The 59,382-nt window shown below is 54.2% G+C and overlaps 4 protein-coding genes across 8 annotated transcripts in view; 2 read left to right on the top strand and 2 right to left on the bottom strand.

The window, feature by feature from the left end:
- LOC108522322 (uncharacterized) overlaps positions 1 to 3,833 on the bottom strand; it is a 5,075-nt gene extending 1,242 nt beyond the window's left edge. Inside the window, 4 exon segments of the mRNA XM_017862428.1 lie at positions 1,432 to 1,481; positions 1,653 to 1,784; positions 2,604 to 2,728; positions 3,761 to 3,833. Of these exon segments, the coding sequence (XP_017717917.1) occupies positions 1,432 to 1,481; positions 1,653 to 1,784; positions 2,604 to 2,728; positions 3,761 to 3,833 (380 nt within the window).
- A 1,498-nt stretch (positions 3,834 to 5,331) lies between these two features.
- On the bottom strand, positions 5,332 to 32,831 carry LOC108522335 (nischarin-like). 2 transcript variants are annotated; one of them, XM_017862444.1, is made up of 14 exons: positions 32,607 to 32,831; positions 30,443 to 30,526; positions 29,542 to 29,724; positions 15,963 to 16,011; positions 14,893 to 15,056; positions 14,471 to 14,566; positions 12,989 to 13,084; positions 10,540 to 10,692; positions 9,507 to 9,575; positions 8,860 to 9,045; positions 8,565 to 8,693; positions 7,389 to 7,502; positions 6,947 to 7,058; positions 5,332 to 6,363 (listed from the first exon to the last, which is right to left on the bottom strand). In XM_017862444.1, exons 1-14 carry the CDS (start codon positions 32,814 to 32,816, stop codon positions 6,344 to 6,346), a joined length of 1,665 nt encoding a protein of 554 aa, XP_017717933.1. In that variant the 5' UTR covers positions 32,817 to 32,831; the 3' UTR covers positions 5,332 to 6,343. The 2 variants fall into 2 exon arrangements, with proteins under 2 accessions (XP_017717933.1, XP_017717932.1); XM_017862443.1 differs by having other exon boundaries at positions 5,332 to 7,058.
- A 1,759-nt stretch (positions 32,832 to 34,590) lies between these two features.
- Positions 34,591 to 38,884, top strand: TNNC1 (troponin C1, slow skeletal and cardiac type). Of its 2 annotated transcripts, none has more exons than XM_017862446.1 (6): positions 34,591 to 34,675; positions 36,154 to 36,184; positions 36,415 to 36,561; positions 36,810 to 36,924; positions 37,141 to 37,277; positions 37,657 to 38,884. In XM_017862446.1, exons 1-6 carry the CDS (start codon positions 34,652 to 34,654, stop codon positions 37,683 to 37,685), a joined length of 483 nt encoding a protein of 160 aa, XP_017717935.1. In that variant the 5' UTR covers positions 34,591 to 34,651; the 3' UTR covers positions 37,686 to 38,884. The 2 variants fall into 2 exon arrangements, with proteins under 2 accessions (XP_017717935.1, XP_017717934.1); XM_017862445.1 differs by lacking the exon at positions 37,657 to 38,884 and adding an exon at positions 37,361 to 37,571.
- Positions 38,885 to 39,101: 217 nt separating this feature from the next.
- On the top strand, positions 39,102 to 55,600 carry SEMA3G (semaphorin 3G). 3 transcript variants are annotated; one of them, XM_017862447.1, is made up of 16 exons: positions 39,102 to 44,121; positions 45,705 to 45,865; positions 45,991 to 46,053; positions 46,308 to 46,427; positions 46,723 to 46,813; positions 46,939 to 47,058; positions 47,223 to 47,368; positions 47,584 to 47,698; positions 47,809 to 47,878; positions 48,112 to 48,256; positions 48,541 to 48,772; positions 48,868 to 48,959; positions 49,669 to 49,710; positions 50,430 to 50,658; positions 50,961 to 51,100; positions 52,549 to 55,600. In XM_017862447.1, exons 1-16 carry the CDS (start codon positions 44,007 to 44,009, stop codon positions 53,017 to 53,019), a joined length of 2,352 nt encoding a protein of 783 aa, XP_017717936.1. In that variant the 5' UTR covers positions 39,102 to 44,006; the 3' UTR covers positions 53,020 to 55,600. The 3 variants fall into 3 exon arrangements, with proteins under 3 accessions (XP_017717936.1, XP_017717937.1, XP_017717938.1); XM_017862448.1 differs by having other exon boundaries at positions 46,942 to 47,058; XM_017862449.1 differs by lacking the exon at positions 45,991 to 46,053.
- The last annotated feature ends 3,782 nt before the right edge of the window (positions 55,601 to 59,382 follow it).

Raw genomic sequence — 59,382 nt, forward strand, 5'->3', positions numbered from 1 at the left:
GGTTGGTGGCTGTGTAGCCAATGCAGGTGAAGGGCAGGAAGATGATCTGGCCAGACCCGGGCACCACCTGGACCTCCGGCTCGGCATGGTCTGGGCTGTGCAGGGAATGGCCAGGTCAGTAGCATGCTGGGAGGGGCCCCTCCCACCTCCCACCTCCCACCTCCCACCTCCCACCTCCGGAGCCCACTGCTACACCCTGACCCTGAGAAACAAACCCATGGGTCTCCCAAGCCTCCCACACAGCCAAGTCAGCTCCCAGGATGAGGGCCCTGGTGGGAGCCAGCGCTGCCTGCTGGAAGGCTGGGTCGCCAGTTTGGTCAGAGTCTACGCTTTCAGGGGCTTAGACCATAGGTGCCCGGCACAGCTATGCCCAGACCACATGAGTTCCCACAACAGAAGCACTCCCATGGACTTCTAAGTCATTCAGCTGATGCCAGAAGCCCTAGAGAGAACGAACACTCCAGGGCATGAATCTACTTATCGCCCCTGGTGGCCTCCGGGGCAAGGAAGTGGGCTGGGTCAGGTCTTAGGACCTTCACACTTAAAATTCCAGCTCTTCTTGGCCACTGCAGCCCTCGCGTGTAGAATGGGAGTTGGTAAACTTCTGCAAAGGGTCAGAGTACACATTTCGGGATTTATGGGCTACCCTGTCCATAAGATCTTTAACAGCCCTTTAAGAATGTAACTATCCAACATGGCAAAACCCCATCTCTACTAAAAACAGAAAAATTAGCCAGGTGTGGTGGAGGGCACCTTGGGTGGCTGAGGCAGGAGAATTACTTGAACCCAGGAGGTGGAGGTTGCAGCGAGCCTAGATCACGCCACTGCACTCCAGCCTGGGTAACAGAGCAAGACTCTGTCTCAAAGAAAAAAAAAGCAACTGTCATTCTGGCCAGGCACGGTGGCTCACTGGAGTTCAGGAGTTTGAGACCAGCCTATGCAACATGGTGAATCTCCGTCTCTACTAAAAATATGAAAAATTAGCTGGGGTGGTGGCGTGCGCCTGTGGTCTGGGCTACTCAGGAGACTGAGGCTGAGACAGGAAAACTGCATCAATCTGGAAGGCAGGGGTTGCAGTGAGTCGAGAACATGCCACTGCACTTCAGCCTGGGTGACAGAGTGAGACTGTCTCAAAAAAAGAAAAAAGAATGTAACTGTCATTCTTAGCTCCCAGGCTGTGGGCCACACACAGGCCTTGACTTGCCAACCCCTGGTGTAGGGCAACATGTGCTGAGCAGAGTTTAGGTATTGAATTTGGAAAGAGATTGAGAAGTCCATCACATCTGTGTCTCTTTAGAGGAAGAAATAGTTCTGTAGGACTTCTGTGAACGGATTTTTAAAAACACCTGACTGGGCACCCTGGCCCACAAGCACAGCGTGTGCACAAGGCCGTGCAGCCAGGCCCAGGTCCCTTTCCAACCTCTTCCTTACCTTGCACCACCAACAGCTCCCGGCATGTCCCTTAAATCATCAGATGCTGCCTGATGGAGAAAGAAACGCAGTCAGTCCCCACCTGCTGCAGCCAGCCCCGGCATTTACTGGGTGCCAGACTCTGAGCTGGGCATTCTGCCCTCCATCACCACCCTGAGGAGGCTCCCCATCCCCACACTCTATCCTGGGGCCCACTCTGGGACCCAAGGGCAGAGACTCACTTGGCTATCCCACCAGTACACAGCAGGGCTGCGATTCCCACACTCCCAACCCAGGGCCAGAGCCTCTCGCCACTCTCCAGGGATCCGGCATCTGACTGCTCCTTGTGCCATGCAAGGGTCCAGGTAGACAGTCTGCAAATTTGGTCTGACCCTAACTGGCCAGCAGTGGACACAGCCCTGGCAAGTCCCTCCCAGTGGTCTCTGTGAACTGGGGGAGACCTAGGGCTTAGGAATCTCTTGCTGTGTGGCCCAGGGAAGGGTGATGGGAGAGTACTGTGGAGTACTGAGAACAGACAAGGACTCTGCAAACTGTCCCAGTGTCACAAGGCAATAACCTTGTGCTGCTGCAGAGATGGGGCTGGAGGGAGGCCCAGGCACCAAGCACGTTCGCCAAGCACACAGCAAGCACCCTTGCTTTCCTCCTCTCTTTTCTCAGGACACAGGAAGGGGCTCCGGAACCCTCAGTAACAACCACAGAGGAGGAGCCGGAGTTAGACTGTTTCCCAGACCACCAGGATGACAAGCGGGAAGGGGCCGAGTGGCTCCAGGGGTGCCAGGAAACAGAGAAGAAACCCAAACAAGCCCCCGCACAAGGGCCTTTTGAAATGCCTTCCCTAGGGAAGCCTGCTCACAGGGCCAAGGGCCACCCTCTCCACCTGCCCCCTCGCATCCTGGGCCCAGTGACAGAGAACTGCCTGTTCCCATCAACCAAAGGGGGTGGGGAAGGGAAGGAGGGAGGCTGAAAATAAATCCTTAACCACTGGGTTTGTCAGGAAGACAAACTCAACTAGAGACAGGTCCAAGAGAAAGACCGTGGCGCAAAGCACAGGACGCCAAACCCTGGAAGCATCTGCCTCAGCTCCAGCTAGGCCACTTCCTACTGCACACAACCCCAAACAGAAGAGTCCACCCCCAGACGAATGGTCCCCAGAAGCGGGAGGAGGGCATTACCTGTCCCGCAGGGATGGACTCCAAGGAATCAGAACATCCCTGGGCAATGGGCTGGTCCTCGGGAGTCAGACTGTCAGTGGACGAGAGGCTGCTGGCCAGGGCCTCCTCCTGAACGAACACGATTCCTGGAGAGACCAGGGCGGGCAGGCAGGCAGGCAGGGTGGGTGGGGCGGGGAGAGCGGCCGTTCAACAGGTGGGGCTGGGCCCCTCAGGCTACCGGCATGGCCGGGGGCTAGCCAGACCCCAAAACCCAGCCACAAGGATTATAGAAGAAAATGTTAAAACTGAAATCTCAAAATAACTCAAGAGAGAACAAATGACTGCTTATCTAATCTCAGAGCAAGGAGAGGCATTCTGAGAATAAACGCAATGGAAAAAACTGATAGATGTGACTACATAAAAATTAAACTCCCACAGACACATTTTTTAAAAACCAGGATAAATTAAAACCAGATGAAATGAGAAAAAAATGTTTGCAATATTTGACAAGGATTTATATCGCTAGTCAGCAAAAAGTTCTTACAGGGGCTACAAAAATGGGGGAAGGCTGGAAACCCCATTAACAGACAGCAAGGGATGTGAACAGACATTCTGCAGAAGAATGGCCAGTGGCTAGAACATGAAAAGAATGCTCGCTCTCAGAAGTACACAAAGAAAGGCAAGCTGAAACAAGAGGCAAGTTTTGCCTCTCAACTTTCGCCAAAGACTGACTGTGTGGCCTGGCTCTGACCTCACTGGGCAGAGGCCGGCACAGACATGCGAGCTGGCCCATCCATCCGAAGAGTTTGGAGGTACATCGTCAAGAGCCTGAAATGTGTTCACTCCTGGAGCATTTTCCCAGACGGTGACTAGACATGATCCCGTTCCCTGATTTGTCATCTCTGCAGGACTCACAAATACACAGGGCATGGGACAATTCACCAGGGGGCCAGCCCTCACAGGCCTTGGTATCCAGCAAGGCTGCTGAGTCCAGCCTGAGCTCACATCCACAGTCCCACTTACCTCAGGACGTGCCCACTGACCTGCCCTGGGGCCACCTCCCATGGACAGCAGCACTCTGACCCACTGCGTCTCATAAATGCATAGTGTTCCTAAAACCTGCTGAAGCTTTTTTATGAATGTAGCCTATCTGGACCTGTTACTCCACTTCAGATCACCTCTAGACCGCTTGAAGGTAAAGCCTTTGTGAACATGCTCCTGACTGCGGCCAGCAGGGTGAACACTGGGCATCGGCCGCCAGTCTCACTGAGGCCTACAGGAGCCCCAGGCCTGCCTCCACAGCCCAGCATCGCCACAGCCCAGTGAAATGATCCCGAGCCCTCTGAGCCCCACAGGTCGAGACCCCCGACCAGCTCAGCTGCTCTCCGGGACAGGACAACTCACACAGCCTGGGTCCTCTGCCCACAAGTGAGGCAGGCAGGTGGGCCCAAGCTCAGATGCCCCCACAAAGCGAAGCAGCAGGGGGTAGGCAGGCAGGAAGGCTGGCAAGCACACAGCCATGCATGAAGCACCCTGACGGGCCTCCCTGGGCACCTGCCCAGGTCACTGCTCTCCTGCAATCCACCCTCTGCCTGCTAATGTTCAACTCCTATCCATCCTTCAAGATTCACCTCAGACACCACCTGCACTGCAGACCTTCTCTGCTCTAGACAGTCTACAAAAGCCCCACACCATCCTGCCCTGTTCTCCTCCAGCACATGGCTCATCCTCCCGCATGGCTCCAAGCTCCCCAAGGGGCACGGTCTGGGTCATCTTGAACCCCCCACTAAGGATGTGGGAAAGGGCAGCCCTCATCAACCACCTCTGTGGAGCTCTGGGCAGTGCCAAGCGCCTCCCCAGCATTCGCTCATGCATGCCTCTCGTTATTTACCACATTTCATCAAATCTAAGATGCGGCAGGTGGTGCCATCTTGGTCCTAGCAGAAGGTGTCCACGGGTTTTCCACGACTCCATCTCGAATACCAGCTGGCTGACAGCGACTATGAGACGCCACTGACTGAAAGACGCACCTCAATTTCAGAGAAGTCGCCAGGTGGAAATGCGTGCCTTAGAATCAATGAAGTAGGGTGCGTCCACTTCACAGTTGAGAAAACAGCTTCAGAGGGGCTACAAGTTGCTTGAGGTCCCACAGCTAGGAAGCTGGGATGCAAACTCAGCTGACCGAGCCCTGGCTCCTAACCACCTCTCCACACAGCCTCCTCTCAGCCCCTGGGCCTGGCTGGACAATCAACTCTGGCGACCACCCCTAGAGTCACAATCATCCATGGCTCTGACAGCACCTGCCACGACGGGAGGCTGGGTGTTGTCTGGACAGCACCCCCTTCAGGCAGGTCCGAGTGCCCAGTTCATTCACAAGTAGGCTCCCTTCTCGGGAACCAGGCTGGAAGCAACAGGCATGGGTCAGCAAAGCTGCTCCCATGCGCTAAAAAAACCCTGCCCATCCAAGCAAGACCCAGGAACACGCGGCTGAACAAACACACGGGGAGGCCTCTGAATCAGTGAGAAAAAGACCAATGCCTTTTGCCACTACCCCCCAACAAGCCCCATTTGGACACAAGGAAATGTGGACAGGGACAGGGAGAGTCTATCTGCTCCCGTCCTGGACCATGGCCTGTACAAACAAGTGGTCAGAAAGGGCACTCAGCAGATAGAGCGGAGACATCAGGAGAGTCCTTAGGGGTCCGACCTTTGCTGTTTCTCACCAAAAGGAAAGAGAGGTGCACACAAAGACATCCACTGCAGTTTTATTGAAGAGGTGCAAATCTGGAGGCAATGTCCAGAAGTCCAGTGACGGCGGGGACAGACTGCAGAGTGCTCCTCTGCAGAGTGTCCCCAGGGCACGAGGGGAGTGAGGAGGGGGCTGAGCTGGTGCAAAGGCTTCTCCAACAACATGGGGGGCTGGCTGCAGCTGCAGCCTGGGGGCACAGTGCATCCCAACCCACCCAGGACCTGCTCTTCACTGGCTCCTGCTCTACCTGCCCATTCACTCACTCACTGATCAACAGATGCTGGCAGAAACGGCCACGTCCCCGGCCTTGAGAAGCAGATGCAGCTCCCTGTCCCCAGAGGCCTATAGTCATATGGTGCCTCCACAGGCTCGCTTGGCTGCGTTGCAGGAGGCGGCCTCAGGGAAGCGTCCTCATCGTGATATAACCTCCCTGGCTTTTATGTAATAAAATGCAACCAGAAATCCTTAGTCAAGAGTCTGACAGAAGCAAAATGGGCAATCATCCTGGCACCTAACCCCATCGCTCCACACGATGGAATTCTCTTCCACATCTCACGGGTGTGACCTCAGTGTGCTGCTCTGCGTCGGGCCTTTTGCCTTAACTTGAGTGCTTCTCCCCTCTTCCTGCCCAGTCTTCCTGTCCCTGCTGGGAGGGCTGCCGAGCATTCTGCGCCACAGCCGACTCTCCCTCTCATCCTCCGATGTTGCAGTTGCAGCCCATGTTTTGGCAGTGGTGAGCATTTCACCTCCCCTTCCCAGTATCTTATCCCTCTAAGAGAAAATCCCCACCAGTGGGGTTACCAGGTCAAGGGGTGGGAATGTTTTTCTGGCTCTTAAAACATTGGGTTGAACTGTTTTCCCAAGACCTCACACCAAGTTCTGCGTCTCCAGGAGCCCGGGCAGGCGGCGTCCTTTCCTGCGTGTCCCGAGCCTTGGCTCCACTCGGGACGGCACACCCTCCCCTCTTCCGTGGGGGCCAGGCCAGCAGACACGCTCATGGGACCTGCTTCACTCACTCATCTCCGAGGATGCCTGGGTTCAGAGGTGAAAGCCCTTTGAAAACGCTAAGACAGTGGGCAGACGAATGGGCCTGGTCTTCCATGGGTCCACAGGGACACAGATGGCCCATCTTGGCCCCACAAACATGGTGTTCTGGGGCTGGGTCACACCACAGAGATGAGGCAATGATAAAAGCAAGCTTTTCCCTGCACAGGGATTCGGGCTCCAGACAGTACAGTCACAAGCCGGGCTTCCTGTAACCAGAAGCCAACCTGCTTGTGCTGCCAGCGAGGGAATGGGTACCATGAGCCAACAGGCCTAAGTCTGTTCAGAGGGCAGCCTCAGGGCCTGTCAGATACCCTGCGGTCTCCTAGAGGAGCTGGATGTGGGCATCAGAGCAATCGGGAGTCCTCACCAAGCAAGCAACAGCTGGCATCAGGCCAGGCACCCCTGCCACGTGTCCCCCCGTGAGGACCAGCCTGCAGAAGGCACCACCCTCCCTGTGTCTGACCCTGTCAGAAGCTGGTGTTGGCACCTCTTCCCCAACCCCAGCCCAGCCAGGAGGTCCAGGCAGGGCTGTGTGGCTCCACTAGAAGCAAGATACATACACGATTACCTTGGTTGGAGAGGATGGGCTGGGGCAGGGAGGCAGATGCGGGAGCCACAGTGGGAGGGGAGCTGCTGGGTCTGATGCAGGGGGCAGCTGAGAGCCGGGAGTCTTCGCCACCCTGAGGACAAGTGCTTGCGTCAGCCCCGGACAGAAGAGGAAGCACAGAGCTCCCCAAGGCCAAGGGCGTGACGAGGGAGCGCAACGGTTCCCACCAAGGGGGTGGTGAAGATGGTCTCATCCCATCCTTACTGCAGGAACTTACCACTGTCCCCAACCCACAGAGAATACAGAGACCACGACTTGCCCGAGGTCATGCAGCCAGGGAGGAGTGCAGCTTGGACTTGGCAACTTGGCAGCCCTGAGCAGTCCCATGGCCCAAGCCCCCCAAACTGGCTCCTCTCCCAGCTGGCTCTGCACCACTGCCCTCCCACCTGCCACACAAACCCACCCTCTTCTCTGGGTTGCTCAGTTTGGACTTGACCTCCTTGGCTTTCTGAATTGCTTTCAGCACTTCCACAGTGTCCAGCTCCTTCTCTGTGGTTACTGTGTCATCCAGACAGACCTAGAGCATCCAGAAAGTAGCTATCAGCATGGGGACTAGTGAGCACGGCAGGAGGATGATGGGGCCCTGCTGAGGAGGGGCATGAGCGCCTGCTGTGGGCCAGGCCATGTGAGGACACCACAGGCTGAGGGAGGCTCAGCCTGCTCGGAGGCGGCTCTCCACTACTCATGGAAGAGACCTGGGAGTGCCTTGGAGGGGTCCAGGGAGGCCCCACATCTATCTCTGGAGTCCTTCACCAAGAACAGGAGCAGCAAACTCTTGGGCAACTTGAACTAAGTCCCCAGTTAGAGGCAGGAGGCAGACTCTCAAAAGAGCAGTGGGAAAGGGCAGGCCCCACCTGCAAATGCAGGAGGGAGTGGCGGCTGGCAGGCAGTCAGGGGTTGGGCAGGGTGGTTGAATGAGGGAAGGTCCCAAGGGCCTGGACAGGAGCTGACACTCTGTGGCCTGGGAGCTTCCCAAGGTCTGGAGCCCAGGAGGGGAGGAGATGGCATCTCGTGGTCTTGTGACTGTGTGGATGAAGGGGCACTTAGGGCCAAAAAGAGGGAGGTGGGACGCAAATAGTTCCCAGCTATTTTCTGACCTGGGATTTGGGGAGAATAGAAGGTCCAAGGACCAACCAGAGAATCAGGGGGCCTGCTCCAGGCCCAGGTGATGGGTGAACCTGGTTAAGTGTGTCTGGTCAGCATCGTGGCAGATGCACAGACACAGCAAGGGGCAGCAGACACCAGGCTGGGCTACACTGACAAAGGCAAACCCTTTGGGTTTACGGTCAGGCACTATGGCCACAAGTTGTCCAGGAGATATGAATACTTTAAGGATCTTATTTCTGACCCTTTCCTAGAATAAACATTGTTATCCCAGACAGGAGGGGCAGGAGATGCAAGGGAGGCTTTTCCTGGGGGAGATAGTGGACTTTCCAGAACCGGAAAGCCCTCAAGGGACAGGACCTCCTTCTAAAGCAGGCAAGGGTAGAACAATGGACATATATCCCCCTACCGCCCATGCAGACTTGACTGCATCCCGAGGGTCTCCCTGGGCTCTTCTGACTGCGCTGGGGCTCACCTCTGAGGCCCTCTCTCCGAACTGAGCCAGCACCTTGGTCCGGTAGTCGGGGATGATGCTCAGAGGGTTGTTCAGCAGAGACACGTGCTCCAGACACGGGAGGCTGCCTATGCTCCGGACCTCCTCCATCTGCAAGGTATGAGTTCCATCCCCTTTGGTCCCTTCTCTTAACACTTCAGCAACACGCCAACACGTTTCATGGTCTCTTTTAAATGAAAGGAATCTTAACATTCTTCTTTAACATGATACACACCAAGGCACAGAAATCCCAAAATCGCGAGGTCCGTGGGCTCACCTGTTCGATCCTGTTGTCCCGGAGATCCAGGTTGACCAGTGAGTAGAGCTTATGTAGGCCACTCAGACTCTCCAGGAGGTTGCCTGCCAGGTTTAAGGTCTTGATGTTCCCCAGCTTGGTGTGAAGCCCTTCCAAGGAGGAGAGCTTGTTGTAGGACAGGTCCAGATGCACAAGGTTATACAGGTGCTGCAGTGGTGTGGAGAACAGCATAAAGTGGCTCAGGTCAAGTCTCCAAAGATAGGGGCCTGACACTAATGGCAGGATGGGCCTTCCAACCCAAACTACCCAGTTCTGCAAGTCACTCTGACAGTTATTTTAGGAAGGGAAGTCCCTCTTCTCTGCTGCACATGCCACAGCACAGTGGCACCCCTGCAGACAGTTGGGGTGGGCACTGAAAACATGGCTGTCCACCTTCGGGACGGAGGTGCATCATCATGCTTGGTTTGTATTTACTCATGCTTCCTAATTCTTTGGAACTAGAGCAACAATCACTCAGTGCATTGCTGGGATCCTAAAGGGAAGACAGCAACCCTTGCCCTTACAACCCCTGGGTATGGCCAAATTCCCAAGGCTGCATCAGTCTCCTGAACTCTCAGAAAGGGGCCTGGGGAGTGTGTGCGGGCAGCACTGGTCTTCAAAGGCACTACCTGCAAATTGTCCACAACCAGCAATCCATTGTGACTCAGGTCCAGGAACTCAATCTTTGGGATCAGTTTCTTGTGAAAAAAAAGAACATCCGATGTTACTGTAGGGGCCAGACCCCAAATATGGTCCCCCATACAGTGGACGGGCACCGCAGGACGCTTCCTCCTGACCACGGACTCCCACAGGCTGTCCCTGCAGGACCACACCTCCCACTGCCCAGCCAGTAGCACATCCAAAGGCGCACACTGGGCCCCCAGTGCTGGGCACTACTCATTGTTTTCATGGAACACTTGGCTTGTGAAAATGACACACGGCAAGGTCCCAGACAGAGAAGGGAGTCTGTCCTTCTTCAACCCTGCCCACACTCCCTAAGCAGCGCAAACACAGGAATGACACTCTTACTGCCCAAATGCCCTCTGGATGTCATTATTCTATGGGCACATCTGTCATCTAAGGAGTGATTTTTCTGCCCCACTCTTTGGAGTAAATATCATCACTTAGTGTGGTTATAGTTTACCAAATTTACATGAAATTCATATGTTTTATTTGTCTCTAAGCACCACCTCACCAATTTTAAATGATCCCATTTTTTTTTCTTTTGAGACGGAGTCTCACTCTGTCACCCAGGCTGGAATGCAGTGGCGCTATCTCAGCTTACTGCAAACTCTGCCTCCCGGGTTCAAGTGATTCTCTTGCCTAAGCCTCCCGAAGTAGCTGGGATTACAGGCGCCCGCCACCACGCCCGGCTAATTTTTGTATTTTTAGTAGAGACGGGGTTTCACCATGTTGGTCAGGCTGGTCTTGAACTCCTGACCTCAGGTGATCCTCCCGCCTCGGCCTCCCAAAGTGCTGGGATTACAGGCATGAGCCACCGCGCCCGGCCCCCGTTTTATAATTAACTTAAAATGGCAGGCAATGCACAGAGCACTAGATATAGGTTTTCTGTGGTCCTTCCTGAAAAAGCTGAGTTAAATACTCAAACTCAGGGTTTGGTGGGGTCAGAGAAACCCCTGGCACCTGCTGCTGAGAGCATACCACAGACTCGTCGATCTCGGAGATGCTGTTGTGGCTCAGGTCAAGCGTGGTCAATGCCTGCCAAGTGGGGATGACGGCAGTCACAGGGCCTTCTAGGGCTGTGCCTTCAGGCTCCCACTCATCAAATTCTGAGGCTTCAGGAACAAGGACTTCCTGCATAAAAACATCTGTTGAGCACCACACTTGGGCCCTCACGCAACACTCACTGGGAACACAGTCATTGCAGAATTTAAGGAAGGGCTGGAGCATATTTAGCATGTGGAAGTAAACTTGCATTAAAGCAGGCCTTTGGTTCCTATGTCTTTAAACGATTGTGAAATCGTTCAAAGCTGAACAATTCACCACATAACAGCCACTTAGAATAAGTCCTGGTCCTGCTTTAGGAGCAATGCTTTTCAAGCCCAAAGGGCCTTTGCCTTGGTGACCTGGTGATGCCTTTTCTGGCTTTTTCTCTTTTTTGAGATGGAGTCTCACTCTGTCACCCAGGCTGGAGTGCAGTGGCGCAATCTCAGTTCACTGCCACCTCTGCCTCGCAGGCTCAGGTGATCCTCCTGCCTTAGCCTCCCCAGTAGCTGGGACTAGAGGTGTGTACCACCACGCCTGGCTAATTTTTGCATTTTTAACAGAGATAAGGGCTTCACCATGTTGGCCAGGCTGGTCTCAAACTCCTGACTTCAGGTGATCCACCCACCTCTGCCTCCCAAAGTGCTGGGATTACAGGCGTGACCCACAGCACCTAGTCGTTTGTTCTTTGAGACACAGTCTCGTTCTGTCGCCCAGGCTGGAGTGCAGTGGCACCATCATGGCTCACTGCAGCCTCAAACTCGCAGGCGCAAGCAAATCCTCCCACCTCAGCCTCTTGAGTAGCTGGGACTACAGACGCACACCACCTTGCCCAGCTAATTAAAACATTTTTTTTCTGTAGAAACAAGGTCTCCCTACATAGCCCAGACTGGTCTCAAACTCCTGGGCTCAAGTGATCCTCCTGCCTTGGCCTCTCAAAGTGCTGGAATTATAGGTGCCAGCCACTGCTACTGGCCAGCCAGCCGTCTTTTCTAGCTTCTCAGAAGCTGAAGGTGAGAATTCACGGTTTCCAGGCAGCTGTGCTTTCCAAGCTGATGATGTGGTCCTCACTGTGGACACCAGGCCTTTAAAACCGTTATTTCACAGGGATAAAGTCAGAAAATGCTAAGACGAGGGGAGTAGCACAGAGCCCAGAGACCATCAAAATGGAGGAAGGCAGGCCTATTTGTTTTGACAAGACCTTTCTTCTCACAACGGGTCACCCTGGGCTCCTTCAGCAAGATAGCAAGAAGTGCTCGGAGAGGGACCAGGTGGCCCAATACACTCTCTGCAAGCCTCAAGAGGAATATTTTTCACCAAATCCTTTTTTTTTTTTTTAAGAGACAAGGTCTCCCTATGTTGCCCAGGTTGGTCTCCAACTCCTGGACTCAAGGAATCCTCCTGCCTTAGCCTCCCAAAATGATAGGATTACAGGCATGAGCCACCACACGTGGCCCAAACCTAAGTCTTGATCAGGAGCCTTAAGTCATAATATTAGCCACGACCTGCCTTTTCTATACCCGGGGAAAGATTTTAACATTAGCAAGATATAATACATAAAAATGTAAACAGAAACACACATTCCCAATTTGAACGTTTCTGCTGATCACATATAAACAACAGGGCCTAGCATTTTCACAACCTTACCTTCTAATCAAGCCCATGGAGAAAAAGATACAAATGAGGGCTTAGCCAGGGATTGCTAAAGCTTAGAGGAACAATCTAAGCTTAGTTATTAATCTAATTAATAAAGGTCCCACCACTTGCCACAGCTTAGCAATTTGTTCATTAAAAAACCAATGAAGGCCGGGCGAAGTGGCTCATGCCTGTAATCCCAGCACTTTGGGAGGCTGAGGCTGGCGGATCACTTGAGGTCAGGAGTTCGAGACCAGCCTGGCCAACATGGTAAAACTCTGTCTCTACCAAAAATACAAAACTTAGTGGGGTGTGGTGGTGGGCATCTGTAATCCCAGCTGCTTGGAAGGCTGAGGTAGGAGAATCGCTTGAACCCAGGAGGTAGAGGTTGCAGTGAATTGAGATCATACCACTGCACTCCAGTTTGGGCCACACAGCAAGACTCTATCTCAAAACAAAACAAAAAAAAAACAAAACACCAATGATATTTTTTATTTTTGGGGAGGAAAAAAGCCAAGTTCCTTAAAATGCCCTGTTAACATGAACTTTTAATGCAGACATGAAGTAAAGTGTCCCAGGGGCTGTCAAGTGCTCGGAGGCCCCCCATGAGTGTGTGGCTTCCCCACAGAAGGTCCAGCCTCTGAATACTGACAGACACAGTAGTGTCCTCACCCATCCTCAGTGGTGGAGACCACAGCCCAGGACCCTGACCCACAGACATTGCCCCAGGCAGGATATACGTGAAGCTTACCTTCATCGAGGTTGCTGAGAAGCGGACACTTAGCGTGGCTAAGGTGGGCTTCGATGTGACCAGCCCTCTGATGTGCTGAGCATCACAGTGACTTATCTGGAACGAGGAACAGCTGCATCTCAGAAACAGAATCCTTGCTCCATCAGAAGTCTCCAGATGTAGGTGTTCCCCACCCCCATACAAAAGCACAATGACGGGCAACCCAAATCCTCAGAGACGGGAGGCCACTCAAAACCAAAGTCTCTCTTTTTCCCCATGTCAGTGCTGACCAAACATTCTCTGAAGTATCTAGTAAGAAAGATGCTTGGCCTCTCAGACTCACAATGGACCACAAATTCCATTTCCTCTGTAAGGGCTGCCTGGGGCTTGGCAGGTGAACATAAAGTATGGGTCATGGAAACTGCTGGGGAGAACAAGCGGCCTCCACAGCACAGCGAGTGGGGTGGGTCTCCCTGTTCATCCAGCCCCCACTCCATGGAACTCAGCTGTCGGGTGGTGAGGAGGGGCAAGCCACAGACCAAAGCACACTCCCTGAGCCACCTGCCCAAGCACACCCACAGACACAGATCCAGAGCCTCGGTCTGCTTGGCAGGGCTGGGTCAGGTTTCTTCTTCACTTCCCTGTCCTCACTCGGCAGCAGGACACACCACAAGTTTCCCAAGACCGCTGTAGACAGAATAGCCCAGTGCGCAGCATAGGCTCTGAACGCAGTCTCAGCTGAATTCAAATCCCAGCTTTCCACTCATTAACTGTGTGGCCCTGGCCAAACTTTCTTATCTGCCCAAGCCTCAGTTTCCCCAACTGTAAAATGGAAATAAAAGTGGCCTCTTCACAGGGCTGCTGTGAAGATTCAATCAAGGAGACATGGGGCCACAGGGCAGAACACCAAAGCCATGCTGAAAATATTATGCTTTAAAACACTTTTTTGTATCATTACTGACTCTCTTTTCTTTTCAAAAATGCTAAAATTGGCATTGCAAACCAAGGAGTCCAGTAGTGACTGGAGTCACTGGTTTGCAGAGTGACGCAGAGTGTTTCTTGTGTGGGTGCCCCAGAGGCAGGGCATCCTCGAAGCTCTTTGCCAACCGGCCTTGGGAAATACAGACTTGTATCTGGCTCTGTCTGACCCTCAGGATGACTTCCCAGGACTTGAACTTGAGGTACACATGCCCCCTGCCTCTATGAGGAGGCCCAGAAGGAGCCAGCTGCTGGTGCTCCACCCTGGCTAACCAACCCTGCAGCTCACGCCAGGACAGAGGCGTGCAGACCAGCCAGGGACAGGAGAGGCCTCTCTTTCTCCGCCTTCAGAGGGCCTGGTCACCTACGCAGAACCTGTCACATACTGCTAAACACGAAAGCACAGCACCTTATGATTACATCAGGACACCCAGCATCACAAACACTTCCTAGCCACAGAGTTGGGAGCAAGAGGATGCTGTGCAGGGCTCAGCCTTCCTGCACTCCGGCAGCACCGGGCCTTACCTCCACCTGATGCAGGGACTTGAATATTGATAGGTCGAATGGCAGGAGCTGCTCCTGAATGTTGCTGGTCCCAAAAGGTCCTTCTGTGCCAGAAACCTGAGGCCAAAGATAAGGCTTAAATTGGGAACAGCACCGCACACCCATCGGGAAGTGCTGCAGCAGCTGACAAGTTGAAGACAACTTTGACCACTTCTGCCTTCAACAAAGCAGGCTCAGGCCAAGACTTAATTTAATAGGACACTGGGTCATGACTGCCCCCTGGTGCCCACAGCCAGAAGCACAGTGCCAAGAATAACCAGGAGGCCTTCCTTCCACCAAGTGTCCCCCCATGGTCTCTTTCACACAAACTGCCAGCCAGTCCCCTGCAGGCTGCACCCCCACCGACTGAGGGGCTCTCCACAACTGAGCTGCTGCAGTTTTACCTTAAGGTACTTAAGGCGACAGGTGAAGTCGAGGATGTGCCCGAGGTCAGTCTTGGCATCCCCACTGGCGCACGTGGGCTTTCCCTGCTGCAGCTGCTCCGTGACGGCATACAGCTGCAGGGGTCCAATGGCAAAGACCTCGCCGGCCCCCAGGAGCTGCTCTCCTGCAAGAGCCATGCCCTGAAGGATAAGTGTCCAGCCGCAGCCCCAGCCCTCATGCAGCTGGGATTTCCATATCTTTTCTGTCAACAAGCAGTTGGCAAGCACCCACTGTGTCAAGGCAAAGCCAGGGCCCTGGGCATGCAGGAGCTGCTGCCCTCCTGGGTGCCTGCTAGGCATAGGGCAACCCTAGACATGTGATGACACAGGAGGACAGGGCTGTGGGGCTGTGAGGCTGGGGAGCCACTGAGGAAGGAGTGAGGCCGAGTTGAGACCAAAGGCACTGAGCCAGTGAGGCTGGCGAGAGAGGCAGCATTCTGGGTGACAGACCTATGCTGCAACCTCTGAAATGCAAACACCCAGGTCAGGCGCAGGCCTATGGTGCCAGCACGGCACAAAGCCTGGGAGCAGGATGGGTTCTGAGCCCAAATACCTGCTGCTTGGTCCTCGCTCCACTCCTCCCAGTCATGTGCCCTCAGGTTGGTGACTGGTCCTCTGACCCTGTATCCTCACCTATACCTGTGGCTCTTGGGGGAAGGCAGTAAGATGCTAACAGGAGGCATTCGTCACACATTAGCTACTATAACTGTGCTCTCTGGCAGGGATGGGACCCAGGGTCAGCTTCTATCTGCCATCTGAGCCCTTTCAGGTAAGCACAAATCAGGTGCGAGGGAGCAGCGTGCTACCCACCTTCCGGCACCCACTACAGGGCTTTGGAACAGAGCCCAAGTCTGGGCTGAGCCCCTGACATGGTACTCAAGAGTACTGAGGGACCACAGCTCCTCAGACCTGGCCACCTACAGGGCAGGTAGGTGGGCTCCAGAGTGACTTCTGTGTCATCCTGTGCCTCTGCCCGCCTCATAAAACTACACAACTTATGCCCAGTGTTTCAGGGACCTGTGGCCACATACCTTTCTCAAAGAGCTCTTCAGCCAGTGCTGCAGTGATGCCATTTATCTCCTGCAGAGAAAACAAAATTTGCCCTCAGGAAGTCCACCTGCCCCCAGTCCCTGGGATTTGCACATTCCCTGCTATCTATCCCCTCTGTTGTGCCAGTGCCATCTCTCTAGAAAGTTAAAGAAAGGAGGGCATAAACCTACAATGAAGCAGGCTTAGAAAGGGAAACTCAATATTCTAGTTATATGGATACCTGAAATATCTCCTCCAAAGCAGAAGGGAAACCAGCCTAATGCTGCGACTCCAGTCCACAGGGCCAAGGGCACTGTAGCCCAGGAGGCCAGCAGAGCTGCATTACGCTAAGGGCTTCTGGGAAGCTAGCAGCTCCCAAAACTGGCTCTGGGTGTTCCTAGGAGAGGGTGTAGCAGACAGAAAAGTCCTGTTTTTTTCTGGAAGAGAGGCTCCTATCACCCTGGTGGGATGAAGGACCGCCCAGAGCTAACCCTCCCCCTGGGAATGACCACTTCCACTTTCTCTCATGTTTCAAACCTGTCTCAGGAAAAGAGTGAACGCTTGCTTTCTTCTTGTGCTCATCCCTTCCAGATTCACAACAGTAACATTCAGTCCCAGGGTCCCAAGAAAGAAGTGGGAAGGATTTCCTTTTAAATGATGCGATGAAGGAGGCAGAAAAGGACAAGCCTCCAGTCATACAAACAACACCCCAGATCCTAATTCATACTGGGTCACGGCCTGAGCCACTTAAGGTTCCTGAATCCTCCCAACATCCCACAAGAGGAAAAGAGATAACTGCCTTTTTTTTTTTTTTTTTAAATAGAGACAGGGTTTTTCTCTGTCACTCAGGCTGAATGCAATAGTATAACCATAGCTCACTGCAGCCTGGAACTCCTGGGCTCAAGCAATCCTCCTGCCTCAACCTCCCAAGTAGCTGGGACTATAGGTGTGCATCAGAATGACCTGCTTTTTTTTTTTTTTGATGAAGTCTTGCTCTGTTGCCCAGGCTGGAGTGCAGGGGTGTAATCTCGGCTCACTGCAACCTCTGCCTCCCAGGTTGGAGCCATTCTCCTGCCTCAGCCTCACAAGTAGCTGGGATTACAGGCATGCGCCATGGTGCCCGGCCAATTCTTGTATTTTTAGTAGAGACAGAGTTTCACCATGTTGGTGAGGCTGATCTCAAACTCCTGACCTCAACTGATCTGCCCACCTGAGCCTCCCAAAGTGCTGGGATTACAGGCATGAGTCACTGCCCCCAGCCAACCAACTAATTTTTAAGAAAATATTTTGTAGAGACAGGGTCTCACTATGTTGCCCAGGGTGGTCTTGAACTTTTGACCCCAAGAGATCCTCCCACCTCGGCCTCCCAAATTGTTGGGATTACAGGCGTGAATCACTGCACCCAGCGATGGAAGCTTCTATCTGGAACTCCGTTTCACAAATGAACAAACTGAGGTGGACAAGTGCTGACACCCTCAATTTTACATGGCTAAAAACCAGCAAAGCCACACTCAAGTCCTTGGCCTTGGGCCTCTGCATATAAAACCAGTTGCCTCAGCACTTCAGTGTAATAACTGTGGGGTTGGCAGTGCCCCCCAAGGCCTTCAGCGTCCCACCCCCACATCCCATAGGTAAGAATTTTAACTCATCGACAGATGGCAGCCAACAGGCCTTTTCGTAAACAGCTCCAGATGGAGGCTGCATAATCTTCATAACTCACAGGAACATTGGGAACATCGCTTTCACCCGGACAAGCAATTCACGTGTTTATGGGATTCTAAAGATACAGGAGACAGAGTGTCCTTTTCCTGTTTTTCTCTTGTGTTGTTTGTCTCTCTTATCTTTTATACACTGTGGCCATTTTAATGGTGGTTTATATGTTGTAAACATTTCCTCCCAGTCTGCGTATACCTTCTATCTTTGTTCATGGTTCTTTTTCTGACAGAGATTTTTCATTTTTACGCTGTTTAACCTCTATTTTTTTTTTATCCTTCATGACTTCTTGGGCCTCTTCTCTCACTCCACAATTATAAAAATATTCTCCTAATTTTCTTTCGGTTCTTTATGGAATCTTTAAAAAAAATCTGTTTATTCATTTAATCTGCTTGAAATTCAGTTTATTTACAGCATGAGAATAACTCCTTGCTGTACCCCCTGGACAAAAAGCAAAGGGAGCAAAATGAGCACATGGAGCCTCAGCTTTAAGGGACGGGCAGGGTGCATGGCCGAATGGAAAAGGGCAAGGAGAGGGGCGCAGCAGGTGTAGAGCAGGACAGGGCTCCGGCCGAAAGTGAGGGCAGAGGTGATGGGTGTGCTCTGAAGTTTAACTTCAGTCTCTTGCAACCACATAAGCTAAATGACATTGTCCTTGGCAGCTGTGAAGAACTGAACATGAGGAAGAGCCTGCAGTGATCCAAAGGCTTGTTTCTCCACGGAGTGTTTTGAGAACCACGCCCCATCTATAGATCTGCACTTCGCAATCCTCCCTGCTATCAGATCGCCTGGAGCTGAGCAGGTTTCATCCAAGGGCTGCCAATCTCTGCCCACCTCAATTCCCCAATAGCTCCAGGGCCTCTCAGGACACAAGGCTCTTACAGTTATCTCAGGGTAAAGGGTTCCGCACAATCAGTACTAAATGACTCTCACTTTCAACAGCACACTGCTTTTTTTTTGAGACAGAGTCTCGCTCTGTCTCCCAGGCTAGAGTGCAATAGCGTGATCTTGGCTCACTGCACCCACCACCTCCTGGGTTCAAGCGATTCTCCTGCCTCAGCCTCCTGAGTAGCTGGATCACAGGCCTGCGCCACCACACCCGGCAAATTTTTGTATTTTTAGTAGAGATGGGGTTTCACCATTTTGGCCAGGCTGGTCTCAAACTCCTGACCTAAGTGATCTGCCGGCCTCGGCCTCCCAAAGTGTTGGGATTACAGGCGTGAGCCACCACACTCGGCCAATGGCACATTTCTTCAGGTAGCTGGTGTCCGCTCAGAAAGAACACAGAAAAAACAATCACCCTGGGCTAGGCATGTAGTCCCAGCTACTTGGGAGGCTGAAGCAGAAGGATTGCTTGAGCCCCTAAGTTCAGAGTCGAGCCTGGGCAACATAGCAAGATCCTGTCTCTCAAAAAGAAAAATGAAATCACCCTGGATGCCAGCCCCTCTAAGGGGACAGGGCTGGAATTTCTGGAACACACAGGAAGTTGAGAAAACGAAAGGGCCACCGGTTGCTACTAAGCAAAGAGAAAGCTTTCATTTCTAAGGAATCTCAAAGCAATTTGTGTAACAATTTTGCTGTTTAGGGCACAGGAAGTACAATCTGCTGCCAATACTTTCTACTTGGTTTTCCAGGCCGTCCTTCACCTTGGGAGGGAGACTGAACCAGAGAGGAGCACAGAAATGCCTCAGCCCCCAAACCTAGCACACGGGCCTCCTCAGAGAGTTCGCCGGTCAAATGGTGGGCTCATGAGTAAAGGTGGGGAGAGTCAGGCCTCCCCATGCCAGGAGGAGGTGGGGTGGGGTGTCAGTGGCCTTAGCCCACATGCCCTACCCAATCTGTGCTGAAGGGACTTGAATTGCTTTGGGGTGCCATAAATGTCTGAATTGAAATGTATTTTCAATTCTTGTCTGGGCACGATGGCTCACCCCTGCAATCCCCGCCCTTTGGGAGGCCAAGGGGGGCAAATCACTTGAGGCCAGGAGTTCAAGACCCGCCTGGCCAACATGGTGAAACCCTGTCTCTACTAAAAATACAAAAATTAGCCAGGCGTGGTGGTACATGCCTGTACTCCCAGCTACTCTGGACGCTGAGGTAGGAGAATCGCTTGAACCCGGGAGGTGGAGGTTGCAGTGAGCCGAGATTGCATCATTGCACTCCAGCCTGGGCAACAAGAGTGAGACTCTGTCTCAAAAAAAAAAAAAAAAAGAAACTTAATACCAGCTATGTTTACAAACTGTTAACACTCTCACCCTCCCAATGTGTTACTGACCAAGAGATCAGCCGCACCACCTGCCCACCACCTGCCGGGATTCTGTGTTGGTGTGCAGCTGTGGGCAGAGGTTTGGGCTTCACGTAAACACTAGCTGGGGTGTGGTCCTGCAACTTAAGATTCTGACTGAGCATGCCTGCGCACATGCCCTGCAAACAAGTGTACTTCAAAACACATATACCTACACTCAACGCAAACCCCAGGCCAGTCCCAGATGCTTCGGTTTGGCACATGCCCAGGCAGTGTGCTTATTTGTGGGGCACTAACCAGGGAGTGAATTACATGTCACTGAGGCCATCCCCCAAGTGTGGCTGAGACACACATGCTAAGGGCTGGAATTCTTGTCTCACTTTTTTTTATTTGTTTGAGACGGAGTCTTGCCCTGTCACCCAGGCTGGAGTGCAATGGCGTGATCTCGGCTCACTGCAACCTCCGCCTCCTGGGTTCAAGTGATTCTCCTGCCTCAGTCTCTGGAGTAGCTGGGATTACAGGTGCGTGCCACCACACCTGGCTAATTTTTTGTATCTTTAGTAGGAAGGAGTTTCACCATGTTGACCAGGCTGGTCTTGAACTCCTGACCTCATGATCCATCTGCCTCAGGCTCCCAAAGTGCTGGGATTACAGGTATGAGCCACTGCGCCCGGCCCTCCTCGTCTCACTTTAATATATGTTGGTGATGAGGCATTCTAGCAGGAGTCAGGCATATGTGTGATTCAACTTTAAGCTAAAATACCCCATTGATGGATTCAAACCTCAGCTTTACTGAAGAGAGTTGCAAGACTGCAAGTTCAAAAGAAAATCTGTTATAATTCACAGCCTCAGTACTTTGCAACTACAACAAATTATGGAAATAAATTGGATGCTAAAGCCAATGTTAAGATTTTAACAGTTCAACATAGCCCCTGATTCCAATTCTGAAAAGGATCTTTGTTCTAACCAACTAACTTTAAAAGAAGACAACAATATAAACACCTTTCAAGAGAACTGAATTCCTTTCTTTTCCTGGACCATCTAGTAATGGGTAGCATGTGGTGAGCCCTAACCTCAGGCCCAACACTCTTCTAAGCCACTGACCTGCACTGCACAGTGTCTTTTTTTTTTTTTTTTTTTTTTTGAGACGGAGTCTCGCTCTGTCGCCCAGGCTGGAGTGCAGTGGTGCGATCTCAGCTCACTGCAAGCTCCGCCTCCTGGGTTTACGCCATTCTCCTGCCTCAGCCTCCCGAGTAGCTGGGACTACAGGTGCCCGCCACCTCACCTGGCTAGTTTTTTGTATTTTTTAGTAGAGATGGGGTTTCACCAGGTTAGCCAGGATGGTCTTGATCTCCTCACCTCATGATCCGCCCGTCTCGGCCTCCCAAAGTGCTGGGATTACAGGCTTGAGCCACCGCGCCCGGCCCACTGCACAGTCTCTTGCAGGCCTCACAAGGACCCCGGCTCATCAGCCTCCAGCTCACAGGCAGGTTAAATGACTGACTTGGACTAAACCATTGAGAAATAGGGGTGGGAGATAAACTCGCCTCTGCCTGCCTCCAAGTCCACCACAGTTGGAGGTCCTGCCCCACATGGTGTGCTAGAATTCCACGTGGGATTCCATTTCACTGAGTTTGAAAACCTGTTCCAGGGGTTCTGGGATGAGTCCTGTCACCACATGTCCAGGAGGGTCAGGACACAGCAATATGAAGAGCAGCACAGCAACAGGCAAGTGCCACAGTGTGCCCCTCACTCACACAGGTGGCAACCCCTGCACTCACACCTAAAGTGGGCTGGTAACAGGTAGTGCTTTCTTTCCTTGTTATTAAAACCACACCGCAGGCTGGGTGTGGTGGCTCACGCCTATAAACCCAGCACTTTGGGAGGCCGAGGTGGGTGGATCACTTGAGCCCAGGAGTTTGAGACCAGCCTGGGCAACATGGAAAAACCCCATCTCTACAAAGAGTACAAAAAATAGCCAAGTACGGTGGCACATGCCTGTAGTCCCAGCTACTTGGGGGGGTTGAGGTGGGAGGAGTACTTGAGCCTGGGAGGATGAGGCTGCAGTGAACCGAGATGGTGCCACTGCACTCTAGCCTCGGCAACACAGCAAGACCCTGTCTCAAAAAACAAACAAAATCCATACAGGAATATATTGTTATAAAACTCTGTGACCTTGGATTAGGTAATGGTTTCTCATATATGATACCAAAACACAACTGACCAAAGAAATTGATAAACTGAACTTTTCTTTTTTTTTTTTTTTTTTTTTAGAAAAAGGCTTTCTCTTTCGCCCGGGGTGGGGGGGAGGGACCGGGGCTCAGCTCACTGCAAGCTCCGCCTCCCGGGTTTATGCCATTCTCCTGCCTCAGCCTCCCGAGTAGCTAGGACTACAGGCACCTACCATCTCGCCCGGCTAGTTTTTTGTATTTTTTAGTAGAGACGGGATTTCACCATGTTAGCCAGGATGGTCTCGATCTCCTGACCTCGTGATCCGCCCGTCTCGGCCTCCCAAAGTGCTGGGATTACAGGCTAGAGCCACCGCGCCCGGCCTGATAAACTGAACTTAATCAATATCTAAATCTTTTGTGCTTCAATGAAGACCATCAAGAAAATGAAAAGATGGCTGGGCACGGTGGCTAACCCCTGCAATCCCATCAATTTGGGAGGCTGAGGCAGGTGGATCACCTAAGGTCAGGAGTTCGAGACCAGCCTGGCCAACACAGTAAAACCCTGTCTCTACTAAAAATACAAAAATTAGCCGGGCAGGCCAGGCGTGGTGGCTCAGGCTGTAATCCTGGCACTTTGGGAGGCCGAGAAGGGTGGACCACCTAAGGTCAGGAGTTCAAGACCAGCATGACCAATATGGTAAAACCCTGTCTCTACTAAAAATACAAAAATTAGCTGGATGTGGTGGTGCATACCTGTTGGGGGGTTGAGACAGAATTGCTTGAACCCAGGAGGCGGAGGTTGCAGTGAGCCGAGATTGCGTCATTGGACTCCAGCCTGGGCGATGCAGCAAGACTCTATCTCAAAAAAAAATTAGCCATGCGTGGTGGCAAGTGCCTGCAGTCCCAGCTACTCGGGAGGCTGAGGCACGAGAATTGAACCCCAGGGGTGGAGGTTGCAGTGAGTCGAGATCACGCCACTGTACTCCAGCTTAGGCAACAGAGCAAGACTGCATCTCAAAAAAAAAAAAAAAAAAAAAGACAACTCACAGAATATGAAAAAGTATTTGCATGTTTCTAAAAGTCTAGTAGCCAGAATATATAAAGAACTCTTACAACTCAACAAAGATAATCTGACTTTTTTTTTTTTTTTAGACAGTCTTACCCTGTCACCCAGGCTGGAGTGCAGTGGTGTGGTCTCGGCTCATTGCAACCTTCGCCTCTCAGGTTCAAGCCATTCTTGTGCCTCAGTCTCCCGAGTAGCTGAGATTACAGGCACATACCACCATGCATGACTAATTTGTGTATTTTTAGTAGAGACGGGGTTTCTCCATGTTGGCCAGGCTGGTCTTGAACTCCTGGCCTCAAGTAATCCGCCTGCCTCAGCCTTCCAAAGTGCTGGGATTACAGGCATAAGCCACCCGCGCCCTGCCCAATCTGATTTTTAAAAGGATAAAGAATTGGAGACTTTTCTCCAAAGAAGATATGCAAATGGCCAAATACCATATGCAAAGAGGCTCAGACCAGATGTGGTGGCTCACACCTGTAATCTTAGCACTTTGGGAGGCCAAGGTGGACGGATCACTTGAGACCAGAAGTTTGAGACCATCCTGGCCAACATGGTGAAACCCCATCTCTACTAAAAAAATATATAAAAATTAGCCAGGCATGGCGGTGCACGCCTGTAGTCCCAGCTCCTTGGGAGGCTGAGGCATGAGAATCGCTTGAACCCGGGAGGCACAGGTTGCAGTGAGCCGGGACCATGCCCCTACACCCCAGCCTGTGTGACAGAGCAAGACACTGTCTCAAAAAAAAGAAGAGGCTCAATAACATTAGTCATCAGGGAAATGAAAATTAAAACCACAATGAGATACCACTTCACACTCACCAGAACTAAGATCAAAAATAATAATAATAATAATGGACAAGAAATGTTAAGCAAGAATGTGGGGGAAATTAGAACCTGTACACTGCCGATGGAAACGTCAAATGGTGCAACAACTTTGGAGAACAATTTGGTAGTTCCTCAAAAAGTCAAACATAGAGTTACCATATAACTCAGGTTCCACTTTTGGCTATATATCCAACAAAAATGAAACCATAAGTTCACACAAAAATTAACATACAAATGCTCACAGCAGCATCATTCACAATGGCGAAAAATGGAAACAAACCTAACACTTATCAACTGCTAATAAATAAACATAATGTGGTATATCCAAAAAATACACTATTACTCCATCATAAAAGGACCGAAGGATTCACGCTACAGTATGAACAGACCTTGAAAACGTAAGGCTAAATGAAAGAAGCCAGTCACAAAAGGCCACATATTGTATGATTCTATTTCTATGAAATGTCCAGAAGAGGCAAATCCATAAGGACAAAAAGTAGATTAGTGACTGCCAGGGGCTGGGGCACAGAGGGATGGGAAGCTTCTGCTAACAGGCACAGGTTCCTTTTTGGGCTGATGAAATGTTCTGGAATTAGATAGCGGCGATGGTCACTCAACGTTGTGAATATACTAAAAACTACTAAATTGTATACACTGGATGCAGCAAACCACCGTGGCACATGTATACCTATGTAACAAACCTGCACATTTGGCACATGTACCCCAGGACTTAAAGTATAATAATAAAAAAATAAATAAATAAATTGTACACATTAAAAAGAGTTAATTTTATGGTATGTGAATTATACCTCAATTTTTAAAAATCCACACCATAGCCAGGCGTGGTTGCTCACGTCTGTAATTCCAGCACTTTGGGAGGCTGAGGCAGGTAGATCACGAGGTCAGATGTTCGAGACCAGCCTCACCAACACAGTGAAACCCCACCTCTACTAAAAATACAAAAAAGTAGCCAGGTGTGGTGCCGGGCCATCTGTAAAACCAGCTACTCAGGAGGCTAAAGCAGGAGAATCACTTGAACCTGGGAGGCGGAGGTTGCAGTGAGCCGAGATTGCACCACTGCACTCCAGCCTGGGCAATAAGAACGAAACTCTGTCTCAAAAAATCAAAATAAAAAAATTCACACCATGGCCAAATAGGGTTCCCTGGGTCCACCCTATCCAATGTCAGCAACACAAGAGGCAGAACACATGTGGAACAATTTCCAAGAGGAAACAGATGGTATAAAAGTCAAGAGAAACATTCCCTAGAGAGCTCCTAGCCTGGAGAAAAGGCTGACAAATCTTTAGGCCCCAAATGAAGATCTAATCCAGTGGTTTTCAAGTGGGACATTTGGCAATGTCTGGAGACATCTTTAATTGCCATAGCTGGGTGGCAAAGTGCTACCCGCATCCAGTGGGTAGAAGCCAGGGTGCTGCTAAACAACGCATGGGATAGCTCCTTACAGAAACACATTATCCAGTCCAAAACGTCAACAGTGCCATGGCTGATCAACTGTGGGTTTAATCCAAAGATGGGTTCAATTGCTTTTTTAAATCCTAGGATTTATATAACTTAGGGACCTGTTTGATAACACTAATTCCAAATACATCAAAACTTCTACCAGTAGTGGAGCCTGCCTCAAACCAGAACCAGATGTAGCCAGCCTAGGCCCATCTCAGGCAAACCAGTTTCAAAAGAGCAGTCCAGGCCTTTCCAACCTCAGAGCCAGGCACATGTGAGGCAGCCAGCGAGATCTCTCCGCAAAGGCACAGGTCTCAAGCAAGGAATAAATATCGTCAAAGGGCTGCATGTCAAGTTCCCTCCCTAAATGGCTAACCAAAGCTTCCTTAAAGCACAATCTTTTTTTTGAGACAGAGTCTTGCTCCGTCACCCAGGCTGGAGTGCAGTGACACGGTCTCTCAGCTCACTGTACGCTCCACCTCCCAGGTTCACGCCATTCTCCTGCCTCAGTCTCCCGAGTAGCTGGGCTACAGGCCGCCCGCCACCACGCCTGGCTAAATTTTTGTATTTTAGTTAAGAGACGGGATTTCACAATGTTTAGCCCAGGAGGTCTCGATCTCCCTGACGCATCGTGATCCGCCCCCTCCGGCCCTCCCCCAAAAGTGCTGGGATACAGGTGTGAGCCACTGTGCGTGACCTTTCAAAGTACATTATACTAATTTATATAGATATTTTTTTTTTTTTTGAGACGGAGTCTCGCTCTGTCCCCGGGCTGGAGTGCAGGGCCCGGATCTCAGCTCAGCTGCAAGCTCCGCCTCCGGGGTTACGCCATTCTCCTGCCTCAGCCTCCCGAGTAGCTGGGACTACAGGCGCCCGGCCACCTCGCCCGGCTAGTTTTTTGTAAATTTTAGTAAGACGGGGTTTTCACCATGTTGGGCCAGGATGGTCTGCGATCTCCTGACCGTCGTGATCCACCCATTTCGCCCTCCCAAAGTGCTGGGATTACAGGCTTGAGCCACCGCGCCCGGCTAAGTACATTATTTCTTAAAATACTAACCAGTAAAGTTTATCTGAAAGACTTGCATAAGGAATGCAAATTTTTTCTCACATAAGAAAGGGTAAAAATATGTTTACAAAAGGGTATGTTGCTAACCCTATACTTGCTGGTATATGCTAAATAAAATCCAAAGTATATATACAGTTCCCATCTGTGAATGCTATCTACTTTTCCACCTATCCCTGCCAAGCTCAGTGGCCTAAGGTTAGCACTGCCACCAAATTTCTAAGCTCTTTAGTGATGCAAGAAAAGTTCAATTGTCTTACTCTGAAAAGACTTTAAGGAAGTTGTTGGGTTTTTTTTTGAGACGGGAGTCTCGCTCTGTGGCCCAGGCTGAAGTGCAATGGCATGACCTCAGCTCACTGCAACCTCCCCTTCCCAGGTTCAAGTGACTCTCATGCCTCTCTCCTCAGTAGCTGGGACTACAGGCATACGCCACCACGTGCAGCTAATTTTTGTATTTTTAGTAGTGACGGGGTTTCACTATGTTGGCCAGGCTGGTCTAGAACTCCTGGCCTCAAGTGATCTGCCTATCTGGGCCTTCCCAAAGTGCTGGGATTACAGGCGTGAGGCACTGCACCTGGCCAAGAAAGTTGTATTTTAAATACAGATGGGCTTTTAGGACCATAATCCACAGGTTACTTCAAGGTGAGCCTGAAAAGGGAGTGGATTCTTCCCCGTCTTCATCATATAAAGGGAAAACAAGTAAACAAAAATTATCTGAAAATCTACCACTCAGAGAAAACCACTCTTAGCATTTTGGTGTACGTAAACCTCTTAGAGTTTTCCTAGACAAATATGTCCATATAAAAATGAGACCAGTCAGCCAGGTGCAGTGGCTCATGACTACAGTCCAAGCATTTGAGAAGCAGAGGTGGGAGGACTGCTTGAGCTCGAGTTTGAGGCCAACCTGAGCAACATTGCAAGACCCCATCTCTATAAAAAAATTTTTAAAAATTAGCTGGGTGTGGTGGCATGCACCTATAGTTCCAGCTACTTGGGAAGTTGAGGCAAGAAGATCGCTTGAGCCCAGGAGTTTGAGGTTGCAGTAACCCATGATCAGGCCACTGCACTCGAGCCTGAGCAAGGGAGTGAGACCCTGTCTCAAAAAAAAAAAAAAAGTACAGGCATACGATTGGATACTGCTTAAGAAAGCTGCATTTTTTTGAGACAGAGTCTGCTGGGAAGACTGGTGTTGCTGCTGCGAAAATGATGGTGGAGCTGCAGACTTGTTTTTTGTTTGTTTTTTTCCCAAAGAGCTAGGATCACAGGCATAAGCCACTGTGCTCAGCCTGGCTGTACCCTTTGATTTTTCTTTTCTTTTCTTTTTTTTTTTTTTTCTGAGATGAAGTCTCATTCTCACTGTTGCCCACGCTGGAGTGCAGTGGCATGATCTCGACTCACTGCAACCTCTGCCTCTTGGGTTCAAGCAATTCTCCTGCCTCAGCCTCCCAAGTAGCTGGGATTAACAGGCGCCTGCCACCACACCCAGCTAATTTTTGTATTTTTAGTAAAGATGGGGTTTCACCATGTTGGCCAGGCTGGTCTCGAACTCCTGACCTCAAGTGATCTGTCCACCTCGGACTCTCAAAATGGTGGGATTACAGGCATGAGCCACTGCGCCCGGCCAGTTTTTTAATTTTTTTTTTTTTTGTAACCTCTTCTACTAGACTTTAGGGTTGTCCTTACTATCTTGTTATAATCCTGGAATGACTACCTTTGTTCATATATCCTTTTTGCAGTTGCCTGATTTTTCCTTAGAAAAAAATTCTCATAAATAGAACTGCTATTTAATTTTGTGGTTTCGGCCAGGTGCGGTGGCACATGCCAGTGATCTCAGCACTTTGAGAGGCTGAGGTAGGCAGATCACTTGAGGTCAGGAGTTCCAGACCAGTCTGGCCAACATGGTGAAACCCCATCTCTACTAAAAACACAAAAATTAGCTGGGTGTGGTGGCAAGAGTCTGTAGTCCCACCTACTCGGAAGCCTGAGATAGGAGAATTGCTTGAACGCAAGAGGCAGAGGTTGCAGTGAGCCAAGATCACACCACTGCACTCCAGCCTCAGTGACAGAGCAAGACTCCATCTCAAAAAAACAAATATTGGAAAATAAATATTGGCCGGGCGCGGTGGCTCAAGCCTGTAATCCCAGCACTTTGGGAAGCTGAGACGGGCGGATTACGAGGTCAGGAGATCGAGACCATCCTGGCTAACAAGGTGAAACCCCGTCTCTACTAAAAAAAAATACAAAAAAAGAAAAACTAGCCGGGTGAGGTGGTGGGCACCTGTAGTCCCAGCTACTCGGGAGGCTGAGGCAGGAGAATGGCGTAAACCCGGGAGGTGGAGCTTGCAGTGAGCCGAGATCCGGCCACTGCACTCCAGCCTGGGCAACAGAGCGAGACTCCATCTCAAATAAAAACAAAAGAAACAAAAAAAAAAACAAAAAACAAATACTGTGGTTTCACACTGCCTAAGTGCTGTTCTCAAAGTTTGACAATGCATTCTGTCACCAGCAACTTATGAAAGTTGTTCTTCTGTCCAGGACGGAGTACAGAGCTGTTCTACGACACACTCTCCTATCAGAGGAAATTATCTACCCTCAACCTTAGCACCCTGGCAGCGTGGACCCCGATTACACATCCCAAGATGGTGATATTCCACCATCACAGACTAATCCCTTAATTAGTTTTGAGCTGTGAACCAACAACTCAACAATAGTCTATCCCAGGTGTCAGCTGTTTCTAATCCAGCCTCATCCATCTGCATGGAAACCTAGCTTAAACACCCACAGGCCATTTTTGCTAAACAAAATGCCTTGTGGTGGAGGAAAGCATCTCTGTGGCCACACTCAGTCTAATTTAAGGCAAATCTGTCAACTAACATGCTTCTGCCCACAACACATCCCTAACCAGGGTGACGTTCCTCCATCTTCTAACCTAGGGTCAAACCCCGGCCCACCTCAAAGCTGAGGTCCCCCCTGGTTTGCTGCCTCAAGCTTGGCAGTTGTGGGTTTGCAGGCACAGGTGAAAACCCGATGAGGAACTTACATAGAAGTGAAAATGCAAGAAGTGGCCCAGCACTCTGGGGGTCACGCCAGGGAAGGCAGCCAGGAGTTTCTGGAGGTAGACCTCCAGATCCTTCTCCCTCTTCTCCACCAAGCTTCTTGAGTTTTTCCCAATTATCTTTTTGGGCGGAAGCAGATTTTTATCAATCTTTCTCTCTGCAACGAGCTGTAAAAAAACATAAGCACATCAACCACAGACTAAGAGGCTCTGTGCCTATGTAAGGCCAAGGCAAGAAGCCTGAGGACAGGCACTTGTCAGCACTTGCACAGCCCCTCCCTGCAGTACCAAGATCAGTGACCAAACGAGGGCACCTGGGATTCGGCCTCTTTCAATCCAATTAGCATTAGCAATACCAATACAATTCCAGACAAGGAATCCATGGAGACATTCAGAAAAGTAACACCTTTTGCCCCTAAAATTGCCATCTTTTCCAAGTCAGAGTAAAAACCAATTACGGCAGTGGTGTGTCTTTAAAACATGCTGTAAATGACCCAGAGAAAGACAGCATCTCCAAACGCAAAGAAAAGATGTTAAACGCAAAGCCAGATATTAGAGTACAGGCTTTGGAATAGCTATAGCTAGGTCGAACAAGTTCAAACCTGTCCCCTTCCCAGGAAACTGTCTCAGCATCTCGTATCCAAGCTAGGACTGGAAATATTAAAACTGAAATTCAAATATGCTCCTTGCAGACTGGCTCATGCTAGAGCTGAAGGCTAGCATTTACATGCTATATTAATGAATGCAGTTATATTAACAAAGTGATTTATTAAAGAACTATGGATATGGAGCCTCTTTTGCCCTAAAACTAATGTGTGGCACAATGGAAACTTGGCCTACAGGCCCCCCAGCCCTGAAATATGTGCTCCCACCTCTTAACAGTTACCTTTTCATGCAAGTCATGGAAGTCGCTGTAGCGGTGCTTTACCGTCCACTCATGGCTGCCATCAGTGACCTGTATGATGTAAACCTAAAAGGGGAAACCAAAAGCCCTTGTAGCAAGGGAGCCCCAACAAGGAGTCTCCTCCCCCCACAGCAAAAGCTGCAATTACCTTTCCCAATTATCTTTCATCAGTCTTTCTCTCTGCAACTCAGACCCACCCCAAGGCCAAAGTCAGGCTGCCCCTGCCCACCAGCCTCTACACCTGACCCTTGCTGACCAGCAGGGCCCCTCTCAGCCTCCTCCATGGCCCAAGCAGTAGGGCTGGGAGGCACATGGGACAAGCCTGTGGCTCCAACCATCAGTAAGGAATGAAAAAAGTGATTACCACAACAAGTCACCTCTTTAGTTTTTTACTTCCTGCCTCTAGGTAACTCAAAACCCAACCCAAGCTGCAGGCAAGGCCATTTCTTCCAAGGGAGGCAGAGGAGGGCCAGTTCTAGCCTGAGCATCTTCTCTGTTGTACTTCTTTCCAGGTGCCCTACCACCTGGAAGCAAGTCCTTTTCCAACCCTTTCAACTGGTTCATGACTGTGATTTCTGCTACTGAGCCAGGAATCAAGGCACAAGCAGCTGATGTGGGGAGGGAGTGGTAGCAACTAAGCTCTATCAGGAGGCAATATGGCCTAGAGGTTATGGAAGGCCTGGGTTAAAAACCTGGTTCTGCCATTTCCTGGCTGCAGCTTATGTGTCACTAATATAAGTAACTTGGAGCCTAAGTTTTCTCTGAGCCTCAGTTCCTCCATCTTAGAATCAAGGACCAAGTAAGGCAATGCATGTAAAATGCTTTGTCCATGGGCCTGACCCATGGCAAGTGTTCAAAGGGTAGGTGTGTTCATAATATCCAACTCGGCACACCCGGAGACAGAGGATGGTAGGGTCCAGTCTAGATCACCACCTCCCCCCGACACACATGCAGAGGAGGGGCGCAGTCCAGAATAGGGAGAGCTTTTTGAAGATGGCCCTCTTGCTGAAGGTGCCCATAGCTGATGGCCGGCCAGCCATCACCCTCCTCCTGCATCTAGTTTCCCTCTCCTCTCTGCAGCATGGAGCTGAAGCCTTCTCCAGCCCTGAGGAGCAGCCATTTCTCCAGGCTGGCCTGTTGCTCCAGGATCCACCCCTCTCCTCTTCCCATCCTGCCTGATTCCTTCCCTTTGCCCTCAGGAAAGGAGAAAAGAGCCCGAAGAATGGCCCTCAGAGAGGGAGGTTAGGATGAGGGCCAGGGAGGGGGGGTGCAGGCAGGGCCAAGGCCCCCACCCACTCCCTACCCTGCGGGAACAAAGGGGAGGAAGCAGGGAGGTGCTCAATGCCTAGTTTTTGCCAGGCAGCCCACCAGGCTCACAGGCCTGGCATCCAACCCCATCAGAGTCGGAAACTACCCCCCATTTGTCCTCTGTCTCCCCCATAGCTTAGAAGTGTGTGCACGCAGCTTGTTGCCCCATCTCGCTCCCACAGCCCAAAGTCACGAAGATTCCTAAGGTTTATAGGGCCTGCGCTTCAGCACTGAGACCACCCCTATTTCTCCACAGCTGGGCTCCATCCGTCCTCCGTTCTTGTCTCCGCCCGACCCCCAAGGCGTCTGCTCCCCAGGTCTATACTACACTTCTCAGAGAAAATCTCAACCACCACCGCAGGCTTCCCAGATTAGGGTGCTGGCGCCTTCTCTTTCTTCGAGGCCTGCGGAGCCTGACCTTTTTCCCTGATTCCATCGATCAGAGACCCTCTCCCCATCGCCTTTCTCCTGAACCCCAGTAACGGTCTCTCAGGCCGGGGCCCCTCCAGTCCTAGAGGATCCAGAGGGGTTTCGCCTCATCTAGACACCCCCCCTCCCCAGGCCCCCTTTATCCCCAGATGCCGCCCCCAACCCGAGCCTCCCTTTCTGATCGCGTACCCTTTTCCAAACCGCCTCCCCAGGCCCCGAGCAACCCTTCACCCGGACCTGCGAGGCCCAGATTCCTTTCCTTAGATCCCCGGTCCCAGCACCCTCGCAATCGCAGACCCTTCTACCCGCTCCTCAGGGTTGCAGATCCCGGACCCCTCCCCAAGCCCCCAAGTCGGACTCCCGGTTCCAGCCACCACCCCCGGTTCAGGTGCCCGCGCCCCCAACAAACCGTATAAGTGTCCACGAGCTCCGAGCCCACGACGCGCGCTTCCTTAGCCGGCTCGGCTTCCCGCTCAGGCCCGAAGGTGCGCGACGTCGCCATATTCGGGTCTCCGCCGCCGCCGCCCGGCGCAGACTGGCAGCAGTAGGGGGCGGGGTCAACGTCCCACCGCACCGCCCCGCCCGCCGCCCACGCCCCCGCCGCGCGCTGCGCCGCCATCTTGGCCCCGCCTTCTTCCTGCGCCCTCGCCCCGCCCCTCGTGCGTGATTGACAGGCGCCACCCACAGCGCGCGCGTGCGCGGTGCTCGCTGGCGAAATCTCCACCTGCGTGGCGCGGCTGGAGTTACACTGCGCAGCCTGCTAGAAACTGAGACCCCTGGTGGTTACAGCTCTGGGCATCTCCCCTCCGTCCTCGGGAAGGGGGGACAGAAGGTCTCGAGCCTTCCGGGCTACACGAAGCAAGTCACTGCTCTTCCTGGCCTCAGTTTACTTCTCCGGATGGAGGCCATAATAGTGCCTCACCTGGCTGTTGAGCTCTTTCTCTTTAGGGCAAGGCGGGTTGGAGGGGAAAACAGGACCTGTGCTTACCGCCGGAGCAGGGCGAGAGCGATTCTGGGCCAGTTCTGAACCTCTCCGAGACTCCGAGATCTCTTGTCAGTGGGGCTTCTGGACAACTGAGTGGGTCGGTTCATGCGCGGCCCGGCACGCAGTAGTGCTCGAGGCAGGGAGCGTGTTGATCAAGAGGGATAAACTTGATATGAACTCTGTACGAAGGAGGGTGTAGGTGGATGGAGGGTGTGTGCTGCCACTGAGCACAAGAACCCCACGGGGTGGCCTGCCAGAGTTTAAAACGAGGGAGACAGGTTGACCTGGACCCAGGAACTACAGTGCTAGAATGGGGAACTGAGTCCTAAACCAGGGAAAGATGAGACCTAGAAGAGGGAGGTGGTAACCTAACTAGAGGGTGAGGAGGAAAGAAGCCTGCCACAGATGGGGCATCGGTAGGGGTGCTGTTGAATAACTGACAGCAGCTGACTTAAGCCCGAAGTGAGTACTTCTCTCTGGGCGGATGGGAGGTCTGGGGCAGGCTCCTCTGGCAGAAGAGCTCCTGGCCACCCTGTCCTAAGGTGGATCAGTCACTTCCTCCTTCACCAGTTCCACAGCATCGTACTATGAGCTTGATATTCGAGGCTTCTCTTGGCAGGGCCCTGCACTCCCAGCCTCTCCTTGCACGTTGCACCCCCATTCCAGAGAGGTTGAGTTAAAGGCAGGGGTTGGCCGGGCGCGGTGGCTCAAGCCTGTAATCCCAGCACTTTGGGAGGCCGAGACGGGCGGATCACGAGGTCAGGAGATCGAGACCATCCTGGCTAACACGGTGAAACCCCGTCTCTACTAAAATACAAAACTAGCCGGGCGAGGTGGCGGGCGCCTGTAGTTCCAGCTACTCGGGAGGCTGAGGCAGGAGAATGGCGTAAGCCCGGGAGGCGGAGCTTGCAGTGAGCTGAGATCCGGCCACTGCACTCCAGCCCGGGCGACAGAGCGAGACTCCGCCTCAAAAAAAAAAAAAAAAAAAAAAAAAAGGCAGGGGTTGCCAAGTCAGTCAGATCTTGGGCAAGTCACCACTCCTCCAGAGCCTCGGTTTCCTTATCTGGAAAGTGGTGGTCATGGCCCCCGCCTCCCTGGTTGGATGGGAGCCTGAGCTGCCGTGTTGCCCGGGCCTTGCCTAGGGCCCACAACTTTGTAACTCCTGTCCTGCACTGGGCTCATGTTTTCATTCATTCCAGAAACCTTTTCAGAGAGTCCCTTGGGGAGTGTGGGGGACGGGAGGGAAAGAAACCTGGCCCTTGTAGCCCTTCATCTGCTTCCTGCCCTGGGCAGAGGACACAGGGACTCAGGCCAGCCTGAGATCACTGGGACCAGAGGAGGGACTGGAGGACACTATGCGCAGGGGTGGGCTGGGCTGGGTTGGGCTGGGCCAGGAATGCGGTGGGGCAGGGCTATTTAAGTCAAGGGCCGGCTGGCAACCCCAGCAGGCTGTCCTGTGAGCCGCCAGCATGGATGACATCTACAAGGCTGCGGTGAGGGACAGGGCTGGGTAGGGCTGGGGTGGGCAGGCCCACTGGGGGCTCACTCAGCTCAGAATGGGGGGCTAGTAGCCCCAGGGAAGTGGTGGGGACCCAGGAGAAGGCCTACGTGCTTTCAACCCAGGCTGTCACAGGGACAGTGGTTCTGGTGTTTGGGGATGCAGAAGGGATGGGAGTTCAGGGTCTGAAGGGTGGTGGAGGATGTCGCAGCTTTCAGCATCATGTCTTACTCTCTGTTTCCAAGTGTCTGTAGTCTGAGGCACTGTCACTCAGCCACATGTCTCTGCATTTGTCTCTGGACATTTTTGCCTTTCTCTTTTCATCTCTTCCTCCTGAGCTGTCTGAGTCCCCATTACTGTCTCCCTGTCCCCAACCCCCATTTCTGCCCCTCACATTATGCTTCTCACATGCTCAAAATCTGCTAGCCCACTCCAGCCCCTTGACTGGCTGAAGATGCTTTGGAATGTGGAGGGTGTGAGAGGAGCGGGCTGCAGAGCCTGAGTCCTGGGCTGGAGATGGGGCTTTGAAGTTTGAGGCAGGGAAGTTCTGGACATGAGGGAGAACCAAGGAAGAAGGAACAGAGAACTGGGACCCCAGCTCCCATCATGCCTGGCAGGCTCAGCGCTCAGTGGCTTAGCTAGGGGTGAGAGCGAGGGAACAAGGGCTGCAGAGTGGTCACCCCAAGCCCCTGCAGCCTCCTGGGTCACTGAGGGTCTTCAGATGCTATTCTATCCGGGGGTGGTGGTGACCTCCCCCACCCCCAGAGCAAGGACATCCTGGAATGGACAGCTGTCCCCAGGGGAACCCCTCTCTCAGCCTCCCCCATTCCTGGGCAGGGAAGTGCTACAGCCAGCTCTGGGGGCATGCCTGCTTATCCTGTGGGAGTCCATGGAGCTGGGGTGGGGGCAGCCCTCCACCCAGTGCCCATACAAGGCCTGGCGGAGCTGGGGACTAATTTTGGCTCCTGAGGCGGCACTAGCAGGCCAGGGGGCCAGATAACGCTGCCCCACCCCCTGCATACCAAAGTCCCCAGAACAATTACCAGGTTTAACTTTGTTCCTCATTAAAAATAGCCCAGTGGCCACCCTGGTCAGGTTACAGTGGGTGGCTTGCCTGCCCCCACACTGGTTTTATTGTCCCAACTTGAGGGACAGCTGTCCCTCGGGCCACCCAGCTTGAGTTTCATCAGGGGCCGAAAGGGCATTGAGTGGTCACTGACTATTGTTACTGAGGGTCACCTTGGCCCTGAAGGGGGTGCCCACCTGTCACCCTGGCCCTGAGCCCAGTCTCAGTGAGGCCAGCTGGGTCACATCAGGGCTTTGGGGGCAGGGAGGGAGGACTGAGACCTCCGCCCTGTGGCCTGAAAATAGCCTGCCTCCTCCGGCTCCAGCCTTCTCACCTGTGGAATGGGTTGGTTTCCTCAGCAGCAGCTATGCCTGAGTCTGAGCCCTGAGATTCCCTTTCCTTTCTAGGTAGAGCAGCTGACAGAAGAGCAGAAAAATGGTGAGAACCCCTATCACACATGTCGGAGACCAGCGGGGCCAGGCTGGCGTGGGGACCCCTTACCAGAAGAAGACCCCAGACCAGAGAGCAGAGGATTGGTCCCTCTTGCTCTGACCTCATAGAGGTCCCCAAGGGAGGTGGGCAGGTTGGCAGATGGCCCCAGGGTTCTGACCTTTTGAGGTCCTGGCTGCTGAGCCCTGACTACTGTGCCCCCCAACCCCTGAACACAGAGTTCAAGGCAGCCTTTGACATCTTCGTGCTGGGTGCTGAGGATGGCTGCATCAGCACCAAGGAGCTGGGCAAGGTGATGAGGATGCTGGGCCAGAACCCCACCCCTGAGGAGCTGCAGGAGATGATTGACGAGGTGGACGAGGACGGTAAGCCCCCTCCTCCCAAGGCTCCAGAAGAACCCCAGCTGGCTGGGGGCTGGAATGCTGGCTCTGTTTAGCTGGGAGCGGTTTTGCCTATCTGAGCCTCAGTTGCCTCATCTATAAAATGGGCATAATGGCCACAGAAGCCTGGCATTTGGTGTGAGGATGCGGTGAGAACATGGGGGTTCGTGTCGAAGGTGCTGCCTGCAGTACCTACCCTGGCCTCTGTAACGGCCATGCCGCCCACCCCCCAGGCAGCGGCACGGTGGACTTTGATGAGTTCTTGGTCATGATGGTTCGATGCATGAAGGATGACAGCAAAGGGAAATCTGAGGAGGAGCTGTCTGACCTCTTCCGCATGTTTGACAAGTGAGCGTGTGACCCTTGACCTCTGACCCTGACCCACACTCAAGCCGAACTGGAGAGGAGGGTGGTCTCAGATTCCAGGTCTAGGGACCCTGCGGCCTCTGCCTGACTGGGGAGAGGGATGCCCCATCTCCCAGTGTCTCTGCTCTGCCTCCTGGGGCATGGGTGGGGCTGCCTTATGCCCTCCCCACAGTCCTACCCTGAGCCCCCTCCCCACAGAAACGCTGATGGCTACATCGACCTGGATGAGCTGAAGATGATGCTGCAGGCTACAGGCGAGACCATCACGGAGGACGACATCGAGGAGCTCATGAAGGACGGAGACAAGAACAACGATGGCCGCATCGACTATGATGGTAAGCGGGTAGGTGGGCTGGCCCCTGCCTCCATGCTCTGCCCAGCCCCCACCCCCGACCCACACCTGCCCCTCTTTCCACAGAGTTCCTGGAGTTCATGAAGGGTGTGGAGTAGATGGTGACCTTCACCCAGAGCTTCCCATGCCCAGCCTCCAACCCCAGTTGAGTCCTGGGGTTGGGGAGGAGATTGGGGTCCCAGGACCTGAGCCTGGCCATGTCCTCAACCCCAAATCCCCTGACTCCCTCCCCAACTCTGTCCTGGGGGATGCAAATAAAGCGTGCTCCCCGGAGGTCTGCTGTCTGCCTCTGGTGTCCCTGGGGCAGGGACTCTTCCTCAGGACTCACTCTTACCCGATGACTGCTTCCTTCCCTGTCGTAGGCAGGCTGGCTGCAGTGCCTGGCGCCTGACCGCCACTCCACACTGCCTTCTGCTGGGAGTGAGATGAGATCGGAGACTGCTGTGTGGCCTGCCCTGCTGGCTGCCCTCTATCACTCCTTATGCCTAGGCACCATCTCCAGGGATTCAGCATCTGGAGTCTGTGGGGGCCTAGAACCCCCACAAGTTCCTGGGGGCCATCATTTTGGTCAACCACTGTGGCAGCCTAGGGGTCCTCTCATTGGAGAGAGTGGTTCACTGCGGTACACAGCTAGGTCCTGAATGCTGCCTGGGAGAGCAATCCCCGTTATCTGTCAGCCGTGGCTGGAATGGAGCTGAGCCTGTGGGGTCCCTGCAGGCCCACAGTGCTGGTTCACCCGCCCACTCACTTGTATTTCCTGCCAGCGCCATTGACTCCCAGGGCCAGAGGTGCATGGAGTTGGCTCTACCTCCCCTCACCTGTTTGGCCCAGAGAGGTACAGGGACCTGTTAAGGTCATCCAGTGAGTGTGGGGGAGAGCAGAGCCAGTTGGCTTCCAGCCAAGGGCCCTGTCGGATGGGCCACATCCAAATGGGCATGATTTCCAGTTCCTGTGAACCTCAGAGGCTCGTCTCCTGTGGCCCAGTCTCTTTGACAGGGATGGAGGCCCAAGGCTTGGCAGCTCTCAGCTTAGTGGGAGCGCCCAGTCCAGAGCTGCCGCCAGACAGTGATGCTGTCTTGGGGGCATGGGCACTGGGGGCTGCGAGGAAGTGGAGGTGTCAGCAGTGGTGTTCGCAGGAGGGACAGCTGCCAGCAGCACCCAGACTCTAGCCAGAATGCCATCAGCTGTCCTTGCCCCGCCCAGCCACTCCACTCTCTGCACCTGTGCCCCAGCCTTGGCATTCCCCAGACAGGCCCGGCATTCCAGAGATGGTCTTGGAATTCTAAAGATGCCTCTGGTGGAGGCCAGAGCTAGCAAGAACTTTCTGGTCCCTGGAGAGACCTGAGGGGAGTGGAGGGGAGTCCCTTCAGGCCTGCCCTTGTGAGCTGGAGAATTGGGGACCTCTACAGACACCCAGAGTGACCCAGTAAGGGTGACATCCAAGGAGAAAGGGAGGGCTACATTGGGCAGCACCACCAGCCAGTGCACCAGTCAGTGGTTCATCACATACCTCCCATGTGCCCAGCATAGGCTGGATGCTGGGGCATGTCACAGTGAGGCCCAGTCCCTAATCTGGTGGATTTTTTTCTCTTTTTTTGAGACAGAGTCTTGCTCTGTCACCAGACTGGAGTGCAGTGGTGCAATCTTGGCTCACTGTAACCCCTGCCTCCCGGACTCAAGCGATTCTCGTGCCTCAGCCACCTGAGTAGCTGGGATTACAGGCGCCCGCCACCACACCCGGCTAATTTTTGTATTTTTAGTAGAGACAAGGTTTCACCATGTTTCCCAGGCTAGTCTTGAACTCCTGAGCTCAAGTGATTCACCCATCTTGGCCTCCTGAAGTGCTGGGATTACAGGTGTGAGCCACTGCGCCTGGCCAAATCTGGTGGAATTTTAAGGAGATGAGTACAGTGGGAAAACCAGCACGGGCTGGAGTGGAGACTGGAGGCATGGTGGGCCCATGAGTTAGAGTGGTCTGGGAAAGCTCCCTGGAGGAGCTGCCTATGCGTGAGATCTGGGGGAACCACAGGGAACCAGCCGTGGGAGGCCATGGAGAAAGACTGGGAAGGTCTCAGGAGCAGAAAGGCAGTGTTGGGCTGGAAACCAAGCTCCAGCAGTCTTGGGAGACGTGGGCAGTGCCAGGCCCCATGAGGACCCAGTCAGTGTGAGGGGTGAGGGCTGCAGAGAACAAAAGGGGTGGGAGAGAGGGAGCCAGGAGCTGGCATGAAGCGGGGGCAGGCTCTGGGCAAGAAAGCCCGGTGGCTCCCAGTACAGTGGGGTGCTAGGGAGAGGGGGTGGGGGGTGCATGGATTCAAGGCACATTTTGGAACTAGGATGGACAGAATTTACTGAAGGCTTGAATGTGAGGGGTGAGAAGTGAGAAAATCCAAAATGACCCTTAGCTTTTTGGCCAAACTGCCATTTCCTGAGATAAGGAAGCCAGGGGGAGGCAAAGGTTCAGCCATGGGGTATTGTGAAGTGGAGGTTACTTCCCAACACTAGGTTTTAGTTGGGTTTTTTGTTTTTTTCTTTTCATTTTGAAAGTCCAGGCTTGCAAAAAATAGTACAAAGAACTCCCATTTACAGGTCCCCCAGCTTCCCTGTGGTTAACATTTTAACCACAGAAGGATCAAACACAGGAAATGAATATTGACATAAACACTGCTAATTAATCTGCAGAGCTTATTGAAGTTCTTTCAGTTGTCCTAAATTCCTTGTCCTGGAGCAGGAGCCAATCCAAGATGGCACTAGAGTGACCTTATCCTCCTGTCTCCTTACTCCCCTCCAGTCTGTGACGGTCCTCCGTGTTTCCTTGTCACATCTGAAGAGCTCAGGCCAGTTATTCTGTAGAATCTCACTCACTTTGGGTTTGTCTGGTGGCCCCAGGGTTTGGGAACTTGCAGGCCCCCAGGCCTCAGCCGCCTGAGCAGGAGGGTTTCCGTGGAGCAGAGGGGTGGGAGCCTGACAGGAGTGAGCTGAAGTACAGGGGAGATGGCGGGTGTGGGCAACACCCAGGGAACAGAGAAAGGGACCTAAGCTGAGGGGCGATGTGGGGTCCAGGGAAGCTTGTTTAAGAAGGGGTAAGGGAATGGCTTGTATGCTGGGGTATCAACCCAGTGAAACAGGAAAAAAAGGACCATGTGAGATGCAGGGAAGCTCTGCAGCAGGCCAGTGGCTACTGGGCCCCGGACAGTGTCTGCCAGGGCCCGGGTCTAGAGCTAGTCACAGGTGCAAGCTGTACAGGGAGAAAGAGGAGGCTCAAGGCAAGGAGGGGCAGGCAGATGGGCCTCAGCAAGTGAAAGATGTGGCAGTGGGGGTGCTGAGCTGCCGATGGTGATGTCCAGAGGAAGAGATGTTCCAAATGGACAGGCAGAAGGTCATGCCCTTATTGGTAGTGACCTGGAGGGTGGGTAGCTGAGGTAGGGGGAGGGGACCATGACAATGAGGAAGACAGTGACCCAAGAGATAGGGGGGTACCCAGGGGATGTGGGATGCCAATGGGATTGGGGAGAAGAGAGTTAAGCCCTCTGTGAAGGAAACAGGAGAGTGTCTGGGCCAGCTACAGAGAGGGTGCATTCTGGGGGCAGGCTGCTGCCTCAGACAAGGGCCATGTGTGCTCGGGTTGAAGGGAGTGAGGATTGTCAGGAAGGGGCAGTGGGGGAAGGAGGGCTCTGCCATGTCCTGGCTCTCTCTTCATCAGCTGTGGCAGGGAGGGGGACAAGTCCTGGACAGGAGGAGAAGATGAATGGCTCCGCTTGCAGATGGAAGTCCCAGAGGAGACTATGGGAGGGTTGGGGTGGAGAGGGAGGAGCTGTGAGGGATGGCTGATGGGAAGCGGGGGGGCTCACCCTCTGCAAGCAGCTGGAGGTCCGTGGGGGTGGAGGGGGCATGACATTGTCCTAATATCCCTGTTCCATCCATGAAATTGGTGGGGAGGGGACTGGGGGCATCCATTCCTTCCAGGCATGCCCACCCCAGAATTCTGGCTGGGAGAGGCTGGGCTGTGACCGTCCACATACCCACCCAGTGGCACCTGCTGCATGAACACGCACCTCACATAGGTATCAGCCAGCTCACCATCTCCCACCAGTACATGGCATTTTGCATCCTACATGAATCATCTAGTTTTGCCTCTTTTGCTGCATCCTTTCCATTTGTGGGCTTTTGCTTGGATAGTGCTTCCTCCATGAAGCCTCCCTTGATTTTCTCCATCAAGAGCAATCACTGGAGCATCTTCCACTGCTCCTGCTTCTTTATATTGTGTTTGCCTGGTTACTGCTAGCGACCTCAAGAGACTGCCGTTTCTGCTGGATGGCCCTGCTATCCCAACGCAGCGAGTTTGGGGGCCTCATGCAGTTCCTTCTTTGTCCACTAGATGGCACAAGATACCTGTGTATCTAGATACCGCGGGCCCATTGATCCGCGAATTCAGGGCACCCTTGGGGTCTTTCCCACCTGCAGCTGGCAAGCAGGGGGGCCTTTAGAGAGGATCCCTACCCCCTGCCCCCTAGCCTGGAAAACTGAAGCCCAGAGAGGGAGAGTACCTGACTGAGGCCACACACGTTAACAGTAGAGTTCAGACTCCCAGCCTGCCACAGGCTCTTTCGCCAGTGTGGAGTAGGCTGCCCCCATACCCTGCTTCAGTCGACCCAGGCCTCCCTGCAGCCCCTGCTGGGCGTCTGGCTGAGCTGAGACCCTATGGCGGGCTGGCAGGCTGAGGAGTGTTGGGCCACCTGCCCGCTGCTGTTGGTCACATGCTGGCTGAAGGGCTGCCTGGTTCAGTCTCCAGTTAGAAGTTGGCCCGAACTTGGGCAGTGTGCTGGCCACACCTCCCCAGGGAAACTGAGGCAGAAGCACTCCACCCCAGGGTCCCAGGATATGGTCACCCTGACAGCAGCCCCTGTGCAAGCCCACTCATCAGGTTATAAAGGCTGCTTACACCCAGGATGGCTGATCCCTGGCCCTGGGAGGAGGAGGTCCCTCCCCATCTGGGAGGAGAATGACCCCCCACCCCTAACCAGGGGAGCTGGAGAGTCTGACCGAGGCTTCAGGGGACTGGAACATCCTGGAATTGGGGCAGGGCCAGTTTGGAAGGTCTCTGCTGTGGGCAGTGGAGGGGCAGAGAACAACCCAGAGACGGAAAGGCCTTGGCCAAGGCGTTCTAGCAGGGCCAGAGGCAGGGCTGGGCTGAGCTCCATCACTGGTCTCTCTGGGCAGCCCCTTGCCCACCTCCAGGCCAGCCCCCTGCTGAAGGAGGTGGGCAAGGGGCTGCCTGTGTGAGTGAAGGGAGATGGAGACAGGGAGGCAGAGTTGTAGGTCTCTAGGACCCAAGAAGCCAGCTTGTTTCCATTTCAGGATTGAGGTAGGGGAGGAAGGTGGGGTCCCCATATTCCCAAGAAGGCCCAGAAGCAAAGGAGGGTCCCAGGAAGGGGCAGGGCTGAGCTGGACCCATTCTCAGCCTGCTCTGTGGCCTAGGCCAGGTCCTTCCCTCTCTGAGTGCCCCCCAAGTTCCCAGAGGGTCCAGGCCAGTCCATGTGGGAGGCCCAACCTGCAGGAGTTGTTACAATCCTGGGAACTCAAACTCCAGCTCAAAATTAAAATCTCTTTAGTGCCCAGGGCCTCAGGTTCTGAGTGTAGGGTTCTGGGGTGGGCTGAGGTGGGAACTGTTCTGGAGGAGGGAGCATGGGGAGGTCCTGTCACTCACCCCAGATTCAGGTTCTCAGTACCATTTCCCCTTTGGCCCTCTTCTGTGGCTTTCTGTGCTGCCCCCCGCCCCTGCTGCCCAGTCAGCATTCAGGGCAGGGGGAGTGAGCTCTGAGAGAGCACAGGTGTCTGCAGGGCCTTTGGGGTATGGGGTCCCTGGGAAGAACCATCACTGACCTGGTGAAGCTCTGGACCCTGAGTCTCTGGAAGTACTGGAGGCCTGAGGGAGGCAGGGCAAGGGGAGGTTCCCTCAGCATGGGGTCCCCTAATGCCCTTGTCCCCTACCCCAAAGCAAGCCTGGTGAGCTGAGATGGGGCCTGTAGATGTGGGAAGAGGCTGGGGTGGCTGGAAGCCAGATGGGGACAGGCCTGGGTGGAAGAGGCTGGGCAGTCATCTCTTGCTGGCTCTATGAAGTGTTGCCAGACCTCAAACACCGGCCTAGGACACGGTGCCCCTTGGGCTAGGAATGACCCCCCCACCCCTAGCCAGGGGAGCTGGAGAGTCTGGCCGAGGCTTCAGGGGGCTGGAACATCCTGGAATTGGGGCAGGGCCAGTTTGGAAGGTCTCTGCTGTGGGCAGTGGAGGGGCAGAGAACAAGGCAGAGCCCAGCTAGGCCTCTACCCAGCCCATCAACCTCGACCTCTGATCCCTGATCTCCCTTCCAGGCTCTCTCCCCACTTGTCACTTTGCTGGAGCCTGAGGACCTTTATTTGTGGACATCTCTGTACACATGGCCCATGCCCCAGCTGGGAAGGTCTTCCCAATGGAGAGCTGGCCAGTGTGACACAAAGGCCTGCACTGGGCCAACAAGGTGGAAGGAGAAGTGGCAGGTGGACGGCAAGGCCCCGGCCTCCTTCTCTCCCCCGTCCCTCTTCCCGCCCAGGACTGGGTGGAGCCACTGCCTTATAAGTGGTGGCCTGGTGGCAGCAGAGCAAACTACAGCCGGCGGCCAGCAGGACCAGAGGGCAGCTCTGCAGGCAGGCGGCAGCGGTGCCCTCAGTTCCCCAGCATGGCCCCCTCAGCCTGGGCCATCTGCTGGCTGCTAGGGGGCCTCCTGCTCCATGGGGGTAGCTCCGGCACCAGCCCTGGCCCCGGTGTGCCCCGCCTGCGGCTCTCCTACCGAGGTACCAGCCCCTGCATGCCCTGTTTGTGTGCATGTGCTCTGTTTGTGTGCATGTGCTCTGTTTGTGTGCATGTGCCCTATTTGGGTGCCTTGGGCTCTTGGGTGCCTGGCCAGCTGTAGGGGAGTGGGAGGGAGGCAGGTCCTGGGAGACAGGACCAGGGTGGTGGGGAGGGACCTGAGGGGGACTGCTGAGAAAGGGACAGATGGAAACCCCGAGATAACTCAATAAAGATGGGGAGGGGACAGAGGAAGGGACCAGGCAGGGGAGAGGGACAGAAAGGGTGGGGCTGAAGGGTCTGTCTGGGCTCAGCTGGCACTTTTTGCCCAGGATGGCCAATGGGAGAGTGGGCAGCATTCTATCCCTTGGTCCTGGGGCCGCAGAGAAGGGGAGGAACCCCTTGCAGCCCACTTCCCAGAGTGGCTTTCTTCATGTGCTCCTCCATCCAAGAAGTGCCTCAGCCCAGGGGGAGTTTCACCTCCCCTCTTTGCCCATCCCAGCCTGGGGGTTCCTGTGTTCTACCCTAGACATGTGAGCCAGCTCAGGCCTCCACGGACGGGCCCAGGGAAGGCCCCTGAGACAGGTTCTTGGCAGATCCTTCCTAAGGAAACCGGAGGGGTGACCACCTTCCCCTGGGAAGCCCGGTCTGGTCGGGGAGACACTGCTCCTTCCTGGAGAGGCTGAGGGGAATGTGGTCTTATTCTGGGACCTGTGGTTTTGGCAGGAGGTCAGACTACTAGAAAAAGCCCCAAATAGGGAAAGTTCCCCAAGGTACTGTCATCCATGGAGGGCTTCCCGGAAGAGACTGTTGATGAGTTTTGGGGGTCGAATGGGTGTTGGGTGGAGGTGCTTCTGTAGGGAAGGCATAGGACACTCTGGGCCTTCCCAAAGGTGGCCAGTGCCCCCTTCCTACCACATCCTACTGCCCCCATTGCCTCCCCCTCCCCAGCCAAGCCCAGAGGACCTACCTCAGGATCCTCAACTCCTGGGACCAATGTCCCTAGACAGCTCCCGGCTCTCATCTCTGGGGCCAGGATGGCCAACATCTATGGGGGGAAATTCTCTTCGGCCACATCCCTGGACTGGAGGTGGGAGCCCTTCCTGGCCATACCCGCCCTCTCCTGCACCCAGGAGGTTGCCAGGGGTCCCCTCCGCTGGGAACAATTTCGCCTGCTGGCCCACCCTCCAGCTGAGTCAGGCGGCCTGCAAAGACTCCCGCCCTTCCTCCAGGATCTTCCAGCCATTTGCTCTAGTTTCTGCTGGTTGGGGCCATCTTCCCTGGGGACTGGGTAGGGCACAGATGGGACAGTGGGAAGATGTTAGCTGCACGATGAAGGGCTAAGGAATGGAGGGGTGGGAGGTAGGTCCTAGGGTAGGCTGGGCTGGGTGGGAGGCTCTGAGCCTCCCGTCCCACCTGTCCCCAGGAGCCATGGTCCAAAAACCTTCCAGGACCATGTGGATGAAAACATTTTCCAGATGTGAGTGTGTCGGGGGTGGATGCTCAGCCAGGGCCTCCACCTCCACTCCTTGGCTGGGGAACTAGGCTGAGCCATGGCCCTGATCTGCCTTCCTGTACTCCCTCCTAGACCTCCTGTCTGCCAACCGCTCTGCCATCTTTCTGGGCCCCCGGGGCTCCCTGAACCTCCAGGCCATGTACCTAGATGAGTACCGGGACCGCCTCTTTCTGGGTGGCCTGGACGCCCTCTACTCTCTGCGACTGGACCAGGCGTGGCCAGATCCCCGGGAGGTGAGCTGGACTGGCAGGGAAGAGGGTCTGTTTGAGAGCTGGGCACCTCCAGATGGGAGGCCAGATGGGGAAACTGAGCCTGTGAGATCAGGGGAGGACCTGAGGTCAGCCAGGCTGTGTTTCAGGTCCTGTGGCCGCCGCAGCCAGGACAGAGGGAGGAGTGTGTTCAAAAGGGAAGAGATCCTTTGGTGAGTGCTGTCGGGAGGCATGGCCCCTCAACCTGACACCCTGCCCTGACCTTCAGGATAGTCTGTGGCCACGCCCCAGGTGCCTCTACCAGGGGCATTTGGAGCAGATCCTGAGGGCTTCTGAAGGTCTGCTGGGACTGTCACACCCACCCCCTTCCCCAGAGCTGACTGCCAGACAGAGCTGAGCCTTGGGCCCCAAGGAGATGGTGAGCACCCCCTCTCACCCCTCAGCCACCCGCTCCTTCTCCCCGCAGACAGAGTGTGCCAACTTCGTGCGGGTGCTGCAGCCTCACAACCGGACCCACCTGCTAGCCTGTGGCACTGGGGCCTTCCAGCCCACCTGTGCCCTCATCACAGTGGGCCACCGTGGGGAGGTGAGCCTGGGCCAGGCCCCACAAGGGACTGGGAGGCAGTGACATTTCCTCCCTGCTGCCTGAACGTTCCCATTGAGCCTGGGTAGGGACAGAGGGGCAGGGGCCTGAAAGGCGCCTTTGTGTCGGGGAGCTGACCCCATTAGAGGGGCCCTGGATGAGGACGCCTTCCGCCCGCCCCCACTCTCTAGCTGCACGCAAGGGCTCCTGCTTGGGTGTGGGCTGCTGGCGCGTGTCTCCCAGGTGACGCCCCTCCCTCCCTCCCTCTCTCCCTCCCTCCCTCTCTCCCTCCCCTTAGCATGTGCTCCACCTGGAGCCCGGCAGTGTGGAAAGCGGCCGGGGGCGGTGCCCTCACGAACCCAGCCGTCCCTTTGCCAGCACCTTCGTAGGTGGGTGATGCCCAGGCCAGGGTGGGAACAGGGAAGGTGGCAGCTGGCCTATGTCACTGAGAAGGGAGGGACCCGGCTGCTGGGCCTGGGCCTCCTCCCCTGACTCTGTTCCCCAACCCCCACAGCAGGCGGGGAGCTGTACACGGGTCTCACCGCTGACTTCCTGGGGCGAGAGGCCGTGATCTTCCGAAGTGGAGGGCGTCGGCCAGCTCTGCGTTCTGACTCTGACCAGAGCCTCTTGCACGGTGAGGCCTGCCCCTGGAACTGGCAGGGGGGAAGAGGCTACTTTCCCGGCTAGGACACCAGCCTCCAGTGGGAGCCCCCTGCCCCATTCCTCACCCCACTGGGTTCTGCTCCCATCCTGCCCTGTGGGGCGCTTCCACCCAGCATGACCCCATCGCCCTTCCAGAACCCCGGTTTGTGATGGCCGCCCGGATCCCTGAGAACTCTGACCAGGACAATGACAAGGTGTACTTCTTCTTCTCGGAGACTGTCCCCTCGCCCGATGGTGGCTCGAACTATGTCACTGTCAGCCGCGTGGGCCGCGTCTGCGTGGTGAGAGCTGGGAAGGGGTGGTGAGGTTCAAGTCCCCGCTGCACTCTCCCATTCCCAGACCTTTCTCCCCCCACCCCTGGCCAGCAGTAGGGAAACTGAGGCAAGGATTCAAAGCTGACATGCATACCTCTCCCCGAGTGGGTGAGGGTGGAAGAATGGATGGTGGGACCCATCCTCGTGGGGCCCAAGGCTGACTCTGGCCCCTTATCCTGCAGAATGATGCCGGGGGCCAGCGGGTGCTGGTGAACAAATGGAGCACTTTCCTCAAGGCCAGGCTGGTCTGCTCAGTGCCTGGCCCTGGTGGTGCCGAGACCCACTTTGACCAGCTAGGTGAGGGCCTGGCCAAGCAGGTCTAGGGCTGAGGACTAGGGAGGGCTGAGAGCTGGTGAGTCAGGGCATTGGCGGTGGCCATGACACTCGTGCTCCCTTCTCTACCCCAGAGGACGTGTTCCTGCTATGGCCCAAGGTCGGGAAGAGCCTTGAGGTGTATGCGCTGTTCAGCACTGTCAGGTGGGCACACCCAGCTTCCCTGCATCCAGCACCCTGGCCTTGCCATGGGCCCTGTCTTTGTGACCTATGACTGTACTCTCTGAGTCTCTCTTTGCCTTTGCCTTGGGGTCTTTGCTTTTTGGTGTCTCTGCTTGCACAGGCACTGTTATCCTCTGTCCTGCCTATGGAACCAGGCTGTCCCCTTCTTGTCCTTGATGGCCACTCTGGCCTAACTGTCCCGTGTGCCCTGGCAGTGCTGTGTTCCAGGGCTTCGCCGTCTGTGTGTACCACATGGCGGACATCTGGGAGGTCTTCAATGGGCCCTTTGCCCACCGAGATGGGCCTCAGCACCAGTGGGGGCCCTATGTGGGCAAGGTGCCCTTCCCCCGCCCTGGCGTGGTGAGTATCTCCTGGGATAAGGCCAGGGAATCGAGTTCTGAGCAGATATGGGGAAGGGCTCCTTGGAGTGGCCCCATATCCCCATGCACCCCCACAGCAGCGGACGTTGGCTGAGCCTGGGCTCCAGAGGGCCTGGGTGGGGTGGGGTGGGGTGGGTGTAGTAGAAGAGGAGAGCCCTCCTGCAGTGAGAGAGGTTGCCCTGGTTGGGGTGGAAACAGACTGGTGGTGGGGGTGTGTGTGCCGTCTCAGGATACCTCAGGCCCTCCCTTCCCTGCTGCCCACAGTGCCCCAGCAAGATGACTGCGCAGCCAGGGCGGCCTTTTGGCAGCACCAAGGACTACCCAGATGAGGTGCTGCAGTTTGCCCGAGCCCACCCCCTCATGTTCTGGCCTGTGCGGCCTCAGCATGGCCGCCCTGTCCTTGTCAAGACCCATCTGGCCCAGCAGCTGCACCAGATCGTGGTGGACCGCGTGGAGGCAGAGGATGGGACCTATGATGTCATCTTCCTGGGGACTGGTAGGACAGCTGAGCAAGAGTGGCCAGGCTGGAGAGGGGTGTGGGGTCCCTGGCTGTCCCCTCCTGTCCTGCTGACCCCTCCTCCCTGGCCCCAGACTCAGGCTCTGTGCTCAAAGTCATCGCCCTCCAGGCAGGGGGCTCAGCTGAACCCGAGGAAGTGGTTCTGGAGGAGCTCCAGGTGTTTAAGGTAAGCAAGGGGCTGATGGAAGGGTCCCTCCAAGCCCCATCTTTGGGTCTGAGCCTAGCTACAGGGATGCAGGAGCAAGCCCAGTAGGGAGCCAGCCTATCTTTACTGAATTTGCAGCTGGCAGGATGCTGGGGAGAGGGTGCAGAAAGAGATGCCCCCGCCACCTCTGCTGTGGCAGAGGCCTTGCAGCCACTTATGAATGACTGGAGGCCCAGAGCTACAGCCTGTGAGCTGAAAGTGCCTGGGGTGCTGGGAGGGATGGTCAAGGGGAGCAACCCTTTGCAAAACCCTGTTGGGCTCACGTTGCAAGGAGGAGATGGTTGAGACCCCAAGGCTCCTAGATGTTCTCTTGGCCCCTCTAGAGACTCAGGAAGGGGATCGTCTGTGTTTGGGGGCCTGTTGTACCTCCTGGACCTGAGCTGGGTAATTTAGGACAGCTGCCTCATTGCTGGGGAACAAGTGGAGAGAGGGGACACTCTAGCTCTGTGCTTTCAGCCAAGCCTCCTGCTTGGAGGCCAGCCATGACCAGGGGGCCTTTCTTGTAACCCATTGTCTGGGAAAGACTGTGCAGCCTTAGCTGCCAAGGAGTGCAAGACCCAGCCTGGGAGCTAGGTGGTTCCCACCCCAGGGTTGGAGGAGACTGAAAGCCGGGGTGCAGTGACAGGTCCTGGTCCACCCCACCCACGCTGAGACCCTTCTCCTTCCCCAGGTGCCAACACCTATCACTGAAATGGAGATCTCTGTCAAAAGGGTAAGAGCAGCTGCCACCCTCCTCTTGGACCCCTTCTCTGCCCCTGCTCCACAGCCTCCTCCTCTGCCCCTGCTCCATAGCCTCCTCAAGCTCCACTGTAGTCTGGGGAAAGCTGTGCTGAGGCAGGCCTGATTAGCCCCTGCAACAAGTGGCCAGTGGGCATTGGAAGCACCGAGTAAGTGGGGCCGTGTCCAGATAAGGGGATAGCCACAAAGCCCAGTTCCTAAGGGAGGCAAAAGTGTGCCTGAAAACAAAATCCAGATGTTAAGTCCAACAAGGCCACTTTTTAGAAGCCTACTATATTTGCCAAGTGGCAAAACCCATCTCCCCATATTTATCTGCTTCAGTGTATCTTTGTGCAAATCCTAACTTTTGTGCAAGGATTGCTTAAAGCAAGGTGCACCTCTAAAGTCAGGGACAAGTCAGGATAAAGGCCCCTGGGATAGAGGGCAAAGGTCAGCAGCTGGGAGGGCCTGGAGAAGTCCCTTAACAGAAAACATCCCAGGTCTTGGTTCTCCTCCATCCCTTCTGTGTCCTGGCACAGAATCTGGTATGCAGCAGGTGGGTGATAAACACTTTTTATTTTTTGAATGAATCCAAGAGGTTCTGGAAGACTTCCTGCAAGTGGCAGGGGTCTCAGGAAGCCAAGGGGCTGAGAGCCTGGCTGCGTGTGGGCGAAGCCCGGGCTCACCTCAGGCTCTACTTCCGTCCCTCCTCAGCAAATGCTGTATGTGGGCTCTCGGCTAGGTGTGGCCCAGCTGCGGCTGCACCAGTGTGAGACTTACGGCACTGCTTGTGCAGAGTGCTGCCTAGCCCGGGACCCATATTGTGCCTGGGATGGTGCCTCCTGTACCCACTACCGCCCCAGCCTCGGCAAGCGCCGGTTCCGCCGGCAGGACATCCGGCATGGCAACCCTGTCCTGCAGTGCCTGGGCCAGAGCCAGGAAGGTGAGTGGTGGCAGGTGGGAGGGCCCAGGTTGGGCTGTCACTCACCCCTGTGGCTCGGCTCCACCCTTGCAAAGTGTGTTCTCAGAATGGTCTTGTCATGACGGATAGTCCTGTTTCCCTCTCTGTGTAGCTCCTGCTAGTGCATGGAAGCAGGGCCTTTGGACACAGTGGCTGGCTTGGGGATCCATGGATGCCTAAGTTCTTGTCATACTAGTGGAGCTTCTGAGCTGTGGTGTCAGGTGGTGGCACTGGGATCTGGGTCCCATAGTTCCCAAGCTGAGCCAACCTCTGCCTCTCTCCAGGGGAGGCAGTGGGACTTGTGGCGGCTACCACGGTCTACGGCACGGAGCACAACAGCACCTTCCTGGAGTGCCTGCCCAAGTCTCCCCAGGCTGCTGTCCACTGGCTCTTGCAGAGGCCAGGGGATGAGGGGCCTGACCAGGTGAGTGAGGAGACCCCTGCCTCCAGCCTCCATGTCCTGAGGTCACCTCCCATCCTGAACCCCAAGACCTGAGCCCTAGAAAGGGGTTCTGGGGAGAACCTGCCAAGATCAACCTAAGAAAAGTATGTATTAGGCTCCTGGGGTGCCTAGATGGAGGTGCCCTATGTCTGCCTTCTGGGAATGCCCAGGCCAGGTGTGGCTGGAACTCCCCCAGTCTGGCGGGTGGGTGATGGAAGAGAGGGAAGAGGGTCTGGGCTGGCCAGTAAGTCTTCCATGTTTACACACATGGCTCATCTTTGAAGGTTTCTCTTCTCCAGGGGTTCTTGGTTCTCTTCTGCCCCAGGCAGGGGAGGGGGCTGTGCCCTGGGCCCAGGACTAGGCTTCAGAACCTCCCTATGCTACACACACACAACAGAAGAGAACCTTCTGGGTTCCTAACCACTGGTCCTTGCCCTCCACCTTCAAAGCCTGGCCCCACACTTCCTCCCTGGAGTCCAGCTGTCTGCTCAGGCCCTCTCCTCCCCCATCCGGAAAGGTCTGTCAATCCCAGGGATGGCTTAAGTCTGGGGCCTGAGGATAGGCATTGGCTGGGGCAGGGAAGGGGAGGGGCAGGAGTGGATTGATTACAGGAGGGGCTCTCCCTCCAGCCTGGGAACTGGGGGAGGCTAGCCTTGGGCCAGCTGTTGGGCTGGGCACTGAGAAGATTCCCCAGGGGAGGAGGGGAGCAACAAGATGGTGTTTCACAACACTAGCTAACGGCCCAAGCAATCCACCCTCAACACACAGATGTGCAGACTAAAGCCCACACAGGGTCCAGGCCAGAGGCCAGCTGGGATCAGAACGGCACTCCTGCTTCCCACGCTGTGATGGGCGCTCAGCCCACCCTGGGCTGGGGCTGTCAGCTCGCACCGTCGGGGGAGTGAACAGTTCAGACCAGGATGGGAAGGCCGCGTGTGTGTCTCTGTGTGTGTGTGTGTGTGTGTGTGTGTGCACGCACGCGTGCATGTGCATATGTGCAGCATAGGGAGGTTCTGAAGCCTAGTCCTGGGCCCAGGGGCACAGCCCCTCCCTTGAGAAAAGCCTGTAGATGGGATGGTCCCTCCAGAAGGGCTAAGGGGATAACATCTTAGCCCCTCTGTTCCTTGGGAATGTGTGCCAGGGCCCTCTGAGGCCAAGAATGGTGTCCTCTGACTAAGGGAGAAACCAGCCAGTAAAATCCTTGAGAAGGCTCCTTCCTGGGCTATGGGAAGGTGAGGCCCCACCTGAATTAGCTCGTGGTCTAGAGGAGGCCCACACTGCCAAGCTGCCGGTCCTCTCCTGGGAAGGGGAGAACAGGGCAAGAAGTAGCCAGGCACTGGGCCCCAAGGATGGCAGAAAAGCTGGGGCAGAGAAGCTGATGGTACACTCCCACCTCGCACCCCACTCATGCCCTCCCACCCGCCTGGCAGGTGAAGACGGACGAGCGAGTCTTGCACACGGAGCGAGGGCTGCTGTTCCGCAGGCTCAGCCGTTTCGATGCAGGCACATACACCTGCACCACTCTGGAGCATGGCTTCTCCCAGACTGTGGTCCGCCTGGCTCTGGTGGTGATTGTGGCCTCACAGCTGGACAACGTGTTCCCTCCGGAGCCAAAGCCAGAGGAGCCCCCAGCCCGGGGAGGCCTGGCTTCCACCCGACCCAAGGCCTGGTACAAGGACATCCTGCAGCTCATCGGCTTTGCCAACCTGCCCCGGGTGGATGAGTACTGTGAGCGCGTGTGGTGCAGGGGCACCATGGAATGCTCAGGCTCTTTCCGGAGCCGGAGCCGGGGCAAGCAGGCCAAGGGCAAGAGCTGGGCAGGGCTGGAGCTAGGCAAGAAGATGAAGAGCCGGGTGCATGCTGAGCACAATCGGACGCCCCGGGAGGTGGAGGCCACGTAGAAGCGGGCAGAGGAGGGGTGGTCAGGATGGGCTGGGGGAGCTCCCTAGCAGCTCCCAGCATCTCCCACCCACCTGGCTAGGGCAGAGGGGGTCAGGACGTCTGTTTGCCTCTTAGAGACGGGTGTCTAAGAGTGTCTCTAAGTAGCAGTGCCCCACACTGCTACTGGGCCACCTACAGAAAAGACTGGGGTCTGATGGAGGGGCCGGGTGCTTGAGGCCTGTTCGCTGCCCCCTCTCTGTGCTCTCAGACCTGGCTGGAGCCAGCACCCTCTGGCCACTGGCAGCCCCAAGGGATCTGCCATTTGTTCTCAGAGATGGCCTGGCTTCCGGAGCACATTTCCGGGTGTGCCCAGAGGCAAGAGGGTTGGGTGGTTCTTTCCCAGCCTACAGAACAATGGCCATTCTGAGTGACCCTCAGAGTGGGTGTGTGGGTGGGTCTAGGGGGTGTCCCGGTAGCAGGCTCTCAGGCAGCCAGAGGAGGGTGGAAATGGCCTCTAAGCTAGCATCCTGTAAGAAGAGCCTACCTGACCGACGTGGGGAGGGAACATGGAGGTGTTAGGAAGGTGGAGCAACAATGCACCTCCTCTCCTGTCGTGCCATGATATCTTGGTGGCTCTCTGCCACTGCCCACCACCTCTTCTCCATCTGAGAATCACAGAGAGGCATAGATAATCTAGAGGCATGGACTGCTAGAGTCCCCAGGGATCTGGGTTGGTCAGGGCTCAGGCTTCACTTTGTAAACCAGGTGGGGGCATCTCACAGCCTGACTTCCTTTCCCCAGGCTAGGGTTGCTGAGATACCTACCCCTCCTGAGAGGACCCCCTCCCCACTGTCAGGCTCTCCACGCCCACGAGCGGGGAGGGGTGGGTTCTGGGGGATTGTTGTCCCTTGTGTCTGTGGACTAGAGATAGGGCGGGGGAACTGGGGAAGGGTGCAGGCGGGAAGAGTGGGCTGTCTTTCCCAGGGTGATGTAAGCATGCCGCAGCCCTGGAGGCTGGGGATGTGGAGGCTCTGTGAGCCCTGCAGTCCTCAGAATCAGGGCCAGGGAGGCAGAAGATTGAGAGGATATGGAGATGGACAGAGGGCAGGAGACCCTTAGGATAGACTGTGGGACCCAGCAGGAACAGGTGTCCACAAGGACTCAGGATGGCATCAGTTAGCTCAGAAGCCACCTGTAAGACCCAGTGTTTCCATCTCTGGAATCTCTGTTTTATGCTAAATGGATTTAGGAAGACTGCTTTTCTTTTAAGGGGGAAACAAGGTAGAGAAAAAAACGAAGTGTAAGTCCTGCTGATTCTTGGGGGTAAAGATCGGATGGCAAGGATGCGTTCTGCCTGGGCACGTAGTGGAGGTGTTTTTGCCATCAGCAGTTTCTCAGGCTGGGGAGCACAGAGGGGAGGAGGAGGACTAAATGAAAAGTTGTTCCCAGCCTGCACATGAACACATTCATGACCCACAAAACTGACTGGAAAGAGATAAGACCACCGGGTTTGAGATTCTCTCCGTTAAAACAACCAAGACAAAGAAAGGAGGGGAAAAAAAGATAAAAAGCAAGACAGGGTTCCCTGCCCCACTGAAACTCAAACCCAGACTGCCTTGGGTTTTATCTTTCCCCTACCCCTGGCACCTCCAGAGAACTGGGACCTGAAATACCCCTCCTTTCTCCCCTTTGGCCATGTAGTAAATGAACCAGAAGCAGAGATTAACCTATCAACGCCCTGAGAAGCCTTCCAGCCTGCAGTGCTGTCTGCTGGGAGGTCAGCTGGTCAAAGCAGAGGAGGAGAGGAGGAAAGGATAGGGGCTGAAGAGCAGAAGGGAGGGGAGACAGAGGGGATTAAAGCGGGGAGGAGAGAGTGTGGAGCTCCAAGAAAGGGTGTCAGAGCTGCAGCCAGCTCTGCCCTCTACCCTAGGGAGGCCAGAAAGAAACAAACAGCCCTCTGGGCCTTTAGGCTGGACTCTGGCTTGGCAGGCTCCAGGCAGGGTTCTCTGGGAAGTTACTCTAGAAAATGAAGGGAGGAGGAGCACAAGGTCCTCAGCAACGAACACCTGCACTTGGAAAAAGTGGACAGCTTCTGCCAACCGCACCCCACCCATGGTACTGTATGCTACTAACTCCTGGAAACGCCCTGTATGTGCGAGTTCTATTTTTGTATTTGTATGTTGAGATGGGCTTTGTGGTTTCTCTGTTCTCAGAGCATATTTCTTGTAATTACTATTGTCATGACTGCCCCTGAGCTCTGGTGAGAAAAGCCGAATTTACAAGGAAAGAGATGAAGTTAATATTTGCATCATGTAATTATATTATTACTGTGTATCTGTGTATTGTACTAAATGGACTGATGCCATGCACATGAGCTGAAAATGAAGAGCCCTCCCATCCATTGCATGAGAAAGAAGGTCACCCTGAGTGACCTCTGTTTCATGATTTCCCAAACAGGTTTTAGAGCTGGAAAAGGACTTAAAGAAAGAGACTGGGTGGTGCTTTCTAGAAAGGAGGAAGATGGGTATCAGGGGAAGGAAGGAGTTAGAGGGCTTTGTCTATGAAGCCGAGATTGCTCATTAAATGAGGAACATCCTGGCCTGTGGGTTTGTAAGACTGACCTTCTTGGGACTTCAGGAGGATCTTGAACCAAAAGAGGAAAAAAAAAAAACATTGGCAAAGGGCAGCTGGGCATGTAGGCAGCTCTGCTCCTTTTTCATAATAACACTTGACATTTGTCACAGTGACACTTGGCATGGTTCCTGCCTTCATCCCAAGCCACATACCAACGGATATTAAGTCCTCATGGCTGGGGGACTGGGGCTGTGCTGTGGGGGCTGTGGTTTCTGGAAAGGAGGGGAGGCCCCGAACATCTGACCTATTGGGCACACTGCAGGAGGTCCGTCTGGGCATGGCTCCCACTCCCTAGTGACATCAACACCCCAGCCCCAAAGAGCAGACTCCACTGCTGCTGGAGGAAGATTGAAGGGTCATAACCCTACCTTCCCAGGGAGACTTCCCTGGGCCTCTTGCTTGAGCAGGTCCCTCAATCCCTGCTGTAGACTAGGGGTCTTAACAGGTCAGTCATAAGTCTCATCTTGCAGCCCGGGCCCTGGAGCTGGCCTTTCCTTTTGTTCCTTGCGCCCTCCACGATCACTTAGGCCTGACAGAGCCTGAAACCCTGTCACCCCACCCCAGGAAGCATCATCACCTCTGACTGAGAAGTGTCACCAGGGCACCCACCTGGCACAGTGTGCTGGGCTGGGAGGGGTGTGTGAAGGCGGGCTCCGGCGCCCCCTTCTTCCCTCATGCACCACTCTCCCCAGGGTGGCCTGGAAGACCCCTCTGGACCAGACCCCTCCCTGGTCCACGCCACCTCCCCCTCCCATCTCAAGCCCTATTTCCTGCCTCAGTGATTTCAGCCTCTCTCTCGTCTTGTCAAAGCTCTTTCCTCTGTGTCTAAAGCTTCCTCTGTTCTTGGGGCCTCTGTTCCATGACTTCCCAAACAGATTTAGAGCTGGAAAGGGGCTTAGAGAATGAGACTAGCCCAGTGGTTCCAAGAGATAACTATAATCCCATGGGACCCTCCAAGATCTCGTGGTCCCCGTGTTCTGCCCCTTTGGCCCTGACAGAGCTGAAATGCTGCCTGCTGGCTTGCCCTGTGAAGGCCCTGAGAAGTCCTGTGATGATCTCTTGCTAATGTGCATGCCTACTATGTGCTATGTGCTTTTCCAAAACATTTGGTTCTCTCTTTTTTCCCATGGAGCAGCTAACATCTCATGTTTCTAACATTTTGAATAACATATTTTGGAAAAATGTTGATTAGGTTAATTCCCTCCCTTAACATGTGAGCTTGATTAATTAGTAATTGCCTTCTCAGCCTGTAGGCTCCGGAAGCCCCAGCCTTCTGATGAAATAGCCACATCTTGGTTTCCTATGACCCTTGCCGGAGTAGACTCTGCTACCCCAGGACAGGGCTGCCAAGCGGCCAATCTGCTGCCCTTTGGGCCTGGACTGTACTCTGTTCCCGGCTCTCGTCCTCCCATACCCAGCCTACTTCTGGCCCCTCCTGTGTCTGGCATGGTCCTCTGTGGAGGGCTAGCATTCACCCCTAGTCTGTGGCTGTCCTGCCATCCAACAGAATCGTTTCTAAGAAGGTGGGGGGCAGGGAGGAGTCAGAATAAGAGGAAAACAGCAGTTTCCACTTTCTCAAGTGACTCCTGGGCCTTTCTTTCATTGGCTAAGCTCGGGGTCAGGCCCTAGACAGCCCTAGAATCCCCTGCTTGGAAGAGTGGTCAGGTAGCAGCCCCCAGGAACCTGGTGTACCTCCCGCCAGCCTGTCCTCTTTATGGGCTGGCAGGGGGTCCAGCTGCAGCTCCAGCCAGGTGGGCCCCAGAAGCCTGGCTCACATGCCTCTGGAAATCCAGCAAACAGAGGCGCCCTTGGCCAACCACGTCTTAGAGCTAGGAGGTAGTTGCTCAGAAATAGCCCAGTTTCCATCCCAGTTAAGGTCCCATCCCAGCCTCACCTAAGTCTTGGATTGCAGTGGGTTCTACAAGAAGGAAGTTCAACATACACCAAGAACAAATTCCCAGGGTCTTCTAACACTCTAAACTTGGAGAGAGGGACAGTGGGTAGGGCTAGGTTTGGACACAGTATCTGAAAAGGTTGCCAGGCACGATGGCTCACACCTGCAATCCCAGCACTTTCGGAGGCTGAGGTGGGTGGATCACCTGAGGTCAGGAGTTCGAGACCAGCCTGGCCAACATGGTGAAACCCCTTCTCTACTAAAAATACAAAAATTAGCTGGTGGCACACACCTGTAATCCCAGCTACTCAGGAGACTGAGGCACGAGAATCATTTGAACCCGGGAGGTAGAGGTTGCAGTGAGCCAAGATCGTGCCACTGCACTCCAGCCTGGGCAACAAAGCAAGACTCTGTCTCAAAAAACAAATAAATAAATAAATAAATAAATAAATAAATAAATAAAAATCTGATAAGGTGCCTGGGAATTGTTGGGCCCCACCCTGGCTCTCCTTCCATACTCAGCCATCCCTCGGGTGTATAGGAGACAAGGCAAGGCAGCTGTGGCCCTGTGCCCATTCTCACTGCCCAGTCCCTGGCCGCCTTTGCTGTGGGTACCACTACTGGGCCCCTCTCCCTTAGAGACTGCGTCCTAATGAAGCCTTTCACTTTCCTTGCTGGATTTCTATTAAGGAAACTCCTGGTTCCTCATGAAGCCTTTAAAAAAATCACTCTCCACTGAGGACGAGGGCTGCTGCAGAGTCTCCAGGGAGGCCATGTAAGGGATATGGGGCTGTCTTTGGGCCAGGCCTCCAGTGGCTAGCTAATAGCCTGCACGCAGGGACACTGCTGATGGGAGGACTCAGCTGACCAGTCTTGACCTCTTTACCCCAGAGAGGATGATGACCAGAGTATCCCCTGATCCACCCGAAAGGGCCTGTTTCACTGCTGTGAAGAATGACCAGGGCAAGGAGACAGTTGCGGGCTGATAGGATTCCAAAGTGACTCAACAGAGGCCTGGAACAGAGTCCAGGTGTCTACCACCAAATGGAGGGGACTGGACTCAGGACACATGAAGCCCAGATTGATGGAGGGCGAGGTGGGCTCTGCTCTCACAGATGAAGGCATGGGGAATGATGTGGTACACCAGCCACTTGCTCTGTGGACATGATCTCATCTGTTCACCCCCCTACTGCTGCCCCCAGCTGATAAGAATCTGGTGATGTTTCCTGTAGTCCAAGGGTCTCAGACAATGGTGTGAACGGCTGGCCCTACTGGAAAGGACATTGTTCAGGGAAGAAAAAACAACACACCAGCACAAAGGCAGGGCAGGACCTGTCGAAATGTAAGGGGCTGTTTACAAACCCATGATTTCTAAGGGGAAGAACACAATGGAGAATTGTTTTGGCAAGGCTGGTGTCTCCTCCAGTATGCTCCCGGGGGCTGGAGATGGCTTTGATGGTCCAGACAGGTCTCAGATGCTCTGAAAAGGATGGATACTAATGGCGCAGATGCCTTCCTGTTTATTAGAGGTGTGTGCAGGGCAGGGTCAAGAAGCCAGTTTACACCAAAAGCAAGGGGAAGGGGCTCCTGGGGCTTACCCCTTCCATCTGGACCTCATGCTGTCACATTGCTCAGGGATCCCAGGATTAGAGCAGGTTTGCTAGGGAGAAGTGAGGGCAAGGGTTTTTTGTTTTGGGGAAAAAAATCAGTTCTTCAGTTTTCTGTCGTTTTTTGGAAAATGTACAAGCCATGACACCTTTGCAAATAGCCAGCTTCTTTGAAATGGAGCTTCCTGGCTTAGTCACTAGGGAGACTTCTTTTTTTTTTTTTGAGACGGAGTCTCGCTCTGTCACCC

This window comes from Rhinopithecus bieti, unplaced genomic scaffold (genome assembly GCF_001698545.2).
Source record: "Rhinopithecus bieti isolate Rb0 unplaced genomic scaffold, ASM169854v2 scaffold_64314, whole genome shotgun sequence".
NCBI lineage: Eukaryota > Metazoa > Chordata > Mammalia > Primates > Cercopithecidae > Rhinopithecus > Rhinopithecus bieti.

Bases quoted from the DNA above. Each gene is read 5' to 3' on its own strand.
- LOC108522335 (XM_017862443.1), bottom strand. From the start codon at position 32,816: ATGGCGGCGCAGCGCGCGGCGGGGGCGTGGGCGGCGGGCGGGGCGGTG. The intron at 15,057-15,962 runs GTATGTGGCCAC...TGGCTCTTGCAG, and splicing joins TGAAGAGCTCTTTGAGAAAG to GAGAGCAGCTCCTGGGGGCC. The intron at 13,085-14,470 runs GTAAGGCCCGGT...TCCTCGTTCCAG, and splicing joins AGTCCCTGCATCAGGTGGAG to ATAAGTCACTGTGATGCTCA.
- TNNC1 (XM_017862445.1), top strand. From the start codon at position 34,652: ATGGATGACATCTACAAGGCTGCG. The intron at 34,676-36,153 runs GTGAGGGACAGG...TTTCCTTTCTAG, and splicing joins ATGACATCTACAAGGCTGCG to GTAGAGCAGCTGACAGAAGA. The intron at 36,185-36,414 runs GTGAGAACCCCT...CCCTGAACACAG, and splicing joins GACAGAAGAGCAGAAAAATG to AGTTCAAGGCAGCCTTTGAC.
- SEMA3G (XM_017862447.1), top strand. From the start codon at position 44,007: ATGGCCCCCTCAGCCTGGGCCATCTGCTGGCTGCTAGGGGGCCTCCTG. The intron at 46,054-46,307 runs GTGAGTGCTGTC...TTCTCCCCGCAG, and splicing joins AAAAGGGAAGAGATCCTTTG to ACAGAGTGTGCCAACTTCGT. The intron at 49,711-50,429 runs GTAAGAGCAGCT...GTCCCTCCTCAG, and splicing joins TGGAGATCTCTGTCAAAAGG to CAAATGCTGTATGTGGGCTC.